The sequence below is a fragment of the Amblyomma mixtum genome, chromosome 3 (genome assembly GCF_055824585.1).
Source record: "Amblyomma mixtum isolate Tamu chromosome 3, ASM5582458v1, whole genome shotgun sequence".
Classification (NCBI taxonomy): Eukaryota; Metazoa; Arthropoda; class Arachnida; order Ixodida; family Ixodidae; genus Amblyomma; species Amblyomma mixtum.
The window spans coordinates 130,171,839-130,243,927 of NC_143014.1; the positions used below are offsets into that span (position 1 = coordinate 130,171,839).

The following is a 72,089-nucleotide window of genomic DNA, read 5'->3' on the forward strand; positions in this document are numbered from 1 at the left end:
CCGTTGACGACTTCCTTTCGGATCTACCGCTCGCCAGGGCCACAAATGTGTGGTTTCAACACGATGGCGCCCCCGCGCACAGCAGCGCCAAGGCTCGGACCTGGCTCGACGCAGCGTTCCCGCAGAAATGGATAGGACGACTAGGTCCCGTGAACTGGCCAGCCAGGTCTCCTGATATGACACCTCTGGACTACTTTTTGTGGAGTCATATCAAGGACAAGGTGTACAGCACACCAACTTCCACACCGCAAGACCTTAAAGACAAAATAACGGAAGTCTGTTTAAACATGCCTGAGGCTGTCATACGAAATGCAACGGCTGATTTGGTTACAAGATGCCATAGCTGTATCGTCGCACAAGGTGACCTATTCGAGCACTTTTTATAATTGGTAAGAAACCGAAATGAAATGGAGTCAGGACAACCGCATGCCACGGCTGTCATCGCCGCACAGCCAAGCCATAAACCGCCACTTTTATTTTCTTTGCAACTGGCAAATAAAACTCCTCTCATTTGAAAACTTCGAGCTTGGCAGTCTTTATCGCGACTGCAAAGCGCAGCGCACTCGCTGCAATTTACACCGTCACGCGCGAACTGGCTGACACGGCCGAAGAAACCACCACCAAGATATCGGCCTGCCTCTGAAACGGGGCCGCCGAATGAATACCGGAGCTGATTTCGTTCACTGAAAGCACGGTTGAGAGCAGCACGATCGCGGCGCGCGAATGCGCTCGTCACGTGGTTTTTTTTTGTATTTCGCGGGCTTTCTTTCGAGCTCGAAAAAAGAGGTACACGTAAGGTTTTCTTTATGGCGAATAATGGAATGGGGGTTTCTGAAAGTGCTCTCCAACTTTGCGAATCACACTTAGTGTCTAAAGTCAATATTAAAAATTTAAAAAAAATTATTTTAATTACTAGTTAAGTAATTGCAATACAAAAAATTTCCTGTGGTGCGCCAAATGCCTGTCACCAATATGCAGGTAGTTTCACTCTCCTGACCCCAATATTTCATTTTTAAACCCTTGGTTCAAGTTAGCTGGGACACCCGGTAGAGTGGCCTTATGTTTACAGACACGCCTTCGATCACGCCCGGAGGGTGATTTCTTCGAGCTGTGCGCGTGTAAACCTTCAAGCACTATCATACATATGCGAAAGCTCACAATGCCGGCACAGACGCTTCTCGTCGCAAACTTCGCGCCATCAACGCGTGAGCGGGATACATTCGACAGTTTTAGCATAGCATCTTCCGTCATCCACTACCACGCTCCGATTTCGCTGGGACCCAGCTGCGCATCCGCAGTGACTGGCGTGTGCCGCTTGAGGCCACCTGCGCATGCGCATAGCTTATGCGGAAGCGGATTTTGATGGCGGATCATGGCTCGCGCTATGCTAAAACTCTAACTGCGATGAGGCAACTACGTTCTGTGCTCATTTCTCGCGCAGCGGCGCCCGTTCGCTGATTTTCTTTTCATTTTCACCCTACTTCGACAAGCCAGATGAGCTGAGCGTGCCTTCATGTCACGTGCGTGCAGTAATTATTTGCGAACGTACATTGTTCTGTATCTCGAGCTGTCAATGCGAATCCGCGCGCAATGCGTATGCACGTGCACAAAGCTAGCAACGAAAACCGGACTTCCCGCAATCAGCCGCTATTTACAACTCTTAGTTCCAGCAGCGGAAGCTTTGTGCATGTCACTGTGATCAGCGTGTGCGCCACTTTTGAACCGTTTCCAGGCCGCTTCGTGTGGCACGGCAACAGTCGACCCCGCGCAAAGCCGTGCAGTGCCGCTTCGCTAGGGCTTCCGGCGCTCTCGACGTCTTGATAAGCAGCGAGTACGACAGCCTCCCACACACACTCGCTGAGTTAGTAGACGAGTCTGCTGAACTGATTGACCGGTGCGAGAGAGAGGGTGCTATAGGCCCGAAAAAGCGTACGCCCTGATAAGCTGACACGTACGAAATGAAGCGAATTCCTGCGGAGAATGCAAAACCGCGTTTTGAACGCCGCTTCTCGCTCGACTGGTTTTTCCATCCCATCTTCCACCATCTATTTATTTTTATTTTTATTCCCAAATACGATCCCGACGTAAGAAGACCGCAACTGCTACGCCGCCGGAGTGTTTGCGCAAAGCCTGTCAGCCTCTTCCAAAACGAGCGTTTTTCATTCAGCCGGGTTTCCTCGAGCACGAGCACAAAGCAACTCTCGGTGAGGCGCAGTGCTGGTTAGCCACGTGTTGGTACTGGCACATATGGGCAGCGCGAAAACGCGCGGAGACGAAGTCGATTGCCCTGTTTGATAAACTGCAGTACGGGAAAACTCGTGATCGAGGAAATAGTCACACTCAGAGCGGCCCAGCGAAGAAGACAGATCGAAGCCGCTCATGCGTCCCCCTCACACGTGTATGATTGGCCGCCGAGCTCTCGGCCGTGTATAAATATGTGTACAACACACATATACGTTCTCGTGTTTTTCAAGCAATAATTAATATCAGCCATAACCGTGTCATTTTCAGAAGACCATTTGCGACGGCACTGCTTATGTAGCGGTTGTTTCGCTTTCCGAAATTCTGCGCCTTCTTTTCGAGCCAGTAAAATTGTATACCAAGTGGCAAAAAAACATGGCCCCGCGACATTACTGCTCCTAAATGACTACAGTCGTGAAAGCGGGTGAAAATGAAACGCTGGAAAGTGTAACGCCAGTGAAATATTCACCCGCAGCGCGTAGCGAGAAAATCTGGCTGAGAGAGCCGTGCGCTGCTGCCGTGATCTGTCGACTCCATATACTATAGATGTGCGTCTGCACTTGTTCACGCAGCGTCCAGCCGTAGAGAGTATGTGCATCTCATCACGGCGGACGCAGCATCGCTTCAGCATATCAACCCGCGCTGCTATGTTCTCTCTAGTTATCGTCCAAATGTGGTCATTCCGCCTAGCAGAGTGAACTTCCATTTGCCCCAGCGAAATCACAAGTTGTAATTGATTAAAGAGTCCTCCTCCCCTTTAAATAGCTAATTAGAGAGTCCTCCGCCATCTCCCTTAACTAACCTGGACGCTGTCGACGGTTCTCCTCGGTCCTCTTGGACTTCCTGCGTGTTTACTCCATGCGCCCCGACCTATCCAGCTCTCGGTTGGAAGCGTCTATATTTCCGCGGCTTTCCATCCCGCGGTCGTTGATAAGACTGCGGCTCAATGGCGCGGCATCAAAACCCGCGGCAGTCATCATCCCGCCTGCCTTTTGTTCGATCGCTAGGCCATGGCCCGACGAATCGGGCGCATGCAGGTTGGGGGTCTTAGCGCTTATCTGCTCATCGCATTTTTGTTCCCAGCGAGAGGCGGCGACGTGAAAGAGGAAACAGCGGTTCTCCGGTCACACGCGTTCGAGTAGTCGCGTTTCGCCCGTGTCGCTGTCACTTCAGATGTGATGCGGGGACCGGAACGTGCAGGCGACACCGGTCCGCGTTTTTACGGTATACGGAACAGGAAGGGCTGCGGTGCGTCCGTCTATCCAATGTGCGAGGAAAGAGCCCGGAAGCTCCGTCAGAGGCGTCGGCGTACACACGTGGCCGACGTGCGGAAGCTGTACGTGCTTTACGCGAGAGGGAGAGAGAGCGAGAAAAAATGTATATATACAAGACTGTAACTATTTACGGCTTTGAAATGAAGGAGACAGGGATACTGGCCGTCACATTCAACTAAGAAAGCACAACTGTGCTAGCCAGGACGTCGTGATATCCCCGAGTGCAAGGAATTAAATGCGCCTGGAGGAAGCGGGATATTTATGGAGCACCGGTTTGTGGCTTTGGTCAGCTATGCAACTGCTTAACGCGCGTCGCTACGTCCGTGGTAATGTTGCCGACGAAACCAAAACACAACCTCATTCGTTTTTGGATCCCCACCGTCAGTGGCACGTTGCTGTCACAGCACGAGCTTCGGTCGAACATTTAGATGAACGACGAAATCTGCCTGTCAGTCGCGGGCCTTGTTCTTGGGCCCCTATTTCCGCAACTTGGTTATAAGGTAGCACCTGTAGCGGCGACAGGTGTCCAGGCATAAATGGTGCCTCGAAAATAGAAGCCGTCAAAACTACATATTTGCATCGTGGGCCTGCAATGTACGGTCCGCGTGTGTGCGTGTAGGGCTGCCGAAGTGCACCTCTAATTTTCAAGGTAAGAGCCAGTGTAACGAGGAAATTAATTGTTCTCAAGTCTCCCGCGTTCGGCATAAACGCTTGAAGCCGGGCGCACACATTCACGCCCGCGGGCGTACATCGTGCAAGCCATCTGCGCTGTTTCAAAGGTCGTCCGCTAAACGGAAGAGTGACGTGGGCGGCGATCGCCACAATTCTACCCAATACGCGAGCAACAACGCATAAAACATCGCTCAGGGAGGAAGGACGTGCGGCGCAAGACAAATTCGTCTCGGTGGGGAAGAAATTTGAGCGATGGGGAACTGGGACTGTCCACGTACCCAGGTGGGGTATGAGAAGGAAGGCCTAGAGTTCGGCCAGCCACCCCGTGGGCACGCCGAGTACAGGCTCCGCACGGAGGTGCATACACTGAAAGGCTACACCCTGGCTGTTTCCGTGCTCCACGCGCGTTTTCCACGAGCAAATGTGCGACTCCGACCTGTGCGTCGGAGACGTTTTGTCCGTCCAGCCCACAAAGAGACACGCCTATACACACCGTTGCGAGATAGTTCCTCTACTTATGCGGAGACACGGCAGAAGAGCCTATTTCGGGCAGCGAACCTTGGGAACGGATTTCATTCAGGGCACGGCGCGTGTGACGCGAACACAACCGCGACGGAATTCGAGTGGGACTGCGTCGGTGCACGCTGCGTGATACGAGACGATACGACGGCAGGGAGCGCACTTGGGGAGAAGCTCGCAAAATAAGCCGCGATGGAGTGTCGATTGTGCGAGCGGCGTGTATCACTGTGGCTGCAGTGGCAATCAGCCATGTACCCATAGGGTATGCATTCCACGCTGGGTTGCGCAAGTGTCGAACCGCAAACCTGCACGCACGGCTCCACTCCAGCCGCACGCTGATCCGTACAAAATTCCAACGGGCCGGCTAGCGCAGCACCAACCAGCCAGCCTGCGGGGCCGAAAACGCCGAGACATCACGCCGACCACAAGAAGACCGTGACGTGCACGAACCACGTCGATTTCGGAGAAAAAGGCCACGGAGGAAGTGTCTCGTCGCCACCGTTGCCGCAGGAGAAGCCGCGCTATATGCAGCGCGTAGTTAAAGAGTTCGCCGCTGTTGTTGAAGCCGCCGCGTTGATGCTTTTATTCGTTGGCCAGCCTTCAATCCCAGCCGCGCCGAAGGCGACTGGCGCGGGCGTCAGCGAGCGCGGCTGTGACGGGCGTTCGAGGAAAAGCTCGGGACAACGGCGGCGATGGCGGTCGCGGGCCGGGGCTTCCTGCATGCACAAGCACGCGCGCACGTGCCCCCACGCGGCAACCGCCGCGACCACGAGACGAGCATGTCAGTATACGCGTGCCGGGCGCCTTTGGCAACGGTACCATGCTGGAGCGAGCTCGCGCAACGCTACCGAAAAACGCCCGGTGCAGGGTTCTCTCATTTTGGATCATGCGGTGGTTTCAGGCCGTACAGAGGAACAAACCGACGAGTTGGGAAGGTGAGCGGCCCGCTATTTGTTGCACTGTATAGTGACCACAACAAATCAAACCAACCCCACAGGGGCTTCGTAACATGCAGGTGATGGTGAGTTGCAACACCACGGTTTCCCGAGCATCCGAAGGGACATCCCCGCAAGGGGGTATTGGTGAGCAGTGGTCCACCACGGACCCGAGCACCCACGCTTAGCCGTGCGTGGCAGCCGGGGAAAATGGAATCCTGGTGGTTGAGCCGCTGCCGAGCGTTTGAACCTTAAAGCCCCTCGGCGGAGGCACTAGGCATTTTGGCACCAGCTTCCCGTTGACGGCCCTGCCTGACCCGACTGGGGGAAATCGGCAGTCGTCTTTTCCTGCCCTCCTCTCCATTTTTCACTTCCTATCTCCTTTCTCTCAACTCTCCTGTTTCCTCCTCCCTTCTTGGTTTTTGCTTTTTTTTTCCTGGCGGCTAGAGCTAACCTTGTGTGGAGTTGCACCATATTTGGTTATAGTGGTTGTATACAGCTGGCGTGGGCAGGACTTGCTTGCAACTTCTTGTCCCGTCCCCTCGTTTGGCTTCAAGGAGGGTTGCTATTAGCGAGCACCACAGCCGAACAATAGATATTTTTGTATGCCCCCTTTACCACAAATTGATCGCCCTCACAAAAGAGGGCGGAACGAGGCAGCAGATTTTTTCCAAAAGAAGGAGGTAACATTTATGAAGTACCATGTCGTACACTGTGAAGTAGAAGGAAAGCCGCAAGAATTTTGTCCCCCTGCCTTGGGCTCAGGTTGCAAAGTAATCGAAATGGCCAGCTGTAATTTGCTGCTAGAGCTGCAAAACAATGTAAAGAACTCGAAATCCAAACATTGTAACCGTAGGGGAAATCCTTGTTTCCATCACAGCTCACAGATCCCTAAACAATCCGTGGCGTTATTTCTGAGAGTGACTTTTTTCATTTGACAGACGAAGAAATTTCGAAGGGCTCGCTGACCAATAAATAGTCAACATGCACCGAATCAAGATCCGGAAAGATAACAAAGAAATCCCTACCAGACACCTTATCCCGATATTCAAATCCAGCACATTGCCAGAATCAGTACAAGTAGGGTGAATGAAACTTCATGTACACCCATACATGCACAACCTCCATAGATGCTTCAATTGCCAGATACATACTGTGATGGATCATTGAGCTGCCGCGGCTACGAAACTTTCGCGAAATGTGCTTCAAAGGATCATCAATCAGACAACTGTGACGCTATGCCATGTTGTGCAAACTGCGAGGAGGACCACCCGGCATACTCCAGGGCGTGCTCATCCTGGAAGAAGGAGAAGAAGGTCACAGGTATAAAAACCAAGGAAAATATATATTTCAAGAAAGCATGAAGGTGATTCGTAATCTCACAAGGCTCATTCTCCTTCACAGTCAGAACAAATTTCGCTGATGTGTGCGCAGGGGCGGTGCACCACACAGCACTCCGGCACCTGCCCAGGCCACTTCCATCGAGCCTTTGGCAGGGCCACCAACGCCCCAGATAGGAACAGCGAAGGCTGCCCTGTTATCTCCAAAGCAGGGAGCGCCGGTCCAGGGGTCGGCAGCCCGCAGTACTTCCCCCTGCCAGCGGAGGTCTGAAACCCCCACCCTTGGATTCTCTGCGGACCTCCAGCACCTCTAGTGAAGTGATGGATGTAACTACCAGTCCGCCCCAGAGCTCCTTGAGACAAGAAGCACGTCACTTCCGGCATGTTTTTGTGCAAAGCAGCACCAGTCCTCTCAAGCGAAAAGAAAAAAGCCAGAGCCCTGATAGCGGTCCCAGACACGAAATAAGGGCCTCCTTATATTCCCACCTATAAACATATAAACATGACTCATTTGGTACAGTAAAACTGTAGAGGACTGCGAAACAATTACAGTGACATAACACATATTCTAGTGCCAATGTTTTCTGTAACTTTATGTCTTCAGGAATTCGACCTTGGTCCACAACATGTGATTATCCTAAGGTATTTTGAAACTTTCCGACGCGATTGTGAGCAGGCAAATAGACTCTCAAGAGGCGTCGCAATTACCACTCAAAGCGTAGTCCCTGCTCAAGAAAAGAAACTTAAAACATGAGGCAGTTGTAGTCAGCATCGTTAGTGCCAAAATAATAACAATATCTTCTGTATATCTTCCTCCGCCTCTCACATTAACAGTACAACATCTCGAAGTCCTGATCGATGAACTGCCAGAGCTATATCTGGTAGATGGGGATTTTAAAGCTCACTCCCCTTTTGGGGAAGCGAAAGCTGTGACTCTAGGAACCAAATAATAGAAAATCTTAGTTTCGCAAATGAAGTAATTTTTTTTTAATACGGAAAAGGCTACATTTTGTTGTCCAAGCTCAGGAAAGATGGGCTTCCTCGGTCTAGCTTTCGCATCGCCATGTTTTTAATAATTTTGAATGGGATGTTTTAAATTAACCCCTGGGAAGTTATCACCTACCTGCTGTCATTAGGCTATCATTGTATACTCCTATCTCTCTCCCCCCCCCCCCCACCCCCCCCCCCCCCCCCCCCCCCCCCCCCCCCCCCCCCCCCCCCCCACAAGACCACGGTGTTGGAAAATTCACCTCACCGACTGGTCCCATTTTAGAACAAATGCCACTTTGGAAAATGAATTTTATGAAGAGCTCAGCATAGACGAAATTAATGGAAGGTTTACTGCATGCATAATATTGGCCGCAACACTAGCTATTCCACAAGCAACAGGACTTTCACAGAAGAAACACAAAGAATGGTGGACACAAGAATGCACATTGGCAAAAAAATAGCAAAGCAAAGCTTGTTCCCTCCATAAACAGTTCAATGCACTCAAAGAAAACGTGGGAACAAGTTCGCAAATTCATTGCTGACCATAGTACTTTCACGTTTCCGTTGTTGACAACATCCGGTACACAAACATGATTAGAAGAACAGCCCAATATATTGAGCGAGCATTCTGCTAAAGTCTCACATTCGTCTAACTGCACAAACACATTCCAGCAGCACAAAGAAATAGCATAAAAGTAAAAACTTCCGTCTGGAGCAGGCATGCATGAGGACTGCAACCAGATTATCACACTGCAGGAACTAAATAGAGCATTATCCTCCGGTAAAATACAGCACCAGGCCTAAGGAATGTGCATTACGCTATGCTTGCCCATCTCTCGGAGGCTGCTGTATAGGCATTGTTGAAATACTTTAATAAAATATGAACAACTGGGAAAATACCTTGGTCGTGGAAGAAAGGAGTGATAGCACCTTTTCTGAAGCCCGGGAAACCACCAACAAGTCCTAGCAGTTACAGGCCGATAGCCCTCACCAGATATATTGAAAAATCTTTCTAAAGTGCTGTCAATATTAGACTGACCTTCGTACTTGAATCCCGGCAACATTTAGACGTGCATAAATGTGGATAAAAAAGCATGCCCAACCACTGATCACTTAGTCCGCCTAGAAAACACCATCCGGGAGTCGTTCATCCACAAGCAGCAATGTATCGGGAGAAGGCTTATCGACTGTATCGACCTTGAGAATTGCCCTATATGATACCACACGGAGGTTCGGTATCCTGTGTGACCTAGCAAACTTAAGTATCCGCAGCAGGATGCCGAACTGCTTGAATGACTTCTTGGCCAACCGCACATTCCGAGTCCGCCTAGGAGCAACTCTCTCCATGACTTTCATCCAAGAGAATGGCATACCTCAAAGTTGTATTCAAAGGACGGCACTCTACAATGTAAAAATGAATTCCTTAGCTGAAATAATCCCTAAGTGCATAATGTATTCGTTTATGTACCTGCAAATGACATGCACTTCCTCCAGCATATCTACCTGTGAGAGACAGATACAAACGACACTAAATAAACTGACTGCTTGGGCAGAGAGAAATGAATTTAGGTTCCCCCTCAAAAAAGCTGGTTTGTTCTCAATGAGACAGGGCTTACAGATCGATCCTAATTATCACCTGAACCAAGCCACGCTACCGGTTAAACAAGAACAAATTTTTAGCATCACTTTTGACAACAAATTTACATTTTTACCCCACTTAAACAATCTAAAAAAAAGGCTTCTCGAGCCCCTAATGTCCTAAAAGTATTTGCGCAAAAATGATAGGGGTCGGATAGAGCATGCCTTTTGCAAACCTATCACGCTCTGGTGCACTCTAACTTAGACTGTTGGTGCGTAGTATATAATTTAGCAAGATCATCCTACCCTGTTCATAATCTTAGTCTACGCCGATCATCTGGGGCGTACAGAACATCCCCCGTAAAGAGCCTTTACGTTGAAGCTATAATCAGACCGTCAGATCGAAATATCGCACTGACATGCACATACGTCCTAAGAATCAGTTCTCTCCCGAAATATCTTTGCTATCCCATTGTCATGAAGTGCGCATCCAGAAGAATATTGGACAACAAACCATATTTTATCAGGCCTTTAGTACTGGGCTTTGAAGATAAATGCGAAGACTTAACTGTACAAGATGTTATCTAGCATTGCACCGACACTTGACCATTTGCCGCCATGGAACAGCCTCCCCGCAGTATTTGGCTTCACATTGGCACCTTTACAAAAAGCAAACGCCAAAGGAACTCATACTACAAGAATTCTTTGCACTGCAAGAAAAATATGACACCTACAATGAATTTTATACTGGTGGCTCAAAAACAGAAACACGTGTTGGAAGTGCAGTGTTCAAGGAAAAAGTAAAAAAAAAATACAAGACTGCCGAGTGTTATGCAATCTTTGTGACTGTAGGGCAAGTAGTAAAAGAGAACATTGAAAATAGCATCATCAACAATGATTCCCTGCGTCTGTTCACAGCACTGCACTCTAGAAATGCTGCTGAGCCCTTAATAGGAACCATCATACATAATACAGTTCAAGTCACAACACAAAAACATGACATCAGATTCTGCTGGGTGTCGGAACTGGAGGTAACCAGAAAGCAGATGCATGCACTGCACAAGCCTGATTTGGTCAAATAAAACAAGTGAACATACCGCACGGGGACTGTTAGAAGTTATGTAGAGTAAATTCAGCCGTAAGTGGAAGGCTATATGGGAAGATCAGGTTAACAACAAACTGCTCCCTGTAAAGACCGTTTTAGAAGAATGGCAATCATGTACACATCAGAACCATTTTACAGAAGCTTTTTTATGTTGTCTACGCATTGGACGCACACTTCACTTCACTTCACTTTATTTTCCTTAAAGACCTCCTTCTAAAGGGTGCGGTTACAGATATTTGGAAAATAAAATAAAAAGGAAGTACAGGTGAAAATGGGTTGACAAGGCTTCAAGAAATGTAGATGGGCATGTGATGGCGGCGAGTTCGTGGGGCAGGGCATTTCAGTCCACAATTGCTCGTGGAAAAAGGATTGAAAATGTTGCTAGTTATCTAGGCCTAGTTATCTGAAAGGGATGCGTAGCGTGATGGGATATGTGGGTGCTATGCACAATGCAAGGTGCTTGATTCAGTGAACTGACACACCTTACACAGAGCTTCTTATTGACCAAACAAGACAAGCCTCTCTGCAAAATATGTGCACAAGCCTCTCTGCACATTTTAATTTCGTGTAAAAGAACTTGAAGAAGTAAGAAAAAATATATTACAATATTTTACAATGAACGCATCCCATTACAACCCATGTACTCTAACCCCGTGTTTGGCGCATCATAGCCTTAGTCGATTTCTCGCCATAAAATTCAATACAACTCTAACTCAGATCAAACCAACTTCTTGCGATAGCCGCGTAGAAGAAGGGTCGTAAAGTGCGGGTTGAACTTAGAAAAAAATGTTTTCTTCGTTCGCATTACTGAGGAGAAATAATGATCCGTTTCGTCTCCTTGTGCAGTCACTTCCGCGCCCCACGTGGAACGAAATGCATTCTACTTGCAACTACACGCCCACTTTGTAGGCTTCGGCAACCACCTCTGCTTCTCTCGGTATGTGCGCGACTTTTCCGCGTCGCCGCTGGATCATAATCCTTAAAATACCGCGATCCTGCGTATGCGCGACTCTGGGTACCCAAGGGGAAATCATCACCCCCTATCTCGCACACAAGTACAGTCCAGACTCGAGAGTGAAATTATCGAGTGTACCACATGCCAGCATATTAACACCACAATATGAGAGTGCGCGCGATCCAAAAGTAAATGTGACGTTGTACAGCTGAAACCTGTCCATCGTCAATGCACGGGGTACGCAGCGCTGCAATTTATTCTCTTTGCCTTCTATGGACCAGAAAACCGCCAAGAAGTGCAGGAACGTATCCAGGAAAGAAACGGTAGAACTTGGTGCACTGCACCAGGCATTGACTAACTCTCTATATGAGTACAAAAACTGGGAAAAAAAAAAAAAAAAACACGAGCGGTGTGGGAGTTTGCGAAGGGAGAAGGGGTCGATGTCAAAGAAGGCGCCTAGTTTTTCACCACCCCGCACGCGATTTGGCGAATACAGGGGCTCTTTTCTTTGGCTGAGAATGGCAAGTCCATTCAAAATCGTAGCGCAGGGAGCTCGCGCGAGCGTGTGCGCGTCTCACCGGTCTAAAAACGGCAGCGCTGGCTCAAAATCAAACCTGGAACTGCAAAATCTGCGTCGCCGCAGCTACTCTGCAGAACGAAGTCGCGCGTGTGTTTTGCGCGCTGGCATGTAAGTACCCAGCTCCGTGTCTAAGCAGCCCAAAAGCGCAATCAAACCCGACAGCTACCCCACCCGTAAAAAAGATAACCCGGGGCTCCTAGCCATTGCACTGCGCCGGAAGATGGTAACTTTATCCTCAGCCCCGTTTTGTTATAGCGCTCACAACAAAGACTAATAGAGCGGTGACCTTTGACGTCTCGTCCATCACGTTACAGTTTCCGTTTAGGGGTCGCCGGACGTCTGGTTAAGCCTCACGGAAATAATAAAAAGGGAAAAAAATGAAGCAAGCTTCCGTAGTCGGCGTGCTTCTATAGCGCTCACCGCGTGGCATAAATATCCACACGCGGCGACTCGTGGCGAATCGAGAAGACAACCCATTACGCCCCGGCTGCATGAGCACGCACATACGCGCGAAGGAGCATACGCGCCTCCGCCGGTCTTCCTCCCATTTCTCCTAGAAGAGGAGCGTTGCGCCTAGTTGCGTTCAGCGTGGCTGGAGTCTGCGACGGGCGCGCGGAGCACTGCGGCAGCGTTGACTGCTTAACGCAAACCGACAGTAGCAAAGCGCAACAGTGCAAGGACCGAGTGCAAATAAAGAGCAGTAATCATTCTTTTTCTGGATACGTCGATATTTCCTCTGTGGATAGGTAACGCGTATAGATTCGCAACGAGATGCACGAAAATCGCCACTGTATGGAGCGCCGCCATGCCGGACGTTTGTGTGAATCGGTGCGCGTGCCTCCGCTTCATGTCGTCGGCCCGCCGCTGAACGCGCGCACGCGGAATGGAAGTTCTAAGCGAGTGCGTGACGGCGCAAATGTGTGTCGTACGCAGCGTTAAAAGGACCGTAACAGGGTGTTAACCTCGCGCTTTGTTTCACCAGCGCTGCACACAACTGCCGAACCGGCCGGCAAATATCCAACCATAACTGCTTCCCCAGCCTCACCTCGAGAGGGTGAATTATTGAGCAGAGGAGCGGAGGTCCACGAGCTAAGCGAATCCACGTCAAATGGAAGAGGGTCGCCTTTTTTTCTCTCCCTGCCCGCATCCTGGGCGAGACAAAAAAGAGAAGTAAGAACGGCTTGCCCTAGGTGCGTCATGCGTGCTGGCGCTTAAATCGTGAAACACGGTGTACCGTTAGGGTTGAGGGATTTGCTCAAAGAACGGAAGCAGCAACACGCTGAAGGCAGCAAGTTATTTCTTCACGCAAAAAAACGACGAGGAAGAAGGAAACAAACCCAGAGCTGACGGTAAAGGAACGTCGGGATAAAACCCGGTTTATTTCTGTTGGTTGTTGTACAACCTGCAAGCTGCTAGCAATTAGACGCACAAGCCCGCGAGCATATCGATAGTGTTCGAAAGCGAAAAAAAAAAGCGTAAACACATCTAGTCGTGCGTAAGGTTTGTAATTCCGCAGCCGAGTTTTGGATTGCGTTTCGAGGATGCGTTATGTAGGTTAAGAACGGTTCTATGCACGGCAGTCTATTTTCAAAGTTCATTTGAAGGCAAAAAGCAAGACACTCTTGATGTTTACATCTCATTGCAATCTGGCCTTGAGCGATTAGACCTTGCACCTGCATTTCCACATTCTCGTCACTCTCGAGTAGTAATCCTAAGGCTACGGGGTGCAGATATCTTACGCTGAGAGCAACCGGTTTTCCAAACGTAGATGCCGTAATGAAGTCACAAGCAGAACTTGAGACTCTGAAAAGTGCATACCGTCTTTCAGTGCTTTTCGTGAAGGCGTTGGTCGTGCCCGGAATTCTCCTACAACAACCCCTTCTTGATAGATTGGGCAATGTCAGTCGCTTTATGTCATGAAATAGTACAACCTCTCCGAAATGAGGGTGCGTTTGGCAATCCACAGTAAAACACGCAGTGAACATTTGATCCTCCAAAACAAAAACTACGAGGGGCTTTCAGTATAAGCTGTAAGCCTAACCATGATGGAAGTGACTGACGGCGTTGCAATTCTGCATGCATGTCGCACCATACTTCCAGATATGAGCAGAGGCTATGGTACTTCTTCTCTCATCCGATCTTGCGTCACACCGAGTTAATTTTCGTTAGGTGGCAGCAGCTAAACAGTGAAAAACTAAAATATTTGTTTGACCCTGAAGTACTCCGTTCTAAGTGAGGCTTAAAACTTACCGACTGGCCGTCGAGTGCGCGTAGCGTGTAGACATCACTGGAAGGGTCGGCCGCATTTTACGAATTAATGCTCGTCAACTACAATGTGTAGTGCGAGGCGATTGTTCAGGGTTGGAAAAAAGTAAATGCCCTCAAAGTTGCGCATCTGCACGCAAAACAAGGCACCTGCTCTGACCTGCTGCATTTCTCTTTGCACGGCCGGAGTGTCAGCCATTTCCCTGAATTTCCACGCGGCCTGCAGCCAGTACTTGTGACCAAGTTCTAAACCACAATGAATGCAGTTATCACCCCGTCTCGCCTCTTTCTCTATCGCTATCGATCGGACCCTTCCTGTCCCAACTGCCCCAGTATCTATGCGGACCTGGCCCATTGCCTCTTCTATTGCCCGGCTGCTCAGCAGTCGGGTTCCTACCCCCCACCTTCTTTATCCACCACCACCTGGCTCGACTGGCTTGGCGCTGAAGGGGAGGAAGAACAGCGACTTCTGGTCGCCCAGGCGGTCGACGTGCTCAGCCTGTAAATTACGGCCGAATAAAGGTCTTGTACTACTACTACTACTGCTGCCCTCTCGCATACATCTGTGCCCTGTGACCGCGTGAAGCCTACATGCGCCTCTCAATGGCAGCATTACCGGACACGGAAGCACCGTCACACAGTTATGAATTTATTTCTACCACGCGTGGCGAACACTCACCAGGCGCCCTGGAGTACCCGTTCCATACAAAATGCACTCAGTCTGCATAGTGTGATTGCGTTTCGTCGTTTTAAGCGTTCTCATGCGAACAACCCCGGCTATAGAGCTTGTGGGGAGTCAATCGAATAATGGCAAATTGCATCCACCATAGGACTGCATGCGAAGGAAACCATTTGAGGTCTTCGTACAACATGAAGCGCTCTATGAGAATTGGAATCTCCGACGGCAGCCAAATTTTGCCAGTCGCTCTGAACGAACGCAACAAACCAGGAGGCTATATAACAGATGAAAGCGCACGCGGCCGAGTCGATTGGCAACGAATTCCTTGAGTCATGTTCCAACGACTTAACGTTAATTATATAGCACAACCTACAACAGACAATTTAAGCCGCCTCTATGAGACATTCGGGCGTGACGTAGCCCGACGTTCAGGCATATTCATTGCATTTATTATCAGCGTGTTGTTATGTAATATACGATGGTCCATAATGCAAACAATGGCAGAGTGGTCAACGTCTTCATTCCCGCCCACGACAGTAAGTATGCAATTGACGCCCGCTACTAAAACAACATAAAGATGGAGAAAAAACAATGAGAAGAACGAACAGCATAATATGCGCCCCGTGACCCCAACTGCAAGCAGCCGTTACGCAACCGTTCGTTTGCGTCAGTGCTTTACGGTGGCCGCGGCAGTGAATGCTTGTATTCGCTGAAAGAACTGCCGTGGTGGCTCAACAAATACGGCACTGTGATGCCGCACGCAAGGTCGCATGTTCGATTACTACCCGCGGCGACCTCATTTCGATGCAGGCGAAATGCATGAATGGTCGGGTGCCTAGATTTCAGTCTGTCCGGAGCACTATATAATAGGGCTCCAGGAGTGGGAATCTGGCGCTATTGTTTTATTTAAAATTCGGGTAAAAAGCGACTTATATTCAACCGAGATCTCCACAATTTAGCTTTTAGGTTTATTATTTTGTATAAAAAATAAGCGTCCATTTGTGCACGTTGCTGTTCGGAACATAAAATAGTCTAGCTTGCACAAAGAAAGTGCCCTCCACGCAAAATATTTATCTTTTTTTTGTACGAGCGTTATTAAACGTCTTTCGTCGTCGCTTGCATTATCACCCTCATGTGAATCACGCGTATTTGCTAAACCTGCCTGCCTTTGTACAATGTGAAATCATTCAACATCAGAGCGGCCGTTTGAAATGCTCAACAGCCTTGGATCAAGATATCGTTAGCATAGGATATCGCTAGCTTGATACAGCAATGCCAATAAGCATTCCTACTGTGCCTGTGCTTTGGCTTCTCGCTTCTAAGACCTACTTTTCGAAGTTATTCACAGATTAAACCATGCGGCTGATAAAAACCTTTAAAAGAGGATTAAAGTCATCAGCTACCTGGAAATGCCACAAGGTATGCTATAGCTTCCGTGCGGTACCTCGAGCTTTTGTACACTGACAAACTACTTCTTTGGGTAGAAATCGAGTTTAACCAGATTTTCAAGAACTCAGCAGGGTGTGCAAGGATCGGGTGCAATCGGATTTTACCCGGAAACGGAGGGCCCCATATGTATACGCTAGAATGCTCCTCATAGTCGACGGCATAGAAGTGCAACATTAGAAATCCATTAGTCCAGAAAATTGCGCTGTCGGAGTCTTCGTTGAGATGCAAATCAGTCCTTCTTGTCTTCTGCGGCCAAAGATGCTCCCCGCTTCACGACAAATCCCAAGCTCCCTGCAGAAGGCGTTTAAAGGGATACTGAGGCGGTTTTCGAATCAGCTAACCTTCTAGGGTTTTGAAGTGCTGTCATTGCTGATCACGTCTGTGAAATTATTTTTTCGATTTTGGCTAAAACAGTGGCGCAATCACCAATTAAAAATGCGATGTTTAAATTTCCCGCGCCCCGCGCGAGCGCAGGAGAGGGGAACAGCGGAGAGGGAAACCTCGTCCATGTCGGCCAGCGTGACGTCATGTTGAGGAGCCGGGGATGCTTCGGCGCACCCGAGCGCGCTTTCAACGCGCGTTGTTTCTCGTGCTGCATGCGTTGTTCCTCGTACTGCGTGCGTTGTGACGTACAAAGCGTGTCAGCCGACCTTGAGAATACTACTCTGTGTTCGTGTCCACGAACAACTACGGCCACGACTGTGTCGTCTTCCGCTGTTTTCCGCAAGATCACAAGCTCGCAGCGCAACCGCTCGCTGCTGTGACGAAGAATTCAAGCCGACTAAAGCAAGCTTACTCTGCTCGAAACACTTTCGTAAGAGCGGCTACAGGCAGAGCTTGTCCTAGTGTGATCTCTGGAGATTTCTGTCGAAAAGCCGCGGCTGAACCATGACACAGTTCCATTGATTTCCTCGCGCATAAGAGGCGTGTCACCATTCCGAAGAAGCGCCTCTTTTAAAAGTAGAAACATGCTCACTTAGCCCCTGAAGAAACCTTATAGAGGCTTAAGCATGTGTCGCTCTCCTCAGCTTAGGTGCGGCCAGACCACCTGAGACGTGCTCAGCAAGGCTCGGTTAGTCATTTTATACTCGGTTCGACGTGTCCAAGCAAGCAAGCAAGCAAGCAAGCAAGCAAGCAAGCAAGCAAGCAAGCAAGCAAGCAAGCAAGCAAGCAAGCAAGCAAGCAAGCAAGCAGAGCAAAGCACAATAAAGCAAAGCAAGCAAGCATCGAAGCTCTTCATATGCGGCATCTCGTTTAATCCTAGCTAAGCAATTAAAATGAAAGCGTTCGACGTTGATTTCGGATGCAAATTTATGAGAGAAATGAATGCCAACCGAGTTCTTGCAAAAAAACACCGCAACCTTACTCGGTTTCTTCATCAAGTTGTGGCAGCGGGCGAGTTGCAGCTAGCTTGGCTTTTAAACACACATATAGTTGGCCACTACTTCACTGAACCTAAACTGCAAATCTAGGAAGGGCGAACGTTTCCGAGGCAGCGATTAATATTTTCTGGCATCTGCTGAACGCGCCAGGAGTGAAGCGTATTTGTGCGCGTATTTGGCTTGGTTTCCAGCGCACCATGATTGCGTCACTATCTTGTGGTCACATGCCTCGCAGTGCTTGGCCACTGCGCTTCGCTAATTTTGACACCAACTTTGTGCTCCTTCATCGTTTCCTTGAAATACTTTCTTGCCCCAACCTGCAACGCCGGGTACTGAGAACAGGATTTTTTGTACACAGTGTTTTGGGCCTTTTCTTTAGGATGACGCTCTTCCGGGCGAGCCGGGAGGCGTCCGGTGGTGGTAATTGACTTGAGTATTGTTCGCACCCCTTCCTTTCCGAGAATACGAGCCGAGGTTGTGCTGGCACCTTTTACGCATGGTCTGCATCGCGTCTTTGACGCTGGCGTATGCTTGTGCTAGGCATAGAATTTTTTGCTTGTGTCTTTTTTGGTTTCAGGCGATACGTGGAATGAGCAAACTGTAGTATCCTTTTCTTCGGTGGTCAGTAAAAAAAAATACTCGCCGTATTCGTTTTTACAACGACACGGAAAGCTGCGATCTGCCCTCAACGCAGCGCCGGATCCGCATCGGCAGCTTCTCCAGTCCTCAAAGTGACGTCACGACCTCTCTTGACCAATCACGGGCGGCGGCGCGCCGCGCGGCGTGCCCCGCGGCGCAGGCCGCATATTTCGGCTAAAAAAGGCAATTCGCGCTTGTTTTTGCCCTATTTGGATGCGATATTCCAGTATACAGCATGAAAAACTATAGGATGCCGCTGCCAGCCCGATTTTCAGAAAAAGTGCTTCAGTCTCCCTTTAACGCCGGCATTTCTATACTTACGATACCTGCATTCGCCAAGAGGCCTTTCAAAAGTGGGAGCCATTATGTTCACCAAACGTAACTATTATTTACATGAATTTGACAACCCCTCCTGACTAACGCCATCATGGGTAGATGGCATTAGTCGAGTTAGGTTTATAGAGCTCATGGAAGCAGTGAGTGTGTATAAGGAAGATATAGCTCATTATGAAACACGAATGCCAGCGTTCTCCTCACTGGCAGTCATTGTAGCAGCATCACCCTCATTGTTGGTTTCCTTCTTTTTCTGTATTTTAGGCCAATTAAAATCCTGCCGAACAGGACAGCGTTACAGTAACCAAAATTCATCCAGTTACGTCATATTTCCTGTAGTTAGCTGTCCCAAAAGCCTCGATACGCCGACGATGGCAGCCCAGATATGGTTTATGCAGCGAGCGAAGAACGAAGATCTCACTGAAGAGAATCATTCTATCCACATACCACGATTACCTACATTTTAAATCAATCAAAGGATGGAGCAAAGCTCAAGCCAAGTCATATTTCCCGTGAGCGCTTATTTCTATAACTGTTTTCGCTGCCCGATAGACCCACTCTCCTCCCACCGACGCGCAACGACGTATGGGGGTACCCCGAGAGCGCATGTCTCGACACGGAACCGTTTAGAGGATTATAGCGACTGGGAATTGGCTTGTTCCACTTCCTCTTTTTCTTATTCCTGCATAGCGACATCGGCCGCTCTTATCATCACTGACGACGCACTTGAACGAGCGAGCCGGGTGCTCGCTCCGCACGCGAGGAAATGACGGGCCGGTGACGCAACGCCGACCTCGCGTCTGTCAGGAGCGGAGACTCTTCGATCTTCGCCCCCTTCGCGACGGCTGAGAGGCGAAATTGGGCCACGTCAGCGAGCGCGCGAGAAAGGCCCACACGGACCGCGGCAGAGGGAGACGGGCCAAGAGAAATGGAGACATGCAGCGGAGCACGAGCACTGGGCGCGGTCTGTGGAGCGAGGGGGAGGGAAGTGTAACAAGCCCTGACATCTGGCGTCGGGCGTGACAGGACGAGAGCGTCGAAGGCCCGCTCTGAGCGCATCTCTCTGTGTACGGCCAATCCATCGCCGGCGATCGCGGCCAGTTAATCGGGACTTGCCACGTTCGAAGCCGTGGCATCCATCCGCTACACGCATTTCACTGACACTTGGACGCGCACCATCAGACCCCCCCTTCACCCTCCGCGGTCAGCCTGCGCCCTTCCACTTCCCTCAGTGCATGTGTCGTGCTGCTTCTGCCCATGCTGTTTGCTTGTGTTCATCTTCTTTGTGCTTGTGCGTGCGTGCAGCGCCTTGCTCATTGGTTCAGTACCTCTGAGTCTGCAGCGCAAAATAGATACTTAGCTGCTTTGTATAATGTTTTTATTAGGAGTGCGCGAATTTGAAATGCACTAACACAAAGGTTAATATCTTTTTTCCTGTGATGCATGAAACTTTGACAACGGAGTCAGCTCAACTTGTGGAAAGTAACAGAACAGACACGGCTGAAACAAGAAATGTTAACCATCTGCGCATCTATGTTGTCTGTTCCTATCCATAAGTCCAGCTGAGTCCTCCGTTAAACATAAACCTATAGTTTAATTTTTCACAGTTAAATCCAGGTGAAAGTTTAGTCTAGCTGTAGTCTAGTTTTACAGTTTCCATAGTAAAGCGGTATAGACACGAAAAGTTCTCGATCAAAAAAAAAAAAAGTGACCCTTATCCTACACCCCACAGAGCAAGTTTCTGTCGCAAGCATTAAGTAGAACGCCATTTAATATGATTTTGAACATTGGCCGGAATGCAGCTTCGGTATTTCCATCTGCACGAAAATCGGCATTGAGAGAACTGTAATTCCAAGTCAACAAAAATCTTGACGTCACTGGATCTGTCTGTCAAAAAACGGTGGCGTAGAACCTGACGACTGCTTGCAGACACGTGCTGGAGATGCAAGCATACGAACTTCTCGCGTCGGAGATTTCAGAGCCAATGTGATCATTATAATAGGATACAACTTAAAACAGCAGTTGCTAACACTGGGCAGCGGTCCGCGGCGTCCTGTATTACTCTCCGCTGGCCAATCGCAACAGTAAACGAAGTCGGCTTTTTAATCTTTGACTATATCAAACAATCCACGTATCAAATTTCTAGAGCTCATAATTTTTTTCTTGTGATAAGCTTTGTGTTTAGAAAACAGGAAACGTTTAAGCAGCAGACTACTTTTTCGCCGAGGATGAATCCCGTGCGGGGAGGCTGAATGTGGGCGGAGCTTCACTGCAGACTTAAGTTGCATCCGACTAATGCTGCAGCAGGTTGAATGTGACGTGACGCAGTGGCCGTAGATTGGCAAATACCAAGAAAGTATCGGTCGCTCTCTCTAACTTCGGACCAATAATCTGAAAAAAAAAAAAGGCAAAAGGCAACTGCGTTTCACGCGTGTTCATTGCGCGACACGCCCCCTGGGGAGCTGTCAGATGACGACAGCTGCCTGCCGCTGCCATTATAATCTTCTTACAGCATGGACCACTATGCAGCTGTGTGTCATTTCCATTTTCGGAAACCTGTAAGTCATCTTCTCTGCAAGGCTTGTTTTCCAACAAAAATGTCTCGAACCCAGACGGCACACTCATAGTCTTCAAGCGAATGAAAACTCCGGATGGTCGCACTCTGCCTAAAGCAGTCTAGGCAGGAAAAGGAGGGAGACCGTCCTTTGTCACAGTGCTTTGGGCTGTTCCTTGTTTTGGCTAAGAGGGGGGGGGGCGACGGTGTTGTTCAGCAAAAAAGTTTGAGAAAGTTTAGTATGAGGTAGCTCACTACTGCCGGCACAGGAACAAAAGGTTGACTGCGACCCCCCTTTTTATATTGTACCATTGTACTTTCGACGGCCCTCTCGGGGCCATTTTGAAGTAAACTGGCGACATTGCTGAGTTAACTCAGAAGGTAGAGCTTGACTCTTTTCATTTCCACAAAGAATGCGAGTGTCGCCTGGCAATGAGACCTTTTGGTTGGAAAAGAAGCCTTCCGGAGAAGCTGACGTACCGATTTCTGCTAATGATCCATTCAGGCGCCTGTATTCGGAGTGAATGGCAGTGGACGACCACGAAGTGACGGCGACTGGACTGGAGAACATTACTGCAGCTCTTCTGCTCATTAATTTTTAATGCGGGACATGCGTTGTCCCCGGATAATGTTAAAACTTTTAAAGTAGCAGTAATTTTGAATGCATGAAACTGACTTCCTCTACGATGGTGGTGGGGAACCGCGCTCCAGCAGCGGCGACCACGGAGAAACTTAAAAGTATACCTCAAACTATTGCGTCCTACAGCGTCAGACTGTATACTGTTAGTAATATAGTCTCCCTGGAATATATTTGGAAGACGCAATTGAAAAAAAAAAAAAATGTCGCTATCTTGAATAGGCCGCACTCAGCCAAAATCGCTAAAAGGAAGTACTGCCCTTAATCGGGTGTTTGCGGAAAGTCACGTTGCGATATGGTTTTCTCGGTTTATTTTCATCATTACGTCTGGGGTAAAACACTGAAACGCAAACGTTCTGTGCTTCTATACCCCATTAAGAAAGGTATGCCTTGAACGGCTACATCGAGGCAACTTTTTGCTGGTGGTTTCTTGTGGATATTTTTTTTTTTTGCCAACGCTTGGAGGGGGTGAACTGTAAGGTTCGATGGGTCAAGATGCGGTGGAATTATTAGCGGCAAAACAGCAGCATAAACTATAGTGTCGACGTACAGTACTGTGCATGAGTATACACCTAAGCAGTCACACATTACGCCTTTAAAGACACATACAGCCACATATTTCGTTCAGCGCAGCAGACCGTTCACTGCAGCTTTTTATTTTATTTTTCTGTATTCTATACGTAATATATCTGGCTGTCAGCATAGCTGCAGATAAACCTTTTCAGTACAGTTTCCCGGAAGCCATTTGTCGTGCGCTTAATCGCATCAATTGTCGTAAGGTCACCGCGCCCGGGGCGTGACGCACACAACCGACACTAGAGGCTTGCAAGCTCCTGACCAAATGCCACCCCCAGTGCAGTCTCAGGCACCGAGAAGCCGACAACAGGCCAGGGAAGTGAGAGGGTACGGAATCGAATTTCGCTCCGCAAGTTTCTCTTCAGTTTTCCGTGTAGGCGGAAAACACATCCATAAAGCGCAGGAATATGCAGGGCGTAAAATTCTCGAGTTTACATATTGCTTTTCACAGCCGGGTGCCTTAAGCTCGCGCCCCGAAAGCGATTGTATGCCCATGGCCATACAGGTGGCGCGATGAAATCCAAAATGGCTGCCCGGAAAATGGTATACCACTGTTTGGCCTGCGTGAGCCGTAGCGCAAACTTGGCGTTCCACGTGCGCTGAGTTAAGCAAGCAACAGTATGGAACTGTCATTCACTAACCCACTCCCCTTAGGAGGTACGATGAGAAACATTGGATCAGGCCAGGCCGGGATTCACTGTTTAACTGAAGCCGGAAAGGTGCTGATCGAGTGCACGTCACATCGTTTGCTGCGGCGTGAAAGCTTTCACTACGCTGGTTCGTGTAGGCATCAGAACTGCACACGCTGTTGATCAAAGTAATTGCGCTTGCTGTGTTTTTCTGGAACGCACATAACTCGACTTGTTTCATGTATGACGCGTGGTTACGGAGTCAAGCAGCTGCGCCAAGTTTGTGGTGCTTGGAGCATGTCAAAAGAAGCACTTCAGCGTCCGTCGATGCAGGGTGTCGCGTGACAATAGGATCAAGTAGATAGGAAAACGCGCTTCACTCACAAGTGCGCGCAAATGTTTTCCGAACATGGAAACCGCGAAAGAGGTTATCTATTCGCGATCTAAACATGTAGCTCTGAAGTGAATGGTGCATTGCGTCGTTCCCGGCACAGCGCTAGCACAGTGCCTTTCTTGGTATAGTACGCGCCTCCAAGCATAAGAAAAATTGAGCTTCTCCTCTTCCGTGTTTCGAAACCGTCTGCCAGAACGCACACATTTAGCGCGGGTTGCATTCTGCTTTATTCTCTCGTCCGACACAACAGCACTAGTCCTATGAATCAACCGAAATACAAAGGACATAAAACCGAGTTTGATCGCGCGATGGTCTGCTGAGTTATAAACCGTATTTTGACCAGTGTTACGCTGGCAGCATTTAGCAGCTGAATTTGGTTACTCGCATAATCCCCCCCCCCCCCCCCCCTGCACATGCAAGGATTGCCTTTGAAACTGCCAGTCTTCAAAGCAACAGTTTTGCAAAGAATCGTCAGTGTTTTATGATACGTCCGGCTTTTGTAATTCTGGGGCAATTCCTTTTGCTAGGCGGAAAGTTTCTGGCAGTGCAAACACCTCGTAGCAAAACGACTCGCATTTTTTTTTCTGGGCAGGTACCAGCAAATGCCGTGGTACTCGAGAATAAAACCCTAGCGGTAACATGCGCACGGCAGACATCCACTGGCAACTATATGTATATACACCAAGCCACCTACCCACCACCCACTCTTACTTCTGCTCAGTATCTGGCGGCCAATGATGGGGGAATTTTCGGTAGTAGACGGCGCGGACTGCACAATGAGGGGACCAACGCATTCGTCTGATTTCGTATTTCGTCTCCATGTCTTTAGGAAGAAAGAAGGATGAGCGTATGCCTCTCACCAAGCTAGAAAAGCGCTTATGCTGCTGTCCGGTCACCCGCAGTACCCTGTTTCTGGCGCTTCTTACACTTACCACCACGTGGCGATACGGTCTACGGCAACTGCGAATAGCTAAGCTAACCCTTCAATTCCCATGTATTTTAGGTCATGTTTCGGTACATTTTTCTCAAGAACTTAAAAAGATAGCAGCAACCTATTGATATGATAGTTACGGTTACTTTGTGCTCTTTCCACTGAACCAAGCAATGTGACCCAAATGAACGACTAATATTTTGTCACTTTTTCTCTCGAGGAATAAATTTAGGGTCACTTTTGATGTTGTTTCTGCGTATAAAATCGAAACAGATCGTTGTACGTGTCCAAATTTGGTTCAGCATATTCCCACATGCTTATATAACGGAGGGGCGAAGAATTGGATTTCTGCCTCGTATCGTTTTTAAGGCAATGGTAGCGGAGTAACAAAAAAAAATCTTGCTTTTAGATAAATTAGTTTAAAGTAAAAAGTAACTTTGTTACTAAGTTTAGTGCGTTGCCAACATTTGCCGATCAATTTATACCGTAGGCAGAACCTCCATAGCCATTACTGAACTCATATTTGTGTTCCTTTAAGCATGTCAGCGAATATGCACGCCGGCTAAAATCTGTGTTTTTCATTAAAGAGCTCTCTCTCTCTCTCTCTCTCTCTCTCTCTCTCTCTCTCTAACTAAACAGTCGTTTAGTTTCCTGGGCTTTTTTCCTATTTTTCTGTTGCGTTGCTCGGCCAGCAGATGAAATTTGACGTCGGGCATATTCTCTCAGCCGGCGGTGAATGTGGCCTAAGGAACCCTGGCCCTTGTTATGTTGCCCCCGTTGAATGAAAAGGCAGCATGTATACTGCTGACATCCTTAGTGTCTCAGATGTTGGAGAGGCACTTCTTGGAGCTTGCTCCCAGATGATGCAAAATGAAGGACTAAAATGCTCTCATGGAGCCTAAAAGCTCTAAGATTGGTCTTAATAATCGTTTTACTCCAACGAAACTAAGAAACATTCTCTTCCGCTCATGTAATTGTGTTTAGAATGGCTGGTAAGACACTACCTCAACAAAAAAAAAGGTGGCCTGGCAGTTCGCTTCCTTCTTTCCGAAGCTGTTATTTAACGAGAGATAAAAAAACGCAGGAAGAAATGCGATACTGGAAAGGATGGTTTATTGGGGTTTAACATCCCAAAGCAACTCAGGCTATGAGGGACGCCGTAGTTGGGGGTCCGCAAATTTCGACCATACTGGAAGAGATGCACAAAAGAATTTCCTATTAGAAAATAAGCAAATGTAAAAATAGGATTTCTTTAGATCTTTTATTCGCCCTTTTTAAGCGCCTATAGACGACCTCGAACCGTCGAACTAAGGGGTCATGCCCAAGGCGCACAGACAAACACTGTAAAAATGTCTGAGACTGCCAGCACGCATGCCAGCGGGCTGTCGCTTAGCAGTTTATGGTTTCAAATGCTTATTCACCATAAAACTGAACAATGTATCCGCCAAAGAAAACTGCGTCTTTACCACTAGAAACTGTTAACTTCAGATCAACTACGATAACACGCCAATGTGTTTAAGCAAGCGATCGATTACTCAATGAACGAAATAAAATTTGGGGGACACTTAATCTCTGTCATTAAGGGTATGGCGCTATAGCGTTAACGGGTCGCGTCAGCGGCTCTTCTTCACGCAGACACGGACGCTGTTTCCATATCATGTGAAATACCACGTGACATACCAGACGAACGTTCCTTGTTGGCCTAAGAGTATCTTTTGTGACTCGCAACCTAAGGGTAAGCGGTTCCATTCCCAACTAATGCTTCCAATTTTCTTTTCGGCGGAATTCATTTACATTATATATCTACGTTTCCTAATGACGTTTGAGTCATGTTGCCACCTTCTGATCGCCAGTTTTATAATGTCCTAATCACTTTTCATTCCACAGCTCCACGTGTGACGTCACGACCCTGTCGACCAATCCGGCTTTTCCGCACACATCGGCGACGACAACTACGTCGGGTTCTCCTCTGAACGTGACGCTTAACGTTATGCTTTCATTTTCCTGCCAGCTACAGATACCGACGTCTTTAATGGACCTGCTGACTGACGTGTAAACTTAACAGCACAGGAACCTGTTGAGATTTTAGCACCTAAATTTAGGCATCGCATTGTAAGAGAATGTCAACACATTTCTATCCAGCGGGATATTCCGGAATTTCATGGGGGGTTCTTTGGAAAAGGCAACCAAAAATATTTTTCCAGAGAACCGGCGGAAATGAACGCTTTTTGTTTGCATCATGCGTGAAGGAAACCTTTCCATCTGTTTGCTGTCCCCACAATGTGCTTCGTATTATACAGTCAGGTTCGCGCAACAGGGAGGCATTCACAACACTTACTCGCTGCGCAGCTCGCTCCTCTCCCTATTGTATAGGCGTGCTGGCCAGCGGTGAAGGTGGTGGAATGTGTAGATATTTCATTTTTGATATAATTATGATATAATAGTGATGAGTCTTCATAAACTAATCACAAAGGCAACATCTGTTGTATTCTTACATCAGACCGAAATTATAAATTCTTGATGAATTTTTGCATTAACTTTTCTGATGAAAAAAAAAACAGCACAAGACATGATGCATGAGTCATCACAGCACTACCTTTTTCAAGCACCGCCCTAGAGATTTTTATTCGATTTATCGAGCAGTAATGATGCAGCACATCAGCCAACAGAACTTTGCAGTTAAATCTTTTGATTGGCACCTAGCGGTTGCATACATGACGCTAAAATGTTTTTAGAAAACTCAGATTATTAACAACAGCACACTAACACTTATTTCGAGGTCTTATTGCGGGCGCAATAAGCATGAGCTAGGGGTATGGAGAATATCGAATCAGGTAAGTGGATCGATGCGGCATGTGCCCTATTCTCGATCTTGTTATTCGGAGGTTCAGTGGAAGCTGTTTGATGTAATGATTAGCAGTCGTGGTCCTGAACTGCTCCTCCTTTAAAAGAAAGCTGCACATGCGTATAATTCTGTAGTGAACGTTTACGCTGCATTTAAGAGCGCATTACCGTAGCGTTTCTGTGTGATGTTAAATAGACGTTCGAAAAATAGCACTCAAGACATCATTTTTTACCAAAACACTAGTTTGAACGCATCATGAACTGGACATGAATACATCACAAATTAATGAGAATCTCAACAAGAAAAAAAAACACCAAGTCTTAATCATAAATTCAGAGGACACTTTCAATTACAGTTCATCAGAAACTCAATCCAGTACTCACAAGAAATACCTGGTGAGTGTGATGTCTAAAATCTTCGACTTCAGGTCAGAAACTCATCACACATTTTTGTAAGGGCCTGTGTCATGCCTGTCTCTTTACGCCCTCTCCTTGATGTGACTATTCTGATGATTGTCAAATGGGCAATGCGTTCAAAGCTTGAGTTAACTCAACAGTTTAGTAATTGAAATGCCCTGCTCTTCGCAGACAGTATAATGCAGTATCATTGCTTCGTTTCGGCTGCATACACTGAGGAATTGCCTAGAGCAGGGATCACCAAACTTTTTGGAGAGAACCTGATTACTTTATGTCTGAAAATTAATTGATGAGAAACGATTATATGTAAACAATCAAAATATTTGTAAAATTTGAAAAATTGGCGCCACTCTCGTCGTCGAGATAGGTGCAAGCCTGAAAAGGTTTGCGATTCCGGCGTAGCACATTCTAGGATAGGCTAGAGTTGGTGCTAGTCGCTTTCTTGAAATGGGTCTCGTCTCGTGAACAGTTTTCCTGCCGACCTCACGGAAGCGCAGCCAGAGACGCACCCGCTCACAAGTCAACGACACAGGCCTGTGGCCAGACACAACCATATCGCCCGTGGCGCCGCTCGGAAGCGTTTGTTGTTAAGCCCCAGGTAGTGGCGCCCAGAAAAAGCAGACATGATAAGCTTCCACGCTGGTTGGTGCCGCGGCTCGTGAGTGATGGTTGGATGGAACCGCTGTAGCACGTAGAGCGTTACAGCGCTGCCACCGGAAACCTGAACTTCGCCTTAATAGCAGAATTCAAAATGCCGCACCGCGCGCTGCCTGTCCTGGCACGTCAAGCTGACAAACAGCTCGGATGAAAAGTTTCGGAAAGTTCGCTTCATATTCTCTCTCCGGTTCACCCCGTGTTCGCCTGAGTGTGCCGAGAAGTGAAGTTAAAGCATTTCATGCTTCTAACAAACGGCTCGTTCGGTTCACCAAAGGAGCCGCGTGGCTGCCAGGCAGGCAGGAATATCGCTTGACTTTTGGTTCGGAACCAGAGTTCACAAAACCGTCTTCAGCCGCCACGTGGTTATGGCGCTCGGCTGCTGACTCGAAAGGCGCAGGTTCGATCCCGGCCGCGGTAATCGAATTTCGATGGCGGCGAAATTCTTGAGACTCGTGTACTGTGCGATGTCAGTGCACGTTAACGAACCCCAGGTGGTGGAAATTTCCGGAGCCCTTCACTACGGCGTCCCTCATATCCTGAGTCGCTTTGGAACGTTAAACCCCTCATAAACCATAAACCTACACAAAGCCGTCTTCAGTTCCCCCACGGAACTGTCAAAGGAAAAAAAAGCGAATACAAACTAAATAACTCAGAAAACAAACTATGACGAGCTGCGAAACCAGCTGGTCGAGCTTCGGAGGGCGACCCGCTGAACTTTTGCGGCGAAATTGTGCTGCTGCTTGGGTTGTGCAGGTCATGCCTTCTGACGGCGAGCCAAGTGAAATATACAAAAAGCACACCACACTCGGCAGAGACCAAGAGAAGGAGCGCGAGAGGTCGCCAGCGCGAACAATTGTGCAGTCTTATTCCGCGCTGCTATCGCTGTCGTTGATTGAGGCGTTTTTGCTCATCATGCTATGATGAGTGTTGGCGAACACGAGCTGTTGCATTCGATAGTTATTCTGACAGTTCTTCAGGCGGACAGCATCTTAGCGAACGAGATTTGTCGCCTGCTCAGAAATTTGTTAGGACCATAAACCTCTCTAGCGAAGATCGCACTGCTTCTGGTCCTCACCCTAGCCCACACAGCCAAACGTCGGCTGTTGGGAACTGGCACAACTCGGATTACGGTTGCAGGTGCGATCCGTGTGGATGAGCTAACTATAAAAAAATAACCGCTTCCTTGCCATATCCTGCAAAGCAACAACGGCGACAGCCGATAGGCTACAGGTTCTGCTGCACACAGACCACACACAGCCTCTGACAATACACACCCTCCAGCACTATTCGAAATTTATTACCGTACAACACACATGGGCTAATGATCACTGAAGTGCGTGCTTACATTTATACAGTCGACGCTTCGGAAAACCTTCGCAAACACCAAATCCAACATTGTGCGGTTGTTCGTGGTTGGCTTTGCGTCCGCTTTATACTCTCGTCCTTGCGGCCGCTGCAACTCTCCTTTCATCAGTTCGCTGTGCGCGTCGATTTGCCGCTTTTTGCGGCTCTGCTTGCCGGGCCCGCCACCGACGGCTATAGTTTCAGCCCGCTTGTGCTGGCGAGCGGCTTCTTCTTCGCTATCGAACACTCTTTTCGGCTGCATGGTGGCTGCATTCGGACTGTGGCTTGCTACTCAATCCTAACTGCGTTTTTCGTAGTACATGCTACCAGCTGGTCGACGCCAATACGACCAAGCCAGGCCATGCCCACTGCGCCCGCCTTCACTCCACGTGGCTATCGTCGCTTTCACTGCGACAACTTTCGCAGCTTTTTTTTATTTATCTGCATGTCTCATCTCTCTATAGCCCCGCGGGGCTCCCGAGATAATGCAGCCATCCTACTTGGTCTTTTTCTCAATGCTTCCTCACCTCCTCTCTGGCAGCTAATGTCGTCAGTACACGTCAAAGAACCTCAGGTGGTCGAAATTATTCCGGAGCCCTCCACTACGGCACCTCTTTCTCTCTTCCTCTTTTCACTCTCTCCTTCATCCCTTATGCGACGGCGCGGTTGATGTTTCCACCAAGAAGTGAGACAGTTTCTGCGTCTTTCCTTTCCTCAAAATCAAATTTCGTTGTTTTTTTTTTGCGTCCTTCCCTCTTTGCGCCTCTCACCTAGCTGCCAATATCCTGCACGTTCTCACGTGAACACACGCGCATCCGTTGGGATTCCTTGTCAGTAACGGCTATCGTCATAAAACAGGTACAGGTAAGCTTACATGGGAGCTTACGAATCCGAAAGGATCACCCATAAGAGCCCCCGACACGACACGTGCGCGAGACCAGGCCTCATGGTAGCGGCGGGTCAGGGGCCGGAGTCCACTGTATGGGTTGCGCCAGTTGCGCCCCGCCGCGCGCCGGTCGAAACCATAGAGTTTCTCAATATTACTTAGAGGTAAAAGATGCGCTGCGATAGTTCGTCCACCATGCAGATGCACAGAAATGCCGGGAAGACATGCGGAAAGATGAAGATTCATATTTGGCTTAATTGGCTATTGTTGGGCATAGAACGTGTAATGCAGCAGTAACAATAAGACTCTTCTGGAGGCAAACCTCGAAGAAATGCTGTAAAAGTTTGCGTACTAGCCTAACACTCGCGCTAAATTTATTGAAGAAGTGAAAAACGCACTATTAAAATAATTATAATCTGCGCGCAGAGGAGAGCATCACAGGGTAGCTACCAGAGGCAAAATCCACGTTTTCGGCTCAACGCTAGCTGAGCCAAATACGAAGCCTCATCTTCCCGGCATTCAGGCTGTGGAGGAATTGCACTTTAAGAAGCGCGTATAAACGTTGCGCCACTTTCTCCCCTAGGTAATGTCGAAAAACGCTATGGTCGGAACCACCGTGGTCGAAACGACTCCGCCGCGCCCGTGGGCCGTACACACAAAAAAGAAAGAAAAAAAGGGGGACAAGGCTAACAACAAATCTTTGTCTTTTTTATTTTTTAATTTTTGTGCGTGTATGTGCGGAGTGCCCAAGTAAGGATTGATTAGAAACTTGTGATTTTTGATAATGTCCTATTTTGTATTCTGTTCTGCTGCCCCCACCCTTCTCTGAGTGGCACTTTGCAAAAGTCTTGTGCAATGGCGTTTTCTTTTTTTCTTTTGTTTCTGAGATGTCTCGTTGGCGTTCCTGCTCACCCCCATCCCTATTAGTTTCTCCTGAAATGCTGCCTCCTCGTTGCGCAGGGGTCAAGCGTTTCACGCTTGTCACCGAAATGCGGTAATGAGCGACATCTCGAGGGTCACTCCCTGTCCTTCTAAGAAAGCCATGAGATGGTGGAAAAAAGAATTTTCCTCCCCCCCCCCCCCCCCTTTATTTTATGTCGTTCCCTCCTTCCGAACAACTGCGTCCACGTTAGGGGATCGCCATTTCAAGTTGTCGCCGATTCTCGTTTTCAGTTTTCCGCAGCTTCCAGAGCAGGAGTGGTGAGTATTAAGGGGGAAGGCCCGGAGGCAGAAAAGCTGCCTCCACAACGAAGACATGTTTCACAGCCACTTTAACAGATCAGCGTTCAAAATGGCGACAGTCAAGCGAAGCGATAAACACTGAATTTATCTATGCATTGTTTTATTTTTATTTATTTATTCAATACTGCCAGCCACTTTTTGGTGGCCAAGGCAGGAGTAGGACAGGGATACGTCGTTGTACATTTCAATGCAACTAAGAAAAGAAAGAAGCGAGCACGGAATAAACATAAACAAACAGCGTTTCCTAAAAAAAAAAAGAGGCGTAAAATGATGAACACACACTACGCTTGTAAAAAATACATGACAGCAGATATGAAAGGCTCACGATTTGTAAAGCAGACCACGTTACGTCGAATCTCGAATCTCCCGCCGGCCTGTCTGTACAGCAGCCTGCGGCTTCAACCTGTCCGGCAGCGCCACCGCTGCTATTCCTCGACCACCTCGACTGTCCCCGGACTCACCCAAGGTCATCGACAGCAGCAGCTACGTTTTGAGCCTCTCCTGGGCGCGGCCATTTTGCACCGACTGGCGCGCCGCGGTGCGGGCGTTTCTTTGGGGACTGCGGGGCTGCGGCAGTTCCGCGGCCGCGCCTGCATATAGCCGCGCTTCGGGCGCTAAAAAAACATTGTCGAGCATACTTCCGCTGCGTGGCTGTGTTGCAGGAAGTATTTACGTTATCAAAGCGATAACATTGACGCGTTTTAATGACATTTAGTTTGACATTCAGGTTAATTGTGCCGGCGCTTAGAACGCGCTCGTGCTTATATCGAATTCCGTCTTGGTGCTCCACCGCAAAGAAACTTTTTATTCAATATCAAGAATTAGGTGTGCGGCTAGTATGCAGTTCCAATTCCCAAGCACTCTTATTCCTTCCTGCCGGCCATAAATCCCCCCCCCCCCCCCCTTCCACAAACGGCTTTCTTGTCGCCGCGCCAGTTTATCAACAAATTACCGCTGTGAGCTCAACTGAGTCGCAGCGCCAACAGAAAACAAATTTTGTCATGGTTTATGCAACCTGGTGCATAAAAACGTACTTTCGCTTAATTTATAAAAGCTTGAATAGATATGAGCAGCTAATCCAGCTTTCACTAATTCTGAGGTCCGAAGTCGCGTTATGTTATTCAGGAGCTCTCGCCGCGTGTGAGAGCGTTGCGTAGGCGTTTGGCTAAGTGTGGAAAATGTAATGAAATCGCGCATATTTTCCTATGAATAATGTAGATACCGCACCGCTGCGGTGGCTCAGTGGTTACGGCTCTCTGCTCTGGCCCAAAAGACGCGGGTTCGATCCCGGCCGCGGCGGCCGAATTTCGAAGGAGGCGAAATTCTAGAGGCGCGTGTACTGTGCGATGTCAGTGCACGTTAAAGAACCCCAGGTGGTCGAAATTTCCGGAGCCCTTCACTACGGCGTCCCTCATAGCCTGAGTCGCTTTGGAACGTAAAACCTTAATAAACCAAACCAAGCTAAGGTAGATACCAACAGCAGAAAGATACTATAGATAAACCTTTACCCCCCAGATACCTCTGACATGTGTGCGGAAAAAGCAGCTGAAATCGATAGCGGTCGTGCTTACAATCCTGTGCATGAAATGTTCTGAATGGGAACAAGAGCAAGCTCAGCGCAAGGATGCTGAACACGTACTGGTGATCGAAAACACGCGCTCCGTCGGGACAACCTTCAGTCTGCAGCTCGCCTATCCAGTTACTACTCCACTGAGTCAAGTCAATAGATCTACATTCTAATGCATAATATTATCATAGATGATATCGCACGTAAAAGGCGACAACAAACGACACGACAGCGCAGAAATCTGCTTCGAAGTGCCGGTTTCCAGTCCGTACACTACCTGGTCGACTACCCTCGGATGTCACGTTAACGAGTAACTGCGCACAAGATAACCGCAGCACTGTCTGGAAGAGGGCAAATGTGAGTAGTGACGCACAGCACACACCCTCATACGTTAGCTGATGGAGCACAAAACGGCAGAAGCGAACACGTAAACATGCGTTCTATGCGCGGCGCCGGCGCGACCCGCAGTCCCTCGGGCCGCGCGCGCCGACAGATGGCGACTGGCGTCGAGAGTAGGCGCGCGTCCGCAGCCTGCGTGCGAGGGTAAAAAAATCTGGTCTATAAAACCGCATCACCCGCGCTCGGCGCCCTGTGGGCTCGGTGGCTGTGCCACGATGCAGTCATCAAATCCGCTCGTTTTCGCCACGCAGGTCAGTAAACAATACTCTCTTTTCACGAAAAAATCGAGCAATTACTGCCTCCTGCAGCTACCGAGTCCACAGAGCTGCCTTTCCATTGCTCTTGAATGTGCTGATGTCGTGCGTGCCCTGTTGCTCTTGGCTGGCGATGTTGAATCAAACCCAGGCCCCGAAAAGGTTCTAGAGGAACTGAAGAAACTGTCTGATGGTCAGTCACAATTAATAGTCGAGGTCCAAGGTCTTAGAAATCAACTTACAACTACGGTACAAGCTATTTCTGATCTTAGTAACAGGTTATCCGCCCTAGAAATTCATTATCAAGATGTTGTAACCCTACGCACCGACATGGATACGATCTGCGCTAACACTACCCAAACAGCCAAAGAAATCAGAGGTATAGAAGCCCGTTTGGATGACGCCGAAAATCGCTCGCGACGCAACAATTTAATCTTTTACAACATTAAAGATGAGAATACATCTGAAACGTACTCGGAATCTGAAGAAACAGTCCTCCGCCTCTGCCGTGATCAGTTAGATCTATCCATTGACCCTAAAGAAATTGAAAGGGCTCATCGTCTCGGGCGTCATTCTCCTGAGCGCATTCGACCCATAATAGTGAAATTTACATTTTTTAAAACCAAGGAGATGATTCTATCAAATGGCCATAAGTTAAAAGGCACCGATTACAGCATAGGGGAGGACTTTTCACGCCCTGTCCGAGAAGCGCGAAGGCACCTCGTAAAGTTTGCCAAAGCTACTACCACTAAATTTTCCTTGCGCTACAAAACTGTGTGCATCGGTTCTAAACGCTATGCATTCGACGAGTCATCACAGTCTGTACACGAAATCTCATAGCATAAGTCTTATCGTCGCGCCACTACTAATCTTCCTTGTAACAGCCCTCGCGGTAAACTTCCAAATCTTCCTTTTTCTGTTATCTTTACCAACATACGTAGTTTCCTTCCCAAGCGTGAACACATTTGTAATCTTGTTTCATCATCTTCCAGCAATATACTTGTACTAACAGAAACGTGGCTAACAGACGACGTCACCGATCCGGAAGTTTTAGCTGATTTACCAAATTTTAACGTTTTCCGAAAGGACCGCAAAGGTTCACGAGGAGGAGGTGTTCTTATTGCCACTAACCAGCTGTTGCCTTGTTCTGTCATTAACATCCAATCAGAGCTTGAAATACTTTGGATAATCTGCCGTTCTGTACCACAAATCGTCATACTAGGCGTCTGCTACCGACCCCCCTCCAGTAGTCCAATCTTTTCCTCAAAGTTAAGCGATAGTCTAAATCAAATAACTAGCAAATCTCCCAACGCGCACTTTCTTCTTTTCGGTGATTTTAATTACCCATCCATTGACTGGCTGAACCCAACACCAACAGGCAATACTGAAATGACGAACTTTGTCGACGTTTGTTTGAATTTCAATCTTACCCAGTTAGTAACTGAACCCACACGCGTAACACATGAATCCTCCAATATCCTGGACCTCATTCTAACTAACCACCCGGAAAGTTTATCATCACTTACTTCTCTCCGCGAAATTAGTGACCACAAAGTTTTACACGCTACTTTCACCTTCATCCCCCAATCGCGCTTAACATTCCCTAAAACGATTCGCCTTTATGACAGAGCGAATCACGAAGAAATCAATAATCATTTAATGGCGTTCTTTCCAAACTTTGATACAAGTTTCGATGATCGATCAATTGAGGAAAACTGGCTTATTTTTAAAACTAAAATTATAGAACTTACAGCGAAGTTTATTCCCACCATCACATTTCGTGCCAATCCCAACAAACCATGGTTCACAAAGCATTTGAAAACACTTGAAAACAAAAAGAAGAGATTTTTCCGTGCAGCTAAACGTAACCCGAGTGCATACGCATGGAACAAATATTACGAAGCCGAGTCAACATACCTGCAGTCTATCCATGATGCCAAACGAACATTTTTCCAAACTGACCTCCCCAAGATTCTAACAAATAACCCGAGGAAATTCTGGAAAGTATTAAACCCTGAACAGGCGCCGGTCATCACACTTGCTAACCCGCTTGGTGAGATGACCAGTGGCATTGAATGTGCTAATATTTTTAACGCCGCTTTTTCATCCGTTTTCACACACGAAACTGATATGCCACTTTGTACCGTAACTGACAAATTGAGTTCACATATGCCTCCAATCATCTTTTCTGTGCACGGCATTATATCTATCATTGAAAATATCAAGATGTCATCTTCTGCAGGTGCTGATGATATCACCCCCAAGTTCCTAAAAAATACTTGCCATGCTTCCGCAGCGTATCTGTCAAAACTATTTGCACAATCACTTTCCACAGGTAGCATACCCAGTGATTGGAAGGTGGGGAAGGTTGTTCCGGTCTTCAAATCAGGTAACAAAGAATCACCCCTTAATTACCGTCCCATCTCTTTAACAAGTGTGCCATGCAAAATCATGGAACATGTCATTTATTCTAATATAATGAACTTTCTTGACTCTATAAATTTTTTTCATCCTGCTCAACACGGCTTCCGTAAGAACCTATCGTGCGATACACAGTTGGCTATTTTCATCCATGACCTGCATGTGAACCTTGACTGTAACCTACAAACTAACGCAATATTCCTGGACTTCGCGAAAGCATTTGACAAAGTACCCCACAAACGCTTACTACTAAAACTGTCCTGGTTAAACCTTCAACCTAACATATTACAGTGGATAAGCGAATTCCTGGCTAACCGCACCCAGTTCGTTAACGTTAATAATCAAGCCTCTAGCTCTGTTCCGGTAACATCAGGTGTCCCGCAAGGATCAGTCCTCGGTCCGCTATTATTTTTAATATACATTAATGACCTTCCAACGCATGTCTCTTGTAACGTTCGTATTTTTGCCGATGACTGTGTCATCTATCGCACTATCAACAACGCCTCTGATTAGTTCGCCCTCCAGAATGACTTAATCAGGGTACAGGACTGGTGTAACAACTGGCTCATGGAACAAAACCCCAATAAATGCAAAGTCGTGTCATTTCACCGAAAACGTAATCCTGTCCTCTTCTCCTATAAAATCTCGCACGTCATGGTAGAATTAGCTCAGACTTACAAATACCTCGGAGTAACATTGTCCAATGATCTAACCTGGAACGCGCATGTCACTAAAATCATATCATCCGCTAACAGAAGCCTTGGATTCTTAAAACGACATCTACGTCATGCGCCACAAAACCTAAAATTCCTTGCCTACAAATCACTTGTCCGTTCTAAATTAGAATACTCCTCTGCCATTTGGAGCCCTAACCAAAATTATCTAATAAATTCCCTAGAATCAGTACAAAATCGAGCCACAAGATTCATACATTCGTGCTATTCATATAATGTCAGTATATCAGCACTAAAAGCAGAGGCAGGATTAACATCCCTGGCTTGTAGGCGTCGTATTACTAGTATGTGCTTGTTTCACAAATTTTATTTCAGCTCACTTCGTCGTCCTCCCTACATCAATCCGCCGGCACGCATTTCCCTCCGCATTGGTCATCCCCTTCAAGTAGCCCGGCCATGTACGCGTACAGCTACATTTGCATCGTCATTCTTTCCACGCTCAGCCAAGGACTGGAACAGCCTTCCACACGACATCGCCGCAACCACCTGCCCATCAACATTTGCGAACTGTTTAACTGCTACCTTTAACAGCGAATAATATTTGTATCTTACGTTTTTTCTTTGTTTATTTAATCTGATTTTTCAATGTAACCCACCCCTTATGTAATACCCCCAATCCTGGGGGCCTTTAAGGTAATAAAGTGAAGTGAAGTGAAGTGAAGTGAAGTGAAGTGAAGTGAAGTGAAGTGAAGTGAAGTGAAGTGAAGGCCGTTCCATTCGGATATCGTCTTTGGGAAAAAAAAAAAGAAAACTGCTAAGCTTTCGTTAGACACTACGGCACCACAACTGTCGAGTTGTGTTTGCTGCGTGTCGGACGTGATGTGTTATATTGCATGCAGTCGTCAAAGTTCATTATTGCTTGATTGTTGATTATACTATGGGGCATTTTTAAGCGATGAAACTTGCGGCGGAATTCAAGTATCGAGTTCAGACCGCCTCAGTAGATTACTGATGGAAACGTGTATTCCGTATGCGTGGTAGATAAATCTAAGTGTTTTTTGTTTTGCACTCTGTCAGTACGATTTATATCTACTTTTGAGTGCGGGCCCCAAACAACGTCCGAGTACTACAGCAATGGGCGTACTAATTCAGTGTAAGCTGCCAACTTCGTTTTACTTGTACAGTGCATGAGACGATTTATTATCAGCCAAATCCTGCTGGACGCCTTTGAAACTATATGGCCGATGTGTGATTGGTTTGGTTTGGTTTATTGGGGTTTAACGTCCCAAAGCAACTAAGGCTATGGGGACGCCGTAGTGAAGGGCTCCGGAAATTTAGACCACCTGGGGTTCTTTAACGGGCACTGACATCGCACAGCACACGGGCCTCTAGAATTTCGCCTTCATTGAAATTCAGCAGCCGCGGCCGGGATCGAACCCGCGTCTTTCGGGTCAGCAGCCGAGCGCCGTAACCACTGAGCCACCGCGGCGGGGCGGCCGATGTGTGAGCTGGAACTTAAGTTACTGTTAAATGCAATACACAAGTATTTGTACTCATTTACCGGACTAATAGCTGTACCGTTAATTTTGTATGTGTAATTAAGAAAGTATTTCTTGCGTGTTATTGCCGTTTTGAACACTTAGATGTATTTAAAGGCATTTGCCAGGCCTGACACTACTTGGAAACCTCTGAAAGGTAATTTTGCTGTATGCAATGATCCTCTCCTTTTTTAATTGGTAGGTATACCAAGCAGTCGTCTGAGGAAAAGCGGCACCGCACTGGGGAGTTGAAAGTCAAGTAATCTAAATAAATAAGAAACAACAGCGGACCAAGCACGAAGCTCTGGTGGACTGCTGTGGGAACTGGAGCTGGGGGTTAACTGGAACCAGATATTGGGACACACTGGTGTCGTCCAGGAAGTTTGGAATCAGGACATCGGACAAGACGCTGATTTTGAAGTAGATGTCGGAGTTTTACCATCAGCTTACAGTGCGAAACGCGATCAAAGGCCTTCGTGAAGTCGAGAAACATTGCATCTATTTGCCCGTACTTATCTAGACATGCTAAAAATTTGTATTAATTAGTTGTGTTACGGTTGAAAAACTACGCCGAAATCCGTGTTGGCTACCAGAAAAAAAGTTGCTGCTTTCTAAAAAGAACTTTGTTTCATAGCATTACCTGAAGTACACAATAGTGAAACCGACCTATAGTTAGTTACACACAGTTTATCACCGGATTCGTAAATGGGGATGACCTTTGCAACCTTCCAGTCGGTTGGAACTTCTCAGTTTAGAAGGCTTTCGTTATAAGTCATCACCAGGCATTTAGCGCACTATTCTGCAGAGCGGCAAAGAAAAGCATTTGGGATGCCGTCTGGACCTGGAGACTTCCTTTCGTCTAAATTAAGTGGGGCAGCAACAACTCTTTCCACAGATATTAATAAGTCTCGCAAGATAAGGGATTGGGGCCGAAATTTAGGGTCATGCCTATTGCTCGTTGTAAAAACTGAAGAAAAGTAATCGTTTAAAGCTGACGAAATGCAATGATGATAATTTATTTCTCTTTGGTTCGAACGAAATTTACTAACTGGGTATTTCTTCTCTGTTAAGTGTATTCAGAATTCTCTGAAACCGGCAGAGAGAAAATTATAACTTTGACATTAAAGAAGTTATACGTAAGATTGATTTATTTTCGTGCGCAGCTCTGTGCGAAGGGACTAATATAGTGTGACCTGCTGTAATAAGCCTCCATACTTCGATGCTACGTTTTAACTGAAGGATTTCACGTGTAAACCAGGGACTAGTGCAATTATTTTTTCTAAATTTCTTCGGTAAGTATCGTGCGATGCATTCTTGTACAGTAGTCTTAAAGTGCATCCATAGATCATTAACACTCAGAAGACCAACCGCGTGTGTTTTTTTTTTTTTTTTTGGCAAATTCTTCGTAATCTTGCTCCAAGACTTCAAGAAAAAAATTTAATCTAGGGCACTGTTAGTCAAGACACTGTTTTCTTAGTGCTCAGGCTGGCGGCCGCACCATATTACTTTCGTGGTCAGATATTGCTGGCAGAAAAACCAAGCCTCTCAATGGCGTCACTAATAAACACAATGGCAAGAAGCGAGCTTGACCCTGACGCAATACGTGCCGGTTTTTGGTTTGGTTTGGTTTATGGGGTTTAACGTCCCAAAGCGACTAAGGCTATGAGAGACGCCGTAGTGGAGGGCTCCGGAAATTTCGACCACCTGGGGTTCTTTAACGTGCACTGACATCGCACAGTACACGGGCCTCTAGAATTTCTCCTCCAAAGAAATTCAACCGCCGCGGCCGGGTTCGAACCCGCGTCTTTCGGGTCAGCAGCCGAGCACCATAACCACTGAGCCACCGCGGTGCCGGTTTTTGTACGACCCAGTTTAAGTTTAATGCAAAGGCAATGGCAAGCAAAAGAACATGATGCTGACATGAAGGTAGAGTGCTCAATACTTCCCAGTTGATTTTTGGCAAGTTAAAATCGCCACACGTCACTACATGAGTGTATCGTCTGCGGTGTTCCCCCAAGAAATCATGCAATCGTTCAAGAACCGAAATGTCTGCATCAGGGGGCCTGTACATGAAACCGATAAGAATATTCAAATGACAAAACCGCTGCAGTGTCCGGACCATTTCGATGTTTGTGTTATGTGAAATTACTGTGTAATCTAATTCCTTTTTTTTATAACTATGGCTACGCCCCCTCCCCTCGTGCTGCGATCATGTCGAACTATCTCGTGGGCGTTAGGTATTACTTCTCTGTTCGGAATTGCTTCATTAAGCCAGCGCATGCACGCGAGTAAAGCGCGGCCGCACGTGTGGTCTCGTTCTACGAGCGCGGTCTCTCGACTGCTGTTTATTCTGGCGTGGTGCAGAGCACTGCGGCGCAGGTGTCCCAGGTGAAAGCAAGGAGCTCAATCGTCGCCCGTCCGGTAGATGATCTCGATGACGAGCTCCCGTCGCTCCCTGGACGCGAGCCGCAGCCACTTGAGCTCGTTCCAGGATAGCAACGTGATGGAAGAGTTGGTTATGGAGTAGAAGAAGGCGATGAGCATGCCGCGGCTGTAACCCGCGACGCCCTCCATGGTGTATATCTTGCGCACGCAGTCCAGCACGCCGGCGTAGTAGATACCGCGGCCGCGCTTGTCCACCGGCTGCAAGTACATGCGCGTCTTTATCGTGTCCAGCGTGGCGACGGCCGGCGCGGCAGCGATGCTCGAGTAGACGGCCGCCGCGACGGACGTGACCAGGTGGTGCACATCGTCGCCCGTGTACTGCGACAGTTTGCGCTTGGCCTGCGCAAAAGCGGCCGTTAACAGTTCGAATCGCAGCTCAGTATGTGCGGCTCCGTTTCTATACAGATGTAAGTGCCTCTCGCAAATAATAAATAGGGAATTAATGTGCCCTAAAATATATTTCCAATTCAAGGCTGTGCGGGAGACCGACTCAGACCTTCAAAACTTCGCAAACTATAGGTCAACAGGCCAAAACGACTTTTAAGCACGTCACATCAGCGCTGGCTGATAGGTTTGAACGAATACTCATCGAGCGTTTTGAGGAAGAAGAGGCAGGAAACGTGGTGCATCATTGCCATGTAACTGGACCAAAGACTGAACTCAACGCACACACTGATGGTTGGCAGAGTGATGCAAAAACAATCTTAAAATGCACGCACGTCACCAGAGAAGAAAGAAACTCTGCGCGAAGTGGGAAGCTGCCCATTTGGATTGTCATGCCCTTACGCGCCACAGAAGAAGCACATCACCCTTACAAAAATGGTCTATAGACAGTCTATAGACTTCTTATAGACTCCCTTGCCTTCGGCCCCGCCGCGGTGGATCAGTGATTATGGCGCTCGGCTGTTGACCCGAAAGACACGGGTTCGATCCCGGCCGCGGCGGCCGAATTTCAATGAAGGCGAAATTCTAGAGGTCCGTGTACTGTGCGATGTCAGGGCACGTTAATGAACTCCATGTGGTCGAAATTTCCGGAGCCCTTCAATACGGCGTCCCTCATAGCCTGAGTCGCTTTGGAACGTTAAACCCCAATAAACCAAATAAACCAATCTCTTGCCTTCCTATAGATATTTCTTTTTGTCTATTGATAGTCTATAGACAAAAGTCTACTAAAAGTGCATGACCATAAATCAGACTGCCTCTACACTGTTCTCTAGGATTTGTCTATAGAGTCTACAGACTTTTACAGACAGAAGTCTATGGAATTTTTGTAGACATTCCAAAAACAGCAGTCACAGCTTCTGTAGGTCAGTACACTGACCAGCAGTCACTGTCACGTCGCTGTTACCTGGCCCGACATATAGCCAGGCAACAAGCGAAGCAAGGTGCATCAACTGCAGTACGAGTGTATACTCCTGAATAACCGTAAAGACATCATGCACAGGGCATGCGTGGCAGGCCTGCTAGTTTCGGTAACTAAGAAATAAGGAGCGGGGTGATGTCGAAGGCCATGAAGAAATGAAAATAAAGATTGGTTGGGAAGAAAGGAAAAGGAAATAGAAAGGAAAAAAAAAGAAAGGAAATAATGCCGACCACGTGGGGTTCTTTAACGCAAGCCGGACGATCTGGTTTCGCAACAAGTACTGGAGCACACTAGTTACCGTGTAAGTGGGGCTACATCATACGCAAGTGTTGGTCCACTGTTTAGGGGAACTCCCTAAGGTGGAGTGTTCTTTCCTTTGTAGCCGTATGGCTGCGCTTGGGTGCATGCCAATGAGTAATTTCTCCTTAATTAGTGTTCGCCGCCCACGATAAGCACTGGACGGGAGAGCTAATCGGCGCAAACTGCACGTGAACAGCACTCCACCATGCTGTAGCCTCAGAATTACGCAGGCGGATAAAGCAGCGTAAAGAGAGGGAAAATTATCAAAGGTAACTGGAGTCTCGATAATGGCACCTTAGGATTCATAATGAACACTTAAAACGCAAAAAGATCTCCTATGAATTCGTAGGCGTGGCGAGTTAACGCTGCGGCAAGTCGTTGCCCGGGAGCCAGGAAAAGGGACACACCTGCACATAAGCTCCCATCTGGATGCCGGAGCCGATGGACAGGCGGAGGACGTTGGCCTGCGCGGCGCGCCACAGGCCCCGTCGCAGGCCGTGCGCGCGGTAGATGATGCGGACGGCATTGAAGCTGGACCGGTAGTGGTGCTGGTAGCCCACAGCGATCTGGGGCGAAGCGCGCGTCTGCAGCTGGCACTTGACCAGCTGCAGCGGGCTGCCCAAAAAAGCGCCCATGCCGCCGCAGAGTGCCCCCGAGATGGCGCTCAGTTGGACGCTGGGCTCCAGGTTCTCGTCCACCGTCAAGCCGCAGTCCTCGATAACCTGCGGCCGTGCGCTCTCGTCAGCGATGGAAGACTCCGTCATGGGCGAAAATTTCATTTAACTCTCAGCGAAGGCCGCAATACATACCCGGAGAAATTGAAATTTGAAATTTGAAGAACAAATTGCAATGATGTCCTGCTTTTGGTTCAATGCGCCGGCGTCTGTTTGGTTTCTCAATGTATGACATTACATCGCCCTGTTAACGGCCGCATGTTCGGCCATCCTCATGGACCGTGCATGAAAATGAGAGGGGGGAGGGGGGGGGGGTGGAGGGGTGCAAGAGCACGTTTTGGGTGGAGAAGGCGCTAGACGCTCGCTGTCCAAGTGATACTCGTGGACCTGCTCGCATGATGAGAGAACGTGGAACGGTCGCAACTCTTCGAGAGAAATTGGTAAGCAAGATAAGGCTGCAAATTACCTCCACGGAGAAAAAGCTCAGGGCAGGGTACCTCAGTTGGAAAATCGGGGTATTTCCCACGCCTGAAACACGCGTGCCCTCTCGGTGTCAAAGCTTTCCGAAAGGCGAATGTTCACCAAACGCTGCAGGAGCAGCCAGCCTCCTTATTACTAGCGTGCGCTTTCGAAGCACGCACACACGCACGCATCCACACGCGCGCACACACACGCACACACACACACACACGCACACGCACTCACTCACTCACTCACTCACTCACTCACTCACTCACTCACTCACTCACTCACTCACACTCACACTCACACTCGCACTCGCACTAACACACATTCACACTCGCACACACACACGACATGCGTATACGCATATGCACGCACAAGCACGCACGTTGGGAGTCTCTTCAAAGTAACCTACGACTCTGCGTAGACAGTGGAAACAAACACACGCACTAACAAGAAAACGTACACTTTCATTGGTGTACCTGCCATTTCCCGTTGCCCCTAGCATACACGAATAGGGTGTTTTGTCACCTCTACATACTGAAACGTGCCGAATAAACAGGTAAACTTCCGCCCTTTGTCGTGCCCATTTGACCCTGCTGATTCTGCTGCGCCGAGACTCTCTTGCAGATTCATCATCATCACCACCACCATCATCAGCCAGGACAAAGGCCTCTTCCAGTGATCTCCGAGTGACCTTCTAGTGTCTAGTGCGCCACCTGACTCATCCGACCCCAGTTAGGCCCCCTTTTTTTTGTGATCCACCCCGTCACCTCGCAAGGACACTGGGGACAAATTGAAGTTAGCCCGAATCAATAGATTACCGCGGTCTAATGACAAAAACGCTACTTTCACTGAAAACGGATCTGTTATGAGCTACAAAAGGTCAAAAATTAGTTATCACCACCGGCCGACTTCTCGAAAATAAAACTCCGGTGACACTAGTGGCAGTATTGCGTGTGCAGATCCATGAGGCTAGGCTAAATCGCCACTAAGCCTCAAACGGTGACCACAGAGTCCTTTTCAGTCCTGACGTCACGAGTTTGAATGTAGTTAGAGAGTTTGTAAACCCAGTTTTCCCAGCATTAAATGCGTATTTTGCTAGCGAACAAAGCTTCAATGTAGGAAGCACTAAGAGTCAAACAAACGATTTTCACTAAGAAAAAAACTGAGAGTTGTCCTCACTTTCCTTGGGAACATCAGTTGCCTGACCTCCGCACTGCATGCCTTTGCCTATGTCCATTTCATCTGTTATATTTCTGTTGGGATATCATGAACCCGCGTTTATTCCCTAATCCGCTCTGCTCTCTTCCTGTCTCCTGACTTTACCTCTAGAGAGATTCACAACACGCTACGGCTACCGAATACTTTCTCACAATTTACTAACGCCGGAGTGGAGGCTACAGCTGATTCCGGCCAATGACGAGCTTAATTATCCCTGTATCTGCAACACAACTGTGCTTCGCGGCTGGCTCGCGTCCATCACTTTGGCTATCGTAACTGCTCGGCGTGCATGCCGGGCAATCGCACACCGTTGTAAACCGCGCGAACAAGTTTGACAGTTCGGCCCTTGATTAGCTGGCACCAGGCGTAGCTTCAACTGCAACGTCAACGAAATGTGAGACACAGTTTAGCCCGGACCTTCGACTTTCAGTGGCATGATACCGCTCCTCAGCACCACGCACGGCTCCGCTTATGGTTCTGCAGCAGCAATCTGTGCTTGAAGTGATAGCATGCATCTGAAAACCATAGGCCAGCGTAATGTAGCCATTGTTTTCACTCGATTTTATTGATTTTCCTCGTGATGGCGTCTTGCCCTATGACGAATGACCCAAAGGAATAGAACTGCAATGCATTTGCTATTATTCCGGACCCTGTAGTCTTCCGCACTGAAACAGTGCAGCTGAAACACACAGAAACACAAATCATGCCGCCTGGCCTCAAGGAAGTTCTTATAGTTCCTCTTTACAAAAGCGGGCAAGTTAATTCCGTCACCTCTTTCGGTACTTTCGTGTATTTCTCTGATACTTGAAAAGCATATTTTCCATGTAATACAAAGCTCCATTGATGCACATAATATCCTATCGTTTAACCAATATAGATTTACTTGCGGGCGTGGCACTATGCTAGCGTTAGCTGAATGAACTGATTTCCTTAACAATACCCTTGAAAACGACAAATTTTCTTGCGCATTAGTTTCAGATGTATCAAAAGCTTTTGATTCCGCGAACCATGATGTATTACTCCGTAAACTACATAGCTATGGCTTATCTTTCCTTGCAAATTATTTGCATAGTCGAACCTAAGTCGTAGTGATCGGAAATATTACAAGCGATCCCACGCAGTTGGCCAGTGGAGTTTTTCAGGGATCGATTTCAGCACTCCTCTTATTTAGCTTATATGTTAACGATCTCAGTCGAGCCATTCTTCATGGCCAGGTTTTTCAGTACGCAGATGAGACTCTTTGAGTCATGCTAATTACGATCAAGCCATGTCTGAATTATAAAATGACCCTGGAAACGTCCCGAGTAAGTGCTGCAATAACTTAATTTTTATCAATCAAAATAAAACTAAATTGGTATGCTTCTACAAAATTCCTTAAACCATTCCTGTCACCTTTCCAGTGTTACTTCATTCGCCTATAGGGGTAATAATTGTGCCCGCTCTCCTATTCTGCATCTTTCAAGTGTTACTTATCTGAGAGTTAATTTCGATTCCAGCTTCTCTTGGAACAGTCATTTGGCTAGCGTTTCTGAACGGATGCGCAAAATAGCGTGTCTGCTACATTCCATTAAATATAATGAAAACGATAGCATATGCATTAGCGTACAGTGTGCTGCGCTATGGAGTTTGTTCTTTTTATTTATGTTAAGTGTTTTATAATTCTATAATTCTAAAATCTATAATCGAAAATCTACAAAACCTGCCGCCACATGGACGTCCGCCAGTGTAGCGCTCCCACTCCGTGCGCTCTTGCTCACACGTATGGTGCTCGCCTACGCGTAAGGAAGGGGCTAGGAAAAGGTTACGTCTAAATTCGAGTGACATTTTTTGCATTGATTTTGGCTTTTATTGCGAAGCAATACTACTTTCGCTACCACCTCAGCCCGTGCCGTGCCGCGGCCGCATAGCCACGCTTGACCTTTCGTGTGACCTCGCTGCGTGACGTCATACCATCTGTGTAAACGGGGCCCCATCTCACACCGTCGCCTTGCGCGGCGCATAGCCACGGCCGTGGCCTGACTCCCGCTCCTCTCACCAGGGGCGCTGCGCGCTATGTGACGTCATACCATCTGCTTAAAAACGGGGCCCCATCTCACGCCGTTGCATTGCGCGGCGCATAGCCACGGCCGCGGCCTGACTGCGCTCTTCTCGTCAAGCCCATGAGATGCCGCCTCCAGCCTATACGCTTCGGCAGGTTGCAAAGAGAAAGCATCAGCGAGATACGGAGACAGAAGAAGAACGAGAAGAACGGCTTTCCAAGCGACGAGCTCAAGATGCAGCAGAACCACGTATTGCTTCGCAATTACCTGGCTTAACCAAGCTAAGCCACAGCCAATTTTTTTTCGAAGCCATATAAGCTCTCTACTTCTTATTGCTTCTAATTGAACTGGGGCCATACTTTTGATAAGCAAAAGTGGTGCAGGGATGGGGCAGTGACGGCGTCTTAACCAGCATTCAGATTAGGGGTTGCTTCACCAACAAGAAAGCAGCACCGTTTGCTAAGGGTAGTGCCGTTACTGCTACCTAAAGACGTAAGCGTTGCTAAAGGTCGTTCCTGTAACTACCTTCAAAGGTAGTAAATGAAATGAAATGAGTCGCTGTTACTATTTTGAGAGGTAGTAAAAGTTGCTAAAGGTAGTTCCTGTAACTATTTCGAAGGTAGTAACTGATATTGAAAGTAGTTGCTGTTACTACCTTCATAAGTAGTAAATGCTATTAAGGGTAGTGGCGTTACTACTTTAAGGTTAGTTGCAGATACTACCCTAAGGGTAGTAAATGTTACTAAATATATTTCCTGCAGCTACTTCTCAGATATAGTAACCGTTACTACCTTCCAGTTAATGCCTACAGTTAATACCCAAGTGGTAACATATGTGACGGGGCGGTTACTACCCCGAAAGTTAGTAGCTAAAACTGCCGTTGTTTTCTTGTTTTTTTTTTTGTTTAGAGTGTGGCGTATGCTCTTAAGTGTCCCATGCTGCCGAGTACCGCACCACAAGCCCTTTGCTGGCTTCGACAGGTCCGTATATGTGCCCTAGCATTCCACGAATAAAGAATTTATTTGTTATTATCAATATTTTCTGTGAGCACTAGAGCTGGCGTCAGCTGATCACAGGCGTAACCAATGGCGTACATTCCAAACGGCGGTCCTGAGCAGAGCCCTGAACCGCGAAAGAGCACAAAATTCTTATCGGCCTTTAAGAACTCAGGAACTATAAAACTCAGGAACTCAGGATCGTTGAAGTGGCTTTCCGCGCGTTGCACCAACTCTGGAAGCACCTGAAACACTTTTCAGTAAGCTCTACAACTGGAGCCGAGGAAAAATGCGGTCTCTGGTTAGAAAAAGTTGAGCCAATTACTGCGCTTTTTCTCGCGTTAGTGATCATGTCCGCGCTGAAAAATTTTTATTTCACAGGCGGGAAAATATTCAGAAGAATCGCAGCTCACTGTCAAGTGAGCTCAAGAACCACGCGTAAGAAGAGACACCAGGGTCGAAATAACAGTGATTCTATTCGAATCCTATTTCATTCGCCTTTTTTTCACCCGTCGCTCAAGCGATACCACTTTCCCGCTATCGCCAGGATGCGGCAGTAAGAGGCGGGCATTAATTAAGAATCCCAGGCAGCACCTTAACGTTATAATAATGTTATTGCTGTGTTTCATTCAAACGCTAATATCATTTTTTTTCTAACTTTCCTGAAACGTTACAAATAAACGATGGCATAATGCTTTCCTAACAATACTGAAACATTTGCATCACAATTAAATAACTTTGAAATAACGGTAAAAAAACTATTTCGAAGGAGAAGATTAAGCAGTTGTGGCATTACGCACATGCACACCAGTAGCTTCAATCAACACAGCGTGGAGGTTGCTACAGGAACGACCCCAGAACAGTATAGCAAAGCACAACTATATGGCATGCCACACTTACGCACTCATCTGTTCTGGGTTGTTGCCCCGTGTTCATGTTTGTATACTACGCATGAGCAGTGCCCCTAAAAGTGTTAGTGATCAGTCGTTAATAACTAAAGTTTTCTAAAATGATTTCGGCAGTATGCATATAATCTATGGCTGGCGCAAGCCAAGAGCTTTAATTGCAAAGTTATATTGGTTGAAGTAAACCACTACTGGCTGAAATGTGGGAAAAAAAAACCTGGAACAGTGCATAAATTAGGTGCTTGAAGTAAGCTTGTGCTGGTCAGGAGCGCTCGTTATAGTTTGGTTTTTATGGAGTTCAAAGTCCCAAAGCGACTCAGGCTATGAGGGACGCTGTAGTGGAGAGCTTCGGATAATTTCGATCACCTGGAGTTCTTTAACGCGCGCTGACATCGTACAGTACACGGGACTCTAGCATTTCGTCTCCATCGAAATGCGACCGCTGCGGTCGGGATCGCATTCGCGTCTTTCGGGTCAGCAGCCGAGCGCTGAGGTATTTGTGGTGAACCACGAAGTTGCAGCGAAGTGAGCCGACAGAATTTCATTATTCCATCAAACAAAGGTACTGGCGAGCGCCAGCAGAGCTGGGCCGCCGTCAGTGACAAGCTAGGACGAAGTGCCGCGACAGCGCTCGGTGCCGCGGTATATAAGCCCTTATCAAAGGGCCGTATCAAAGGGCCGTATCCCAGTAGCGCGCGTGTTGCTATCAGTCTGCGCGCAGCCACTACAGTATTCTTCCACAAAAATTGCTGAAACATATACCAATGATAATAAGCTTTTTCCTGACTGCCATTATAGCTAGTCTGTTTTAATGGTGAGCATGAATTCTTGGAGGTACAGCAAGCTTCATGTGTTACGTATTTGCGTGTTACGCCTGTGCGTCATGCTAAAGCTAGTTCCAAGTTCTATACAAAACATTATGTAAATGTTTCGAACATAAAAATTCAAAATACAGTATGCATTATTTGCATTATTACAAAATTATTACAATTATTACAAATTATTACAAAAAACACGTTAAGTTGCATTATTTTATTACTAACGCTATAATTTCGTTTTATCTGAAACGCTATATAAACGTTCTGAGCGCAACAAAAAAACGTATGTTAAATTGTAACGTCAGCGTAACATTGTTCCAAAAAATATAGTTATTTTAACATTCACAACAAATATATTACCTTATTATAATTGTTTCTGCTACCTGGGATATAATCAGCATGGTATATGACATCAATGACGGAAGTGAATAGAATCTAAATAGAATTATTTTGGACTTCATTTTTTTTTTGTTCTAGCGCTCTTTGTGATTGTCGAGAGTAACGCGGCGCTGTGCGCTGCAGCGAAAATAAAAGAAAAATGAAATGCGATCGAAAACAAACCGTCGTATAACACCGGGCTATGGGCCGTATTTTGTAGCGATTGTGTTCCTAATTATTCTCTCGCCCCGGTCTCTGCAAATTGTGACGTCAGGGCTGACAGCAAGCAACGAATATCAGTCGCCGGCTAGAGCGTCAAAGGTGGGACTGGCCAATGGCAAAGAAGGAATACAATGAATCACGAAAAGAACTGTTACAAGATATGGCCCAAGGCCGGTTTAAAATGATTCCTATCGTTCGAATCTATGCTGCCGTTCAAGCTGGCAGATCCCGGCAACAACGAAAGCGCAGTATCGCTTGGGCCTGCGACGATGGGGCAAAAGAAAACGGAAGAGTAATGAAATATAGGCGTTATATCGGCCCCGGTAACACGCACAGTCTTCTTCTATAGTGCTGCGACTAAACGTGCGAAAACTTTGCAAAAATATTTACATGCGTGAACTGCTTTTGGCTCTTGGGAAAAGCCGCACTATGCTGGCCACAGTGAATCGAGCGGAGCATGGTTGCAGTTGCACGAGTCAGTCAACCGGTCCCGTCTACAGTTGGGCGTTCTTAAGAGGCTCGTCGTTTCACGGAGAAGGTTCCGTTCGATATATAGAAGCTGATTTGCAACTGCACTCAGCGTGTCGATGTCAGGAAGGACCTTCGCGTGCCGGCTGGTCGTCGTGTATGCCACTTGCTTCGGCTTCGGCTGCACGCAGATTGTGTGGCCAGCTCACCTGGTTAACAGACCGAACCCGATTATGGCTGGCAATACTTCCTGCAGAATTGCGAATATAGTCGACCTTTAATACGATTCTGCATATATATGGCACCGATGGACACGTGTTCTTTCTGCCTAGTGTTCCATGCCCTCGACGATTTTCCAAGCCGAGATATAGAACTAAATTTGGACATTCTCGATATATATACGAGGGCCGAACAGGCTCCCTTGACTGAGCACCTCGGCCCAGAAACAAGGATCGCTCGAGCGCGTACTTCTCACGCCAGTCGCCAGTCCACGCGACTAACGAATCGGACGAGTGCGACGTGCCTGCGTACGCGCACCAGGCGCGCGGTCAGAGATGCAAGCAGGCACGCTCGCCGATGCACTACGCTGTGCAGGACCTATGGAGCTATTCATATATACTCCGAACAGTTCGCAGCCACTGCTAACTGCGGGCGTCGCAACACCGCTGGTTCAGGCGTGCACTATTAAACGCTCACAGTGGCGGCGCCATAGATGCGAGGCAAAGAATTAAGTTAACGTTTGGATCTCGAGTTAAAGCATTTTAAAGGCATGCAAACACGGGCAAAACGGACAAGGCTGTTCACTACTGAAGCGAGTGCATACGTTTGGATAACGAGTCTATAATATAGGCAAGGGACGCGGACGCGAAGTAAGTAGGCAAGTTTGAACTATAGTGAAGTGCGAGTATCGTTTTTATCTCGAAGTGAAACGATCGATAAAGTATGCAGACGCGGAGTAAATAAGCAACACTGTTTACTGCTTTAAGTGCGAACTAACGTCTGGATCTCGAGTTAACAGACAAGTACAAGCGCAAAAAAGCACGGACAGAGAAAGACTTGGACAACACGAGCGTTCATGTTGTCAAAGTCTCTTTCTTTGTCCGTGTTTTTTGCGCTTGTACGTGTCTGCTATGCACCAACTAGCACAAAGGTCTGTGCTCTGGAGTTAACACCTGGAGTAAGGAACGCAGATGGACTATTAGGCGGACACGTGCAGGGAAGCTGAACCCCCAAAGTTCTTTCTAAACTCCAATTTTCTCTGTTCGTTCTCACACTGCACACAACAGCCGCGTGTGTCACACACCGACTGCACCGGTTCGATGCGTGAAACAATTAGCGGAGAGGATTATCAGTGCTCGGCTCTGGAACTGTTTGTCGTCTCGACAAAACGGAACCAGTGGCAAGTGCCGACCAGTGTCAATAACCGACAAAAAACGCTACATGAGCGATTACTGGTCCGTCAGCTTCTTGTCCTAGAAGTTAGGAAAGAATATGTTCTCATCGGTTATCCGCTGAGAGAAATAGCACGACGGTGGTGAGCTTGGTTCCACTGAGCCGCCGTTTCGCATCTAACTCCTAAAAGGAAAGAGACGCCTTCCAGCATTTCATGCTCAAAGTCTGGCAGACAAGCATGCGATCAACATCGTTCTGAACAATCACAGACGGTTCCCCTGTACGTGCGCGCAATATTGAGGGTTCGGCCCTGATTTCATAGTGCTAGCCGTAGATTCCACCTCAGTGCCGGTCACTTGTGAGGCAGAGTACAGTGTGCATACGTCGCGCATGTGGGCGGGTGAGTGCGCCTTCTTCCCTCGGCGCATGTGTCAGCCCGTCGCTGCAGAGAATCGTGACCTGGCGGACGCGGCGCTCATTCTAAAACTGGCTCCGGCATCGTCGTCCCGAGAGACAGATACAACGCGCCTTCGCGTGTCGACGCCTGCCCCAGCCTTCTCGATATTTTGATATACCGGTCCAACGAGCCTCACATGGGCTCTGACAGGCTCGTTCTCGCGGCCACAGGACCATATAGGCGCCTATTTCGGTGCTACCTCCCACAGTCTCGTGCTCAACGGAAGCAACAGCAGCGAAAAGAAGCGCGCTCCTAGTAGTAAACTGCACACGCACCCAGCGCGTTATATTCCCAGCGTGGCTGCCATTGTCCACAAGGTTAAAGAGCGGAGTGTTCTAGAGGTCGATGAGTACATTAGATCAGAGACCTTACAAGATATTGGTCATTTTTCTTTCTGCAGGATTCTGCAGTGATTAAGATCGAGAATATGTCTAGAGCTGAGGTACAAACAGTTGCAAATGTGCGGCTGTCATGACTGGTGAACAAGCTGCCATGCCGCAGAATGGGATATCTAGTAAAAAACAAAAACAAAACACACAGACACACGCGTGAACGCTGGGTACAGGCGCTGAAGAAATGAATTCGCATCGAATGCCCGTAGACGCCCATGATGATGATTATGATGATGTCCTCAGGCTTAATGGCACATACCCACATGTTTTAGATCGCGACTTTCTTCTTCCTCTCCTTCCGGGATCACCTGTATAACACGAATAACCCATACTCCTGCATCCGCGGTCATGCACGCAGTTTGCGCTTCTCGTTTGTTTTTATTTGCGCGTACTGTCAACCCCCACTTGGTGATCACTTGCAGGAAGGGTTTAACGAAAGTCTGACTGGGTGGACTTTGGTCGTAACAGGCATCAAGTAAACTCTCAAAAGTGTAAGGATACTACTTATGCAAAAATAGCTTCGGTAAGCTTACTACTCTTCTGTAACATCAGAGAAAAAAAAACGCACAAATATGTGTAAGTGTGCGCCGCATACAGTAGAAATGCAACGTTATATGGTTTACAGGCGTTATGCTTAAAGATCGTATGTAGGTGTCTATGTTTATCAATACGTCAGAGCAAAGTGTTCGAAATAGTAAGTTTAAGCGCTGATTTTTTCTCCTTGTTTCTAAGTCCAGTTTAAATGAATCTAACGCCGCGATGCATCATGACTGCATAGAAACCTATAGCTGCGACTCCATGAATCCCTTCTAATTGCACGCTGTGAACGCTACTACGCTTGCGTTATGTGCGTTGCTTTGACCTGTGCACAGTAGCGATATTTTCACTCCGCTAGATATCAACAGACGGGTGGCTTTCGTGCCAGACGTCTGTTGACCCCCCCCCCCCCCCCCCCCTCCCATTTCTCTTCACCAACACCATCGGCTTTGACTGCAGTAGAGACTTGGCTGCTGATCGCGCTACATCCGTGGCATCTGTCTGGCTGCCGGAGGAATGTGTGACCGAATGCATGAGCACACCAGCACTTTCGAGTGTCTCGTTCACTCTCGCACTGTTTGTACAGGGCGTCCCACCTAAATGTGCCGAAGGCTTAAAAGAAACTGGTACTATCTGTCGGAACGATACTTGTGCAGTATTGCTAGCAGTCGCCGAGCGTAAACTAGAGGATGCTTCACTTTATGCTCACCTAATTACTGACGGGTTCGAACTCGACCACGGCGGCCGCGTTTCGATGCAGGCGTAACGTAAAAGGCACCCGTGTACTGTGCGATGTCAGTGCACGTTAAAGGTCCCCAGGTGGTCGAAATTATTCCGGAGCCCTCCACTACGGCACCTCTCTCTCTTTCACTCCCACCTTCCTGCCTTCCCTCAAGGCGCGATTTAGTTTTCCGTCGAGAAGTGGGAGAGCGCGCCTTTCATTTTCTGATAACCAATAATTCATAATTACTTAGCCAGAATAAATTATTCCGCCTTTAAGCTGCAGAACACTAACGAAAATTTTCAGTATGGAGTCTAAAGGAACCTCGAATGACACAATTTGCGTAAACCTATAGCTTCGTAGCAAGCATCTTCGTTTTTGGAAGGTGTGAAATTCCAAAAGGGGGGGGGGGGGGGGGGCAACTTGCACACTACGTAAACGATGCGTACAGAAGAGCGTTTTCCGACGCAGGATGTTAGAACGCGCAGTATAACGACGCGGAAATTCCACATTTCGCGCGTTTTCATCCGAGTGCGCAAAGTTTTTTTTTTTTTTCAGTTTGAAATTCGACGCTTGGCTCCAACTTCTTTTAAAGTCTTGACTCGCATTACATTTAGTCTAACAAAGCTCACTTTTCCTTCTTATGTGTTTTTTTTTTTCTTCTTTTCACTCATAGCCCGAGTCGCTTTGGGACGTTAAACCCCAATAAGCCAAATCTTTTTAGCGCTAGAAGCGAGCTCCTAGCTCAATCGCTCAGGTCGCGGCCGCCTTCCCTGACGCGAAGACCTCGTTATCTCCTCCGCTGGGCATCTGCGGAGGCGCGGAATATACCTGAGCGCTGAGCGTAACGCGCTCACTGCCAGAGATGATTTTGCTCTGAGCTTCCTTGGAGCGATGACAAGACAGGGAGACTGCGAAAGGCTTGGCTAGTCGGCTCTCAGTTTAATTATAATTGTACACGGGCCCGTAATGCGTGTGTTTGTGTACGCGAAGTTGTCTGTTGCATAGCAGCGCGTTAGCGCGTGTGAGTGCGCCGCAACGATCGGGATTGCCGCCCCGCTCGTTCCCGCGCGTTCCTGCCGATCCGGCGGCGCACTGTCGCCACGTGCGTGGGAAGCGTGTCGCGCCCCCCTCTCAAGAGAGCTGCCCTTTCACAACACCCGATTTTGTGGGCTCTGTGTCTCTGTGTACGCGTACGCACGTACACGCGCCCGGCGCCGCCGTCGAGGAACGAACGTGCGGGCGCACTCGAGGCGACGCGCGATTAAACGGCTTAATGAAGCATGCTCGCTCGGCTGCGGAGCGAATGAAACATGTTTATTTCTTCCTTTTCTCTCTATCCTCTTCCCCCACCCCTTCCCCTCGCAGTGTGGAATTTGCGCCTAAATTGCGCGTACGCGAGCAGGGAGCGCCGGAATTAATAGCCCTGGCGTACATTTCGAGCCAGCAAAACTGTATCCGGGCAGTGGGTACGCAAGTGTGGTAGACTTGGGGGACTTACAATTGCCGATGCGCCTGGCGGTGTTTGGTTGCGCTTTGCTCCTGTTTACAGGGGGAGCTTAGTGCTGCAGCGTGGCGAACACAACGAGCGGAGCCAGCCAGCTGTGTGCGAGGCAGTGATTAACTGAGAGCCGTTGCAAGTCTGCAGGCGGCGTCGTATGTGTATCTCTATTTCCTTAATTTGAAAAGGGGGCGGGGTGCCTAAGGTACTTAGAGTTAAAAATTAAAGCAATAAAAAATTACGGCTTATCCCGAGTGGGAAGTGGCGCTAAGCATGAAATGAAAAAAAAAAACTGCAGAAAATCAGAGCCCATTGCTCTTATGTTACCAACTCACGGCAATTATCGCCACCTTCTCTAGCATAGTCGTCCTCTGGTACAAGCGCCGCCCAAAAACAAATACCTAACCGTGCTTACCTCATTATGACGTAGTAGGGCCTTTCAGTACTTTTAAAATGCATGGGGTAGAAAATAGCAATTATGAACATTCACATGCAGAAGACTACACGCATAAAATTTACTTGCGTTTAATTGCGTTGAAACCCCACTGCACCGCCGCCGCGGTGGCTCAGTGGCTATGGTGCTCGGCTGCTGTCCCGAAAGACGCGGGTTCGATCCCGGCCGCGGCGGTTGAATTTCTTTGGAGGAGAAATTCGAGGCCCGTGTACTGTGCTATGTCAGTGCACGTTAAAGAACCCCAGGTGGTCGAAATTTCCGGAGCCCTCCACTACGGCGTCTCTCATAGCCTTAGTCGCTTTGGGACGTTAAACCCCATAAACCAAACCAAACCAAACCAAACCCCACTGCATCCTGACAACATAAAATACATCAGGATTGTATCTGCTTCTTAGGTCAAGAGCTTACTATATTCCTAATATATCCCAGACCGTTCAAACTGAACGTATTCCTGGTAATACTTTAAAAAGCAGCGATTTCTCAAGCGCCGATTCTATCCTGCTGATAAAGGTTTAATACTGCATACTCATACCTCGCAAATACGAACTTCTGCAGAATTCGTGTCTCTTACATGACATCCTATTACGCAAGTCTCACTAACGCGCTTCAGTCTGTCCAGAATCAGTCAGTACAAATCATTGAATCATTTTATCATACTCTCGTCATGAGTGCGTTTTTACTCCCTAGCCTAAAAGAGACATTAAGGACAACTCCATACAATTTTTTTTTCTCAGTAAAAATTGGTTCTATAACTCTCTCTGGCTATGCTGATGCTGGTCCGACTGCTATATATATATATATATATATATATATATATATATATATATATATATATATATATATATATATATATATATATATATATATATATATATATATATATATATATATATATAGCCGAGAAAACTGAATTTAAAGTTTTCCCGTCACTCGATTCAAACTCGTGACGTCTGCACTGGAAATAACTCTGTGATCACCGTTTTGAAGTGAATGATGGTGTAGCCTAACCTCTGGGATCCGAGAAAAAACTGCCTACGCACCGCAGTTTACTTGCGAAACGGCCGGTGGATGGCGACACCTGTAGTTCATTCTTTTTTTTCTGCCTTTCGTAGTTTATAAAAGCTTCGCTTTCAGCGAGAGTAGCGTCTTTGTCAACATAATGAAGTAATCTACCGACACGGGTCAACTTCAATTCCTCCTCGGTGTGCCTTTAAGCTGCCTCCACATACCATGCTCGCCGCTGCAGTTTTTCTTCACACGCTGTCACAGTCCACTCAATTTTCCCGCAGAGCTTTCTCACGCCTGCGTCACCTCATGGTGACCATGCATGCATGCCTGCAAATTTTCAGCTTTAGCGCGGACAAAAAAAAATATCGTAACTCGCCATTGGTGTCACCAATGTCATTAGATAGCTTTACGAAAATATTCTGGTATTAATTACGACAAGCAAAATTTCTATTTAATATCTCCACGTTAACAGAACCAGCAACTTTCATATCAGAGCTTCCAATATTTATTTTAAAAAAAAAATAAAGATTGAGCGAGCTATTTGCTCGCTCAATCTGCTGAGCGCACTCCTGTATTTCCGCTGGCCACATGTGAGTTCCGGCCATTTAACCTCGATGTAAAGTCCTTGCTTCAGAACTAACACCGCCCGTTAATTCTAAATAAATTAATGAATATGGCAATAGAAATATGTAAATCTTTTATTGCCTTAGAGTATTGCCACGAACGTCTGTGTGAGTACTTGTTCGTGCCGCATTATTTCATGAACTGCACTGAACTGATTGCTGTACACGCTTTCAGACATGTGTCTGTAAGCAGTATTTCGGATTATGCATCGTTAATTCTGATCCCTTGCTCTGCTCCGCTTCCAGCGCATTGTCAATTACACTGACAGTCGCGTAGTTTTCTAGCACTGAACAGGCTGCTACAGTTGGCGCTTGAAAATCAAGGGCTGAATGATTACGGCACCTAGAACGTTAGGACTATTCGTGTCTCGCTTGTGCTTGTCACTTTTGCCATCGTGGAGGCCCGGCGTACGATAGCAGAAGTTCTGGCCAATCACGCACTTTATGACGTCTGTAAAGCTTTGAGAATCTGGCCCCTGATTTGCAGGTGCCGAATTTAGCTTCCACTGCAGCGCCAGCAAATTGTGAGGAAAAATGAGAGGTTACTGAGTCAAGTCCAACTTTCCCGGACACCACTTTTAATTTGAGGCAGCTGTGTAATATAATTAGATACTGTTAGGTACATATTGGTGGGAATAGTCCAACCTTCCTACGTGTAACAAAATCCTGTCTTTAAGGTTTGCCCTGCGCTCACACTAAGTCGTTAGGACTGCCATGGGAAACCAACAGAGTACGTTTTTGACAAATAAACTGCAAAAAACTACAAGCGTTCTCAGGAGGGATCTGCGGATATATTGATTGTTATGGTGCAATCTTACAATACTGAAAAAAAAAATGTGCCCATAACCAACTTCTCTTTGGAAAATTCGCGTGTCCAGAGTTTCTGGGCATGTTCTAAAATGAACAAATAATGGACCACGCACACGGCCAGTAGCGTTTGCTCCCCCGAATTCCGCAGGCTAGCTAGACCGGTGGAGTGCGGTATTCTGCGATTTGTTACGCGGTGACGGACCATTGTCGGGAGAAGTGTGAGAGAAGTGAGAAAATTTGAGACCCTCCGAGCACGGTGATTCTTTGCGAGAGATTGCGCGACAGAGCTTCACCGAAACTCGCTGGAGTCTGCTTACAAGCGTACCATGTGATTACGGTCTTTCGCTGTAGGCTCAGTCATCTCCTAAGGGTTTCTGACCATATACGTGACCATATAGAGCCCACAATCTCGAGAGCCTCAACATCCCAACCTATCTGGATGACATCATTTCCAGCAAGTGATCCGGGAGCTTTAGATTTCGCACCCAGAATCACAACGTTTTATTTCACAGCAAAAGGCATGAAGAAGAGTTCGTCAGTCATCTGGATCTTTAGCCGATATGGCTAATAATAAGTACATAACAATTTTTAAATTAAAAACAACCGTCTTAAAAAATGATGCTAGAATCCAGTTTTCATCAGTTGTACGACGTATAACGGCGTCACTAGTGCCGCCCTCTGTGCGATATCGCTGTAACATTCTGGGAGAATTGGCTCCGGAAAACACTACAGGTCGTGTCGGTAAAGACACTTTCAGAAAAATAGCGAACAATATTGTGCTTCCTCTTTCCCTCAAGGAGCAGCCGCGACACAAGGAACAAGGCGCTCAGAAATGAACTGAGATAACGGCTGACCTGGAAAAACCCTAGGCGCAGTCCATGCGTGACCTGGCGGTAGGCTATGCTGGGCGCGAGTCCCCGGTAGATGCTCGAGGGCCCATCGGTATGCGACATCATGCGCAGCGACTGAATCGTGCCCTTGTACATCACCACGTAGTAGCCCCGTCGCATAAGCTCGCCCTGGACCTGCGCGGACGTTCCGAGACTCGGTCCACAGCACATCATGCACACGCCGCGACGCCCGCGCTCGCCTGGAGACGGTGCTGGGGCTTACTTGCATGCGCGTCCGGGTGATGTCGAACGGGTGCATGATGAGTGTCGCCACAGTGGGTCCGACCATGCCCTCGAACACGTCACGCAGGCCGTCCACATTTGTTGTTGTCGATGTTGTGCCCGGGACGACCATCCTGCGATCCTTCGACGCGTATTCTTTTTCTTGCTCTTTTTCTTGTGGATCGCCCTGGCGGCACTCACCGCTCGTGATTTTTTTCTTCGTTTTTTTCTTTTCTTTTGGTTTAACTATGCTGCCATATCCACTTGCGAAGATTTGCCCAAAAAATTCGCCCCCTTGCATTTACTTGTTCGGATCTTTACAACGCCCTCAGCACTGCGAGAGAAGCCCTAGCAGGACGGAAAGAGACGCACTGGATAGACTAGGGCTCCCATGCATTTGGTCTACGGAGGACAGAGAGGACTTGGAAGAACAGCATAGAAGCAAGGTCGAGGTGCGACCCATTCTGAGAAACATGCACCCGGGATTTCAAAAGGAAAGGACGAAGGCCGTCAGGAGTACATGGGGCGGGATAGAAGATGAAAATTACGTGGAGGCGGCGGAACTGGCCAACGGAATAACAACCATAGCATACACGGATGCAGAAGGGAAATTAGTTAATGAGGCATCTATTCGATGCCAGGGAATCGCCCAGCCGGACGAGGCTGCGTTTGCTTTGGCTATGGTTTCCAGGAAGCTCTCATATGTAATTACGGACTACCAGACTGCATGTAGGAACTATACCAAATGAAGGTTGGTATAAACAGGCAAGAAGAATACTCCAAAGTAAAGAAGACGAAGTCTTTAAGTCCATAGTGATATGGACGCCACGACGCTGCGGATGTTGGAAACGAAGGGGCTCCGCCGCTGCCCACGCGCTATTACCCCGGGTCCCTCAACATTCGCAGGAACCTAATTATTCAGAGCCGTTATTAAGCTATAGGGAATTACTCCAACATTTGTGATTAACATAGAAAATATACGCCGAACCGCACAAAAATCTAAACAGAGAGCAGGGGGTCGTCGTAAGTAAATGGCAATCAAATACTTATATCAATTCAGCCAAATTCAGCTATATGTTTCCAAATTCGTACGGCCGCCGCGGTGGCTCAGCGGTTATGGTGCTCGGCTGCTGACCCAAAAGACGCGGGTTCGATCCCGGCCGCGGCGGCTAGAATTTCTTTGGGGGAGAAATTCTAGAGGCCCGTGTACTGTGCGTTGTCAGTGCACGTTAAAGAACCCCAGGTGGTCGAAATTTCCGGAGCCCTCCACTACGGCGTCTCTCATAGCCTTAGTCGCTTTGGGACGTTAAACCCCATAAACCAACCAACCAACCAAATTCGTACGGTCCGCAATGCGCCTACTGCGGTGAAGTGGCTGACTTAGACCACATGGTATGGACATGCCGGAACAATCCATCAATTGCAAGAATCAATAACCCAACAGCTGAGGACTGGGAGGTGGCGCTGTCCATGGCTTTCACCCGGAAGACCAGCTTTGGCGCGTAAACCGGCCAAGAGCGGCGGCAAAAGCCAATAGGATCCTAGAATGAGGGCCCACCCAACTAACCTCGATTATTCTGTGCCTTCAACGTTTTTCTTACTCCCTAGCAGATGGCCTCCCGCCTCCCGGTAACATAAGGCACGAAGCGGCGCTTTTTTTTTAAGCAATATGTATTGCATAAGACCATAAAAGGGATATGTAATGATGGTTGAAAGAAGAGGATGGTGAAAGGATCGCAGAAAGGTTGGCCGGTGTAATGAAGTCGAGGAGTGAGCGAAGATGCGGTCCCTGCGTCCAAGCGCTAAATAACGAAGGATTGGTCGGCGAGAGAGCCGCTGCCTCCAGGTGTCGGATTTTCGTAGGCTTCAGCGCCGGGCATACCCACAGCAGGTGGTGTATATCGGCTTCAGTATTCTGGGATTTGCAGATTGGACACCCGGGGCGGGGATATGTCGTGAAATTGAAGCTACTTTCGAGTTACGGCAGGAGTGAGTGCAATCCCGACCCGGATCCTCCGAAGCACAACCTCCTCTTCACTGTTAAGACCGCAGGGAGCTAAACTGAATAGATTTTTTACTTATTAATTAGTCTAGCAAGCACCTACTATCCCTGTAGGCGACCGCCACCAACACTATAATGTCGGGTCAAGTCTGTGTATTCCTTCGTGTCGGGTCTGTAACGTAAGCCTAACGTAAGCATGAAGGAATGCTGACAATATAGTTATTAGAAAGGGGACGTTAAAGACTTAAACATCTATAGGCCGGTTAGCCTACTGTCTGTTCCTTACAAGGTATTGCTACTAGAATTAGAGCAACCAAAGGCTTCAATAAAACGAGGGAACAGGCTGGTTTTCAGTAAAGTCATTCTACAATAGACCGTATTCACACCACCCATCAGATAGGTAAGAAATGCGCGGAATATAACCAGTCCCTTCGTATAGCCTTCATAGATTACGAACTTGACATCTGATTCTGTCGAAACATCAACAGTGATGCAGGCACTATGTAACCAGGATGTGGGAGACGCGTATGTCAAGGTGCTATGAAATTTCCACACAGACTGCACAGGGATCACAGTACTCAACAGGGAAAAAAATATGATAAAATACCAATCAGAAGATTGGACAGCCGCCGTAGCTCAGTTGGTAGACCACTATGTACGACACTCGGAGGTTATGGGTTCGGATCACGCCGGTGGCATGTGGTTGTTTTAACCCAATAGCGCTGACAGCTCGTGTCGCAGACAATCCGGCGTCGGTGTCGTTGACCGTCAGCGAAAAATCCTCGAAAAAGCCCCAGAGAAGCAACCTAGGAAGTAGGTGGCCCAGCTAGGTCACGTGACCTTTTGACGTCATCACAACCTGCCCACCGGATTGCGAGCAAACTGCCCACCATGGCATGGGGTAGTCAAATTAATAATTGGCCGCAAGAGGCTGCCGGGAAGAGCAACTTGGGTCGCACAAGTCCCACTGGTGTCAGTCAGTACTTGCCATCGCAGGGCAGGGGCGCATCGCTCAACCGCTGCACCACTGCGTCAGGAGTGGTATGAGCACTCCCAGGGATCAATGAATGTTAGGTAGAGAGCGCCGAATTCTGCATATACGAGGTCTGTTAGAAAAGTGTCCGACCTTTGGCCGAAGAAAAAAAACTGGCATAACTGGAGCGTTGGAAACATAATCACCTTCAATGTAGTCTCTTTGGGATTCCACATACTTCTCCCAGCGGTGCTGCCATATTTGGAAGTATTCCGAAAAGGCCCTTTTCGGAATGGAGTTTAGCTCAGATGTCGCTGCAGCCATAATGTCCTCTCTTGTCTGAAATCGCGCTCCTTTCAATGGCCTCTTGATTTTGGGAAACAGCCAGAAGCCGCAGGGGGCCATATCAGGAGAGCAAGGAGTCTGTTGAACTACAGAAGTCTGGTTTTTCGCCAAAAAGTCCGAGTCAAGTGCGAGGAATGTGCAGGAGCATTGTCGTGATGAATGCGCCAATTTCCTCAACTCCGGTCTCTTGCGCCACACAGCACCATGTAGGCGACGGAGGACATCCCTGTAGTACTCTTTGGTCATTGTTTGACTCTGTAGGGTGCGTACTCGTGGTGTGCCACACAGAAGGAGTCAAAGAAAGCAGTCAACATCACTTTGACATTGCTGCATTCTTGGCGGGCCTTCTTTGGTCTTGGCGACGGGGAATGCTTCCACTACGATGACTGGGATTTGGTTTCCGGGTCGTACCCGTACACCCAAGACTCGTCACCAGTGAATGTGGTGTTGTTGAAGTCGGGGTCACTGTTTATGGAATTCAGCATGTTCTGTGAGACTTCAACACGAAGCTGCTTAGCCGCAACTCTCTCCATGGCCAAATCTTCGGTGATAATGGAATGTGCAGAAAAATTGGTGATGTCCACCTCTTCCGAAATTTCTCGGATAGTCACACGACGGTCCCGCATCAGCACAGCGTTCACTTCGGCAATGACCTGGTCATTTCGGCATGCTGATGGCCGACCGGAGCGTGGCTCGCTCTCCACCGATGTGCGGCCGTCTTTAAACCAATTGTACCACTTTTTAATTTGTGTGCTGCTCATAGCATCTTCACCGACAGCCGTACTGAATATTCCGAACGGTTTCCACTTGACTGTAGTCTAGTTTCTGGCAAAATTTGATGCAGTAACGCTGCTCCTCTCGCTCCACCATATTCCTTGGAATAAAAAACCGACGAGAGCACTGCGCACTGCCTCACTCAAACGCTGCGTCCCAGCGACTGACGCTGTCGGCGGGCGGGAAAAAATTCGTGCATGCGCACGAAGGTTCAAGGTCGGCTGATGCAAGCGCGCTTGTTTCATATCCATCAGGTTTTCGAAAAAAAAAATAAAGTCGGATACTTTTCTAACAGACCTCGTATGGGCATTAACACCTTACGCTATCGCGTCATACCCTTACGGCGGAGTTAAAGTGTCCCCTCATTTTTTTCTTCTACTTTCTAATCAATTATATTTCAATCATAAAATAATTAAACCATTAATTTCCCATGGATTAACACCACAAATTTTAATATAGATAGAAACATTACCATCTGTTTTCCTTCGTTTCGGTGACTGTTGGTTTCCTTCATATGTAATCAGGGAGGGTGTCAGGCATGATAATACAATCTCTGCACTGCTACTAACCACGCATTTACAACATGTATTAAGGGGATCAAATCTGGAAGCGGTAGGGATCAAAGTTAATGGGGAACACTTTAATAGCCTCTGATTCGCTGATGACATCGCTTTGCTAAGTAACTCTGGGGAGGAATTGCAAAGCACCTAAACTCTCAAAGCAGAGCGGCGGGACTCGAAATGAACATGAATAAAACTCATTTCAACAATCTGGGAAGGGAACAGCTATTTACAATACTCAGCGAGGTATCGTAAGTAACAATAAAGGAATACAGCTGTCTAGGAAAAGTTTTAAGTGACTGCCAATCCGGACCATGGGAGTGAAGTAGCTTGATATAGCTTGTAGAATAAGAATCGGGTGGAGTGCATATGACAGGTGCTCTCAGGTCATGAACATCTTGCCAATATCTCCTGAGAGGAAAGTTCACAAGATTCGTATCTTCCCGCGAGGCAGAAACTTGGAGGCTAAGGAAAAAGCTTGAACTCAATTTTAGGAGACCACAACAAGCCATGTAAATGAAAAAAAAAAAAAGATAGAAGTAACATTAAGAGACGTGAAGAGAGCATAAGGGGTTATAGCGAAGAAATGCGAGTTAATGATATCCGAGCTGAGATCAATAAGAGGAAATGGGCATGGGCAGGGCATATAATGCGGAGGAGAGGTAACCGATGGTCATTTGGGGTAACGAAGTGGTTCCCAAAAGAAAGTAAACTCAGGAAGTCAGGTAGTAAGTCTGCGGGGCTAAGGTGGAGGCAACTGGCGCACTAGAGGGTTAATTGGAGGATAATGGGAGACCTTTGCCTCGTGGTGGGCGTAGCTGGATCGATTGTGATGGTAATCGTGATGATAATGTGGTGGTGGCGGTGTGTTGCTGATGGTGTCAGCGTGGGATGCTGTAGCGCTTGATACAAATGGTGAGACATCTGGTCGAGAGTCGGGCAGACCTCTCTTAAACTGTGTTAATAATGTCAGCTTCAATGGGTTTCTTTCAGTTGTTTGCATCGAAAATCTATATTTTAGATAAGGCGACTTATCCAGCAAAAGCCGGGTTGAACGCCTAGTGATAAAGCCTGCTGGGGGAGAAAACAGTGACATAAATATGGTATTATTGAGAACAAATGGCCGCAAATAGAATACATTTCCTGGTGTTCTGGTGATAAAACCTTCTCGGGGAGAAAACAGTGACATAAGAGTGCTAATATTGAAAACAAATGGCTGTAAATAAAATGCATTTCCTGGGTTCTGAGAATAAAACTTGCTCGGGGAGAGAACAGTGATATAAGCGTGCTATTATTAAAAACAAATGGCCGTAAATAAAATGCGTTTCCTGGTGTTCTGGTGATAAAACCTGCTCGGAGAGAAACCGACATAAGTGTGCTAATATTGAAAACAAATGGCTGTAAATAAACTAAATTCCCTGCGTTCTGGGAGTAAAACTTGCTCGGGGAGAGAACAGTGACATAAGTGTGCTATTAATGAAAACAAATGGCCGTAAATAAAATGCATTTCCTGGGTTCTGAGAATAAAACTTGCTCGGGGAGAGAACAGTGATATAAGCGTGCTAATATTGAAAACAAATGGCTGTAAATAAAATGCATTTCCTGGGTTCTGAGAATAAAACTTGCTCGGGGAGAGAACAGTGACATAAGTGTGCTATTAATGAAAACAAATGGCCGTAAATAAAATGCATTTCCTGGGTTCTGAGAATAAAACTTGCTCGGGGAGAGAACAGTGATATAAGCGTGCTGTTATTAAAAACAAATGGCCGTAAATAAAATGCGTTTCCTGGTGTTCTGGTGATAAAACCTGCTCGGAGAGAAACCGACATAAGTGTGCTAATATTGAAAACAAATGGCTGTAAATAAACTAAATTCCCTGCGTTCTGGGAGTAAAACTTGCTCGGGGACAGAACAGTGACATAAGTGTGCTGTTATTAAAAACAAATGGCCGTAAATAAAATGCGTTTCCTGGTGTTCTGGTGATAAAACCTGCTCGGAGAGAAACCGACATAAGTGTGCTAATATTGAAAACAAATGGCTGTAAATAAACTAAATTCCCTGCGTTCTGGGAGTAAAACTTGCTCGGGGAGAGAACAGTGACATAAGTGTGCTATTAATGAAAACAAATGGCCGTAAATAAAATGCATTTCCTGGGTTCTGAGAATAAAACTTGCTCGGGGAGAGAACAGTGATATAAGCGTGCTAATATTGAAAACAAATGGCTGTAAATAAAATGCATTTCCTGGGTTCTGAGAATAAAACTTGCTCGGGGAGAGAACAGTGACATAAGTGTGCTGTTATTAAAAACAAATGGCCGTAAATAAAATGCATTTCCTGGGTTCTGAGAATAAAACTTGCTCGGGGAGAGAACAGTGATATAAGCGTGCTATTATTAAAAACAAATGGCCGTAAATAAAATGCGTTTCCTGGTGTTCTGGTGATAAAACCTGCTCGGAGAGAAACCGACATAAGTGTGCTAATATTGAAAACAAATGGCTGTAAATAAACTAAATTCCCTGCGTTCTGGGAGTAAAACTTGCTCGGGGAGAGAACAGTGACATAAGTGTGCTATTAATGAAAACAAATGGCCGTAAATAAAATGCATTTCCTGGGTTCTGGGAATAAAACTTGCTCGGGGAGAGAACAGTGATATAAGCGTGCTAATATTGAAAACAAATGGCTGTAAATAAAATGCATTTCCTGGGTTCTGAGAATAAAACTTGCTCGGGGAGAGAACAGTGACATAAGTGTGCTATTAATGAAAACAAATGGCCGTAAATAAAATGCATTTCCTGGGTTCTGAGAATAAAACTTGCTCGGGGAGAGAACAGTGATATAAGCGTGCTGTTATTAAAAACAAATGGCCGTAAATAAAATGCGTTTCCTGGTGTTCTGGTGATAAAACCTGCTCGGAGAGAAACCGACATAAGGGTGCTAATATTGAAAACAAATGGCTGTAAATAAACTAAATTCCCTGCGTTCTGGGAGTAAAACTTGCTCGGGGAGAGAACAGTGACATAAGTGTGCTGTTATTAAAAACAAATGGCCGTAAATAAAATGCATTTCCTGGGTTCTGAGAATAAAACTTGCTCGGGGAGAGAACAGTGATATAAGCGTGCTATTATTAAAAACAAATGGCCGTAAATAAAATGCGTTTCCTGGTGTTCTGGTGATAAAACCTGCTCGGAGAGAAACCAAAATAAGTGTGCTAATATTGAAAACAAATGGCTGTAAATAAACTAAATTCCCTGCGTTCTGGGAGTAAAACTTGCTCGGGGAGAGAACAGTGATATAAGCGTGCTGTTATTAAAAACAAATGGCCGTAAATAAAATGCATTTCCTGGGTTCTGAGAATAAAACTTGCTCGGGGAGAGAACAGTGATATAAGCGTGCTAATATTGAAAACAAATGGCTGTAAATAAAATGCATTTCCTGGGTTCTGAGAATAAAACTTGCTCGGGGAGAGAACAGTGACATAAGTGTGCTATTAATGAAAACAAATGGCCGTAAATAAAATGCATTTCCTGGGTTCTGAGAATAAAACTTGCTCGGGGAGAGAACAGTGATATAAGCGTGCTGTTATTAAAAACAAATGGCCGTAAATAAAATGCGTTTTCTGGTGTTCTGGTGATAAAACCTGCTCGGAGAGAAACCGACATAAGTGTGCTAATATTGAAAACAAATGGCCGTAAATAAAATGCATTTCCTGGTGTTCTGGTGATAAAACCTGCTCGGGGGCAAAACTGTGACATAAAAGTGGTATTATTGAAAGTAAAACGGCCGTAAATAGAATATATTTCCTGGTGTTCTGGTGATAAAACCTGCCAGGGGAGAAAACAGTGACATAAATGTATTACTGAAAACAAATGGCTGTACATGAAATACATTTCCTGGTGTTCTGGTGAGAAACCTGCTCAGGGAGAAAACAGTGACATAAATTTGGTATTACTGAAAAGAAATATCAGTAAATAAAATATATTTCCTGCTGTCCTGCTAGTACAACCATCGGCTTACTTCACGCGCTTCGCAGCTTTATTTCGCTCTCGACATAGTATATCTGATTTACAGGGCATATTTGACGACCATAATTTCAGCAATGGGCTCATAATAGTCACTGGGTTTCACTTGAGAAAAAATGCTGAAAAGCGAGCACGGCTCGATCACAAAACAATATCACGTTGGTGCCAGTTTTATATGTAAAAATATTCCGCAGTTCTTCATCAAAGATGATGTAAGATTTGCTGATGAAACCACCCTTACCAAGACGCCGGGTTTGAGTGACTTAGGCGGCACACGGCGTACCATTGCGATCTCGTCACAAGCTGGCGCACCTCTAGCTGTTACTCTTAGCTGTGCGTTTATTCGTGACTTTCAAACACTTTCAAACAACGAACTATGCGGGTTTAAAAGATGCTTCACCATACCTCTTTTGCTTGTCCTTCGATTACTGCTCGCAAACCAACCTCCGTTTTGTGCTTTCCGCTCAGCAGCAGTGTCGCGTGGCGGAGCGTCTGACTTATTGTAACTATAGCCCTCTTTGTAGAGCGCAGCGCCCGTTCCTGCATTGAGCGCCTCGCCTCGGCGCCGGCCTCGGTGTAACCAAGCGAACGAGCGCATCGGAGGATAAAAGAGAGCGAAAACAGAGCGCAGGGGAGCTCGAAAAACGGCGATAGCGAAGACAGTGCGAAGAGGAAAGGGCCTGAAAGCATGGTGAAGCCTGAGCTGCATGCGACGTTTTTTTTTTTTTTTTTCGACGAAGTTCGTGCGGCTAAAAGCGCCGTGGCGGCGCGACGCCTGTCTGGAGATGCATGGAGCGAAGAAGCGGCGGTCCCCAGCGCGTATCCGAAAGCAAATGTAATTACCATTCAGCGAGGACGTCTTTGAGAGCAGCGAAGCCGACCTTTATGTTATACACGAAATTGTTCACTTCGACGCCATCGTACTAATTTAAGCGCGCGTGCATAGATACCGATATTTAAGGATTTGCGTTCTTGAATGCGTGAAGTCGCGTACCTTGGGATGCCCGCTCAGCCGCGGGCATCAGCGGCGCGGTTTTCTCGACACGTTTCGCTTCAGGGAGGAAACACAGGCATTCCGATCCAAGATTAGGTCGTGTTCTCTCAAAAAAAGCGACATTTCACGCTTGATGCTCCGTTTATTTTCACGAAAATCACTGCGTAGCTCTTCGACCATGGCGGCCATGTTGGCGGCGGCAGGCGCAAGCTCCAAGTGGTTCTTGTTTGTTGTGAAAAATTTGCGCAGGGCGTGCAACTCTCTCCTTGGTAGAACACCTTCGCTGCAGTCAAACCGGAAGAACGGGCTTTCTGCGCTGCTATTTTCCTCTTCAGCCGCCGCTTCCGGTCTCATCGTTGGCCTCGCGTCAAATATCTGGTAGGTCCAGTTCGGCGGCGGCGGGCGTTTTTCGCGACACCTGGCGTCGAGTGCGCGATGTCGGGAAAAAATCGCAGACTTTCCGCCATAAAAAAACCCTCTATGTATTCCGGCCTTATCGCGGCGGCGACCCGCTGCAAAATGAAAAGGAAAAAAATTGTTCAGCAGCAAGCTCGAATGCCCGGGCTCCCGCTATAGCGCGGCTCAGCCCACGGCCCTAGCTCTCCTCTTTTCACGACCTTGTCGAAGCGGCGCGCGCAGACCTACGGTTCGAGATGGTTCGAGCCCTCTTGAGAAGTCAAGGGAAGGGGGACGCAGCTTGTCGCAAGATGCGGCACCTATACTCCCTATCTCGATGCCGCCGCCCGCTTCAAGAAATTTCGTGCTTGCTTTTTCGACAGGGCTACAGGGGTTGTACACACGCGTCGACGGCTTGATCAATGCGCTACCGCCGTCGGCGTGCGGTGATCGTCTCACCCCTCTTCCCCCCCCCCCCCCCCCCCCCCCCCCGAATCTGTCCTAAAAGACTCCTTATCGAAATTATGGTGTCGAAGGATAGCTGCGCCATTCTAATTAGCATGTGTGGAATCGTCCTTGTCCCGTTTTCAATCGTTTTTGCTCAAACAGCGATGTGTGACGTTTTGTGTTAAATTGTGTAGCGTAAGATCAAACAGTGTGTAATATGGTGTGTTACGTGGACAGCTACACATGCAGTTGATGATCAGGAACCTGGAGGGGAAGAGGGGAGACAGCGAATACGGTACAGAATTGCGCTACAGGACCCACTGAATTCCAAACAGCTGCAATAGCCCCCTATCAAGCGGATAACTTAATGTCATTTCCGACGAATGACATTAGCCTGAGTTGACACCCTTGCTTGCGTTGTTGTCACGTGACTAAGCTGTAATATGATTTATAAATGTTTCCAGTGAGGAGTCCCCGAGGAGAGGCTTAGTTATAAGCTCAGCGGCGGCGGATCGCTTTACGAGGTACCGCGAAGCTTAAACCCATGTCCGCCTCCGTTCGGCCCTGCGTATTCCGTCTACGGTTGCTTATGGTGGAAATACCGCCGTAGCTGCGCTCAAAAATCACACTACCGAGAAGCGTAATCGTCGGCAAATTTTTTTTTTCTTTTTTCCTTGCTGCCATCCTCACACCCGTTTCTCGTCATCTAACGTCTCTCCGCCTCTATGCTTATGGGTGCTTGCGCTCCGGACGAGATTTAGCGCTGTCTGGGCTACTCCATCCCCAGTAAACTCGTCATCACGCCCACTTTTTCCATCAATATACTATAAAGCACGCCTAACCTGCATAGACAAAGAAATTAGCAACGCAAAAATACTCTCACTAGGCACCGGCTTCACTGATATGAATGAAATTCGCAACATTCAAAGTATGAGTTAAAATTGGGAGACCTTCGAAGCAGGATTTCGATTTAGGCTCTCGACTTCTTTTACTAAAGGATTCCCAAACATTTTGGGAAATAAAAAAGATAATGAATTTGGTTTTGCGACTCTTACGGCCAGGTAACGCAAACAGGAGCCAAAATTCTATTACCGCGTCAGTTAGAGACCAATAGAAATTGGGACAAAAAAAAACTGATCCATCATCTGAACAATAAACTTCATTAGTAATTTTTGCAAAACTTGTGCAACCGATGCCGACGTTTCACGTACAAGAAAGGGGGATTTAATGGGCGTCAGTTTTGTCAACGATTCCTAAGGCCAGTAACAGAGTTATAGCATTTATTTTTACAGCGTTAGCTGTTACTAGCTCTTACCCTGGTTTTGTAATAAGGGAGCAAATTACTCATTGGCTTCCACCCAAGCGCAGCCGTACGGCTA

At 47.3% G+C, this 72,089-nt stretch overlaps 2 protein-coding genes across 2 annotated transcripts; one reads left to right on the plus strand and one right to left on the minus strand.

The window, feature by feature from the left end:
* Window positions 1–34,213: 34,213 nt before the first annotated feature.
* LOC149351818 (uncharacterized) lies at window positions 34,214–35,378 on the plus strand. Its single transcript, XM_089577091.1, has one exon. The coding sequence runs from the start codon at window positions 34,229–34,231 to the stop codon at window positions 35,105–35,107; it is 879 nt and encodes a 292-aa protein (XP_089433217.1). The 5' UTR covers window positions 34,214–34,228; the 3' UTR covers window positions 35,108–35,378.
* Window positions 35,379–41,303: 5,925 nt separating this feature from the next.
* LOC149351819 (solute carrier family 25 member 35-like) lies at window positions 41,304–60,333 on the minus strand. Its single transcript, XM_089577093.1, has 4 exons — window positions 60,202–60,333; window positions 59,943–60,113; window positions 43,416–43,730; window positions 41,304–41,684 (listed from the first exon to the last, which is right to left on the minus strand). Exons 1-4 carry the CDS (start codon window positions 60,331–60,333, stop codon window positions 41,304–41,306), a joined length of 999 nt encoding a protein of 332 aa, XP_089433219.1.
* Between the last annotated feature and the right edge of the window lie 11,756 nt (window positions 60,334–72,089).

Coding starts and splice junctions, on each gene's coding strand:
- LOC149351819 (XM_089577093.1), bottom strand. CDS start 60,333: ATGGTCGTCCCGGGCACAACATCGACAACAACAAATGTGGACGGCCTG. Junction 60,114..60,201: donor TCACCCGGACGCGCATGCAA/GTAAGCCCCAGC, acceptor ACGTCCGCGCAG/GTCCAGGGCGAGCTTATGCG. Junction 41,685..43,415: donor AGATGGGAGCTTATGTGCAG/GTGTGTCCCTTT, acceptor GCTTTTGCGCAG/GCCAAGCGCAAACTGTCGCA.
- LOC149351818 (XM_089577091.1), top strand. CDS start 34,229: ATGCAGTCATCAAATCCGCTCGTTTTCGCCACGCAGGTCAGTAAACAA.